The sequence below is a fragment of the Mytilus californianus genome, unplaced genomic scaffold, assembly GCF_021869535.1.
Source record: "Mytilus californianus isolate M0D057914Y unplaced genomic scaffold, xbMytCali1.0.p SCAF_11, whole genome shotgun sequence".
Lineage (NCBI taxonomy): Eukaryota > Metazoa > Mollusca > Bivalvia > Mytilida > Mytilidae > Mytilus > Mytilus californianus.
The window spans coordinates 23,103,751-23,175,839 of record NW_026262593.1 but is presented as its reverse complement, the minus strand read 5'-3'; the positions used below and the strand labels follow the sequence as shown (position 1 = coordinate 23,175,839).

General features: G+C 32.6%; 1 protein-coding gene across 1 annotated transcript; it reads right to left on the bottom strand.

The window, feature by feature from the left end:
• Window positions 1-32,505: 32,505 nt before the first annotated feature.
• On the bottom strand, window positions 32,506-65,851 carry LOC127719748 (uncharacterized). The gene is made up of 5 exons (XM_052225991.1): window positions 65,800-65,851; window positions 43,456-43,624; window positions 38,129-38,406; window positions 33,814-33,914; window positions 32,506-32,968 (listed from the first exon to the last, which is right to left on the bottom strand). The coding sequence occupies exons 2-5, from the start codon at window positions 43,612-43,614 to the stop codon at window positions 32,628-32,630; spliced, it is 879 nt and encodes a 292-aa protein (XP_052081951.1). The 5' UTR covers window positions 43,615-43,624; window positions 65,800-65,851; the 3' UTR covers window positions 32,506-32,627.
• Between the last annotated feature and the right edge of the window lie 6,238 nt (window positions 65,852-72,089).

Sequence of the window (72,089 nt, the reverse complement as noted above, 5' to 3'; positions counted from 1 at the left end):
TTTCTAACTCTTCGATGTATAACATTTAAACTGTTAGTACCTAGTACAAAGTATCCATTATCAAGGTATAGAGACCTACGTTGGAAAAAAAAATCAGATTGGTCGTTAGAATGATCACGGAATTATAATGAGCATTTGTATGACTGAGTATTTGAATGAGATGATATAAAGATACCATATAGCCACGCTTGCAGTAAACTGTATTTTATGTTTAAGAAAACATAGGGTACATAACTATCGATTGGTAAGAGTAAAAACCGAACTTGACAATGTCCTCTAGCACAAGACATTGGTTTCAAATTAGTCGAAAGGTATATAAATGTCATCCTTAAACCAAAGAAATACATTTTTAAAGATAGTTAAGGTCATAACTCTTGATCGGTATGTTATAGTCCAAGACATTGTCTAACTCTTTAAATTTGAAAAGGTTTGGTCAAGCATTACTGAACATAAAATCCAGAAACAAAAGAAAATACTATTTTAAAGATTATTTTGAGGCATTTCCTTAAATAGAACCGTCAAAATCGAATTTGACCTGTATTTTATAATCACAATTTTACATTCGAAAAGATTTGGGCGAGTGGTCCTTTATACTCATCTGGAAATCCTTCTACTATTCCTCTTCGAGCCGGGTATGATAAAGCCTTTGATTGAATTGAAACTTACAGGAATTTAAAGTACCGCGGTATCTATATACTTTTTAATTTTACTTTTTACTTTTTAGAGTAAAACTACAAAATGGTTAGACAAATATATTATTAGAAATACCTGTATTCATAAATAAAAATGAAATATAAAACAAAATGATAAAATAAAAAAATCTTGAGATCTTGATTATAGACTTAATGCACCCCCTTTTAACAAGATTCCAACGAAAGAATCAATTGCAGTAACCGCATAATCGACTTTTCACCAAAGTTATTCTTTAAATTCAATCTCCAATTAGGTTTTAGTGAAATTTTTACCTCAATGGATACATTTTATTGAATATAAACCTTCAGCAAATGTTAAGATTCAATAAATGATCACCTTACATAAATGGTTATAGAAATTACAAAAATATACATAGATGGTGACGTTCCCTTGTCACCATCTTATGGTGTTTATGTATCTCAACTTGCTTGATTCGCTCGTGTATGTAACAACGTATTTGATTTTAACGAAAGAAATCTCTGTATTACTGTAAAATTATTACACCAGGGTTTTCGATATCACAAACTAGTCAAAACATTTACTAAATTTTATCATCAGTACAAGGACATCATTCGTAAATATAAATCAACATGCAGACATCTCATACGTTCAGGTATTTCACATCCAATCTTTAATGGAAATACTCTATACAAAGCACAAATTGTCGTCATTCCCCTCAAAAACTAACCAAACCTTTAAACAGACTTATCAAAAGGGATATAGTTACGATACTGTTGTCAGGTCATTAAAGATGGCGTATTTTGGAATTAATATTGATTCACTCATAGGGTCTTTGCATCGGAAATAAACACATTTTATTCTAAAACCAGTTGTTGGCATGGTACGGGTTATGTTCTTTTGATATATTCTATGATGGTATGATACTAAACCCCGAACGGGAGGGATTGTACTTGATTTTCATATGATGAAGACATAATCTTTCAATCAGTTTAATTGAGGTCTGGAGCAAGCATGTCAGTACCTGATAGTAGTCCTTTGTTAATTTATGTATCATTGTCATTTTGCTGAGTTTCTTCTGTTACCTATTCTGACATCGGACTCGGACTTCTTTTAAACTGAGTTTTACTGTGCGTATTGCTGTGTTTTTGTTTATTCTACATTGGCTAGAGGTATCGTGGGAGGGTTGAGATCTCATAAAACATGTTTAACTCCGCCGAATGTTTGCGCCTGTCCCAAGTCAGGAGCCTCTGGCCTTTGTTAGTCTTGTGTGTTTTTTTTTAATTTTAGTTCATTTATATGTTTCGGAGTTTAGTGTGACGTCCATTTTCACTGAACTAGTACACATTTTTGTTTGCAGGCCAGCTGCGGCCCGCCTCCGGAAGCGGGAGTTTCTCGCTGTGTTGAAGACCCGTTTGTGGCCTTGGGCTGTTTTCTTCTCTTTAGTCGGGTTGTTATCTCTTTGACACATTCCCCATTTCCATTCTCAATTTTATATAAGAAATTTAAATAAAAATAAACATCATAAGATGACTAAATCAGTTCAAATCTTTCACATAAACTAATTGAATCGACTGAAGTAGACACTTAAGTGTTTAAAAAGTGTCCAAAATCTTTCATCAGATGAACCTGAATTTTGAGGCCAAAATCGGCCCTTACCGGACCTACTCTTTTAGTCTGAAATAAATATTTTTTTTATTTTATCAGTCTCTGTGGATATTGTCATCCTGGTTTGTCTACATTCAATTGCAGGTTTATAGCAAGTTTACAACATAAGGTGGGTTTTTTTTATGTTTATCCTGCTCGAAACCCCACTTCCACCTCCCCGTGTTGAGCAGGGGGCAGATGGCAGACGGAAGGGGTATTTTTTTACTATTATATCAATAAATATTGTTCAACTTTTATGTCACATTACTTGTGTTTAGCTGTAAATTGGCACAAATGAAACAAAATTATTGGCACAAATGAAGAAAAAAACGATTGGCGCAAATGAAAACAAAAATTGGCGCAAATGAAGTGCAGATTGGCGCAAATGCAAAACGTCGCTTTTGTTGTTTTAACAATTATAGTTTATTTCTGAATTAAAGATATATTTTTTACCTGTATTTTACCTGCTAAATTTTTATAAAGGATACTGAATTCAACTATTAAGTTAAGGGAAATGTGCCTAACATGCATAATAAAATATGTGCGATTTTGTCGAAATATCTTATAAATTAGCCCGGAAAATGCATTGATTTTGACAAAGATTTTTTTGGACAAAATATCAACCAATTTTTAAATCGGTGGTAAAATTCTGACAAAAATTTAAAAAGTAAAATAAAACTTAAGAATAAAATAAGGGAAATTTTAAATTTCTTTTTATTTATTTACCTTATATATTGTTTATTTTTTTGTAAATATTTATTTCGGAAATTTTGATATAGAATAAAACAATAAGTTTTAACAAATAACTGTAGTTCTTGTTTCAATCAAAAGTCACGAGAGCTAAAATTTAAAGCAAGTTTCATCAGTTTATCCAAGCTGTTAATAATTTCTCACTCGTGTCTGTGATGTCTGGCTGCATGAAAACTCTGGATGTCATCGACGAAGTTGACTACATACCCGCTATAACAACATTTACCGACAATGTGACAGAATTCGGGGTTGAAGGATACCGCTTTTTATGGAACCACTATTAGACCAAAGCACCCGGCACCACCGACCACCTTGAATTATGGCACAACAAGATTAAGATTAGTCTTCAACATGCCTTACCCAACATCTACGAGATCATCGATCTATTAAAGAAGATCCAAGCATTAATATAATGTACAATTATCCAGTATGCAGCAGGAGGACTGGAGCCTTTCCACCAAAAAATACGCCTATACAGCGTAATAGACACCAGACTTCAGCTACTGAAAGACAATTACCAACAAGGACTCATCAACGTGATAGACTACTCAGACGCAGCATGACTTTGTGAAATATTGTGATTTGTGACTTTGTTAATACATGGTTTTGCGACTTTGAAATACATATGAAAGAGATTAGTAAAATTTTATATTTTCAGTAATCTGGTTTAATTCAATCAAATAATTGCGTGGGTGTTTGGCTCTTAGCCATATATGGTATCGCCGATAGGTGGCGCTAGCACATGGTGTTATGCATTTCGAATTCCTGAATCGGAACTTGTTAAGCTGCCACCAAGGAACCAAGTACTGCAAGACAAATTCACGAGAACCAGAAAATGTGGAACAAAAAAAACATCGTTAGAGGATCGCAACCCAGAGCACCAGGGAAGAAGAGGAAGACGTCAAGGGAAGGACAGGAGACCAGGACACAAAAGGCTCAACATCCAGGACGTAGCCGTAGGACGATGATGGAGAGAGAAAGGCCGGCAGAGCAAGTGGAATCACAGGAGACAGATGGAAACACATCAGGTAACGAAGAGTCGGATAACGATGCATGTATATTCCCCCCTTTTGTGCATGATCCGTCACAAAAAAAACCTTTGAAATGGCACATAGCACGATAGATTTCACCCCACACAAGAGACAAGCATTCACGACACGGTGGGGGAAATAAAGGCAACAGTAGTATACCGCTGTTCAATAGTCATGATTCGATTAAGCAAAAACAAATCCGGGTAACACACTAAAACCGTGGGAAACACATCAACTACTGTGGTTTCATTAATATTCGTTGGATATCAATTTTCGTGGATTTCGTGGGTACAGGGCAACCACGAATTTAAATGTTCAACGAATTACACATTTTCTAAAGGAATGTATGCAGACTTTGCCAAAACAACGAAATTAGATATCCACGAAAATGCAAGTTTTCCTCAATCCACGAAAATTGGTATCCACGAAAATAAATGAATCCACAGTATAAGAGGAAAACAACGGAACAACAGAAACACTGAACTATAACAAAAGCAAACGCCAACAAACATAGAAACGGACTGTTTGATAACAACTGCCATATATGCCTCATAAAATTAGAAATAACATCTGGAAGGTCAAATTTATTGAACTGCATTTTCTCCTAAAATCTTAGAAGGAAATTGAGGAGGTTGACGAGGGCGATTTTAAAATAAAAAGGGGGAACATTTGCATTGAAAAAAGAATCTTCGGGAATCGAACCGTCCAAAAACGAACGGACTTCTGCATTCAGTCTTCATGAGTGTATATATGGAGAAATTCAGAAACCGGGCACAAGAACTGCTAAAGTACATGTGAGACATTAGATTGGCAGCAACAAGGTCAGAAAACTGAGCCACACATGATGAGCAATTCAGGGTTAAAAAATGAAAAAAAAACCAATATGTCTGACAAAACGTACCAACCTATATGCCAAGTATAAATTCAGGGCAATCCGAAGGTTATAGAGGAAATACACAAAATCATGGTCAATTTAATTCAAACTCAGCTGCATCATCAAACACTTTAGTAACAAGAACAAATCAACAAGCACAGGGTACTAGTTCAAATATGTCTTGTAAATACTACAATAATGGTACTGACTGTCCGCATTTCCTTCGTTGCAGGTTTAAACATGTATGCGAAATTTGCAGTGGCAAGCACAGAAGGGCACAATGTAACAACCAGGCCAAAGGAAGAAGTGCCTTAAAGTATTAATCTTTATTCCTTAGGTATTACTCCAGTTAAAGTGTCAGTCTTGGAAAATTTTATAGAACTTTACCCACATAAAAATGTAGCTCATAAAATTTTATCTGGTTTCAAATATGGTGTTTCTTTAAAATATTTTGGCTCAAGGGGACCAAGAGAATGTTCCAATTAAAAAAGTGCAATACAGCTACCCAACATTTTATGGGAACAATTTATAAAAGAAGTGAAACTTGGTCGCATTGCTGGTCCATTCAATTTTCCCCCTTTCCCACCCTTCAAGTATCACCAATGGGGCTAGTGCCTAAAAAGAATAGTGATTTTAGACTTATTCAATAGTTGTCTTATCCTGAGAATAAATCAATACATGATTTTAATGATAAGAACCATTGTTCAGTTCAGTACAGTTCGGTGGACGAGGCACAGTACATTTGATTAATAGACACAAAACATTGGATTCTTAACCAATGCGATGTAAAGGCCGCTTTTCGTATTTTGCCTATAGCACCGCAGGATTTTGACTTGTTGGGGATAAAATTTCAGGGTGAATACTATTTTAATAAAATGCTTCCAATGGGGGCGTCAATAAGTTTTGCCATTTCGGAAAATTTGCCAAAGTTTTACATTGGATAATACAGAAAAAATATGGAAATTTGATATTCTGCATTATTTATATGATTTTCTTTTCGTTGAGCCAAGCAAAACATCTTATGTTGGCAATACGTTGACGGTATTTCAAGATGTATGCGAAGCTTATGACAAAAATACTATGCCTACTACAATACTCACCTTCTTGGGTATATAATTTGATACACAAAATTTGATTATGCGGCTTCCTGAATTCTGCTTGCAAAGTTATTGCACCAGGCCGCACCTTTTGTCGCAGACTCATAAATTCAACTATTGTGGTAAAGAAACCACATTACAAAATTAGAGTCAACAAGCAGATTAAGGCTGATTTGGAAATTTGATTGGAGTTTTTAAAACAGTACACTGGCATCACTGTTAATACTGACAGTATATGGGTTTCGAATGAGAAGATAGAGTTATTCACTGATAATGCAGGGGGTTACCAGGAAACACAAAGAAATACTGTCCAATAAAACTCACAAAATATTACTTAAAAGTACGACCTAGCTGTAACAATGAATACCTTTTTATACATTATAATGGTATGCCCTTAACTAGGCACCAATTCAGTAGTATACTAGAAAGGCTTTAAATTTTCTACATATAAGTAAAGGCCATTTTAGGTCACATAGTTTTAGAATTGGGGGTGCCACCGAGCTGGCCCGGCTGGGAATGTCGGAGGAGGTGATAATGAAATTAGGAAGATGGAAATCGCATGCTTATTCTCGCTATATTAGGTTACAATTTTTCATGTTCAAAAATGTTAACAAGCTACAAGTTTTCACATGTTCAAAGATATTATGAATTGTTGGCAGTTCCCTGGTTCCTTCGGCCCAAGTGGAAGCAAAGAAATATGGTAGAACCACTCTTAGACTGGAGTCTAAAGGGTCGTCACTTGTTGGATTAGTCAACCGGGTTTACGATTTAAAGATTTGGACTCTTTCATCGATACTAAAAGAAAACTGTTACCTTCTCCGAATTTCATTTTTATTTACTGTGAAGTTAATGATTTAACTGAATTAGAACTGACAGGGAAGGGTTTAATTGAAAACATTAAGTGTTCAATCCTACGCTACAAGGCTCTACTCAAAAATGAGGTTATATTATGGTCTTCAATGCTACAGCGTAGATATTGGCTTCTTTAAATGCAGGTCCCATCATAGAGCAGAAGAGAAAACGAGTTAATTCAGTCATAAAAAACTTGGTAGTTGAAAATGGGGGGAAAGCTATTTTACATGAGGCTAGGGAAGTTTCTTTATACATTTATACAGAACAGATGGGACACATTTGTCACAAAATGGCAATCAAGTATTCTTGAACAATCTATCGGGAAATAGGGTGGGAAAGTGGGGGCACATAAAACTGGAGCATTGGTAATACGAGTGGTTTTCCTTGTCACTCCAAAATGCCCTATGGGGTGTGGGTTTAACTACCAGGGTTTTTTTATGACACTGTGTCAACAAAGGTTGGCTGATAGCCATTGTGTAGGTAATCAGTAGTCTCCCTGGCGCCTCAACAAAACATTATAGAATACTCTGTAGCCAAATTTATGCCACACAGCAAACTTTATAGATGCTTGTCATTAAAATGTAAATGCAAGCTGGTGTAATAAAATGTATGTTTAATAATGAATTATGGTTTATATTGTTATAGTTGTAGGTGATATTCATTTATTACTACGGGAAAGGAAATACATACAACATGTATAAAAAATGCACTTTAATTTTGGTATTTGTGAATGACGATAATAACATACAAAGAAAGACAACTTTTGGAAATTTAATCACATTCAGAAAACAGTCCAGGATTACACTAATCAGAGCAAACAAACAACTCTTATTTGTTGTTCTTCATATTGTTGTTACTCAATCAGTATAAGGGTATGGTCTTCTTCTATGAGTATTGCAATTAAATGAAATATTGTATTTTCAAACATTATACATATAGTTTTTCATATTTAAAATAGTCATTTGTACCTATTTATTTACATTTGTTGGATAATTACATTACACTACAATGTCTTGCAACTGCAGTCAAAATTCCGTAACACTTTCGTTAGGATGTCGACTAAACGGTACAAACATTGTGGCCATCTAGAGCTGTAAGTAGCTTTTTCCCAACGCGTATGCATAAATCGATTCCGGTGATCGACATGTGGAACCAGTACATGTGGCTACACAATCAAATTTACATTTGTACTTTGACACCTCTAAAAGTGCATCATAGTAGGACACGGAACAATTAGCAGTAACTCGTCAATTTACACTTCGTTAAATACTTGACGTACGAAGTTTTGAAAATACATACAATTGGTCTATTTGTTCAAAACGTAAATGTCTCAACTAGAACTGAAAGTGAAAATAGAGGGTATATTATCTATTACAATTCATCTATGGTTGTTGTTATGCGTAATCTCTTCGCATATTACGTAAAACGTTTTTTTTTCTCAAACATTTTTTTTCTGTTTTGTTCGCTTTTGGTTTATTTCGAGTTATGATTCCTGTAACATCTTCGCAAAACAATATTTTAAATTGACCCTATCATTTTCGAGTCACTTAAAATTAAAAGTTTCGGGGGTAAAAAAAAATAATTAAGTTAGTAGATGTATCTCCGGATATAGAAATCATGCCCTCTTACAATTCAATTTGGTAGGTTGATGTTAAATATACTCAAAAAAACAGATATAAGACATCAAAGCTTAACATATATAGTACTAGTAGTAACTTTCTCAATTTCTAATTTTTGCTAAGCATTTGTAAAACTCTAATACATTTTAAACATTATCTTGGAATTAATCCATGGTTTAGGGTTTTCATCTAAATAATTCAAAAAATTAAAGTTTGAGTTTAGTTAATTTCAAATTGATCATTTATTTAGTCATTAATGTAAATAAGAAAATGGAGATCAAAGTAATTGTCTTTGTTTCCAGGTGAAAATATACACGCAAGTTTACAGATTGGCAACTTTTCCATTTTTGGGTTTAAAATATGTTTTTTAGTCAAAATGAAAATGTATATGAAATTTTAAGTACAGATACAAGGTAGACTTATCGAAAAGCAGTCTATGTTCTGCTGTCAAAAAGCTCAAATTTTATTAGGAAAGGGTCTCAATCATTTACTCGTCTACAGATTTTATTTTGCTTTTGCAAGTCTTGTGTCTGCATTTTTACCTGAGCTAATGTCATTATTTTAAAAGTTTTTTTTTTTAATTTTCTGCCTTTATGATCACAATAGCAAAATACTATGAAAGTACTGTTTTTAAGAATTGTGTACAGAAGTTCAAGTAGACTCTGCAAATACTGACATCCTATAAATATCATGCAGTGCTGTAAATGCATCTCCTCTTAACCATAAATCAGGTGACGATTACATTTTGACATATCTTATTAACGTTCCGACATTCATTTTGGAATATATACTAGACTACGGACTGCCAATTTTATTGAACTCATCTATAAGTATAATAGTTGATAAGAACATGACATAACGGTGTTATTCAACAGAGATTAAGAGTATCGAAAATACCATCTTAATGTTCTGTAATGATTGGCAGTATGGACTATTCGACTGGGACAACATGCTTTCTAAATATAAAAACACATGCATTACTGTATGACTTTCTTTCTTTATATTACCCATTTTACGAATGAAATACATCATATTCATTAGGTAACTATAGATGAGGGTCTTGATGGGTTATTCATTCCTTGATTCTTTAATTGTTGATGAGTCACCACGTTTTTCTCCAAACATGTAATGAACGGTTTAACCGCCTATACAAGCGTCGAAATATGCGTTTCGCTCCTGCCTTCGAAATGGAAGCTGATATATTTGGCAAGGTGGCGCCATGGTGAGCACAGCACTATCCTATACAACAGCAGAACAAATCCAGTGCGTTTCGTAAGAAATTTAAATGTTCAACGATGTTTTGAAGCCACATAATATGCTCTTTAACGCCACCGGAAATTTACATTTTATTGTGTGTGAATGTTTTTTTCAACATTCGGGCGAGACATTTTAGCTCAATAAACCAAAACATTGCTGTAAAAATCTCGATTTCAAGTATACGGAATAAAATTTTGAAAACAGCTTTGCATTGCACAAATTATAATAAACAAGTGACATAAATTATCCGTTTGATTAAAAAGACATAACACACGCGCGTCTGTGTGCGTGAAAATATATGAGGGTTGTCCGTTTCAGTTTTATAAATCTTCGGAAATAATTTCAATAAAAAGGCCTTTGGCTGGAAGTGTCCATTTGCTTGGTTGTAAACTTATGAAACTGGTTTTTACAGTTTGTTCTAATGTTGTGCGCTTTAATACAACTGACCCATGTTATTGGAGGATTAGCCTGTTACCAAAATGTTTAATACCATCACATTAATACTTGTGTGCCTGTCCTAAGCTAGGAGCCTGGAATTCAGGGGTTGTCGTTCTGGCATTATTGTGATTCATCTAAAGTTTGATTCAGGTCAGTAATTTAATTGCTGAGATTGGGTTTTTTTTTCCTGGAATCAATAATTTTACATGTACAACTATTCTTATAAATATGTTTTTTGGGTTTTATTTGATTGATGTAACACTTGCCGGTGTCGTGCATGTGTAATGATGAGACCCATAACTATCCAAGTTTCGTTACGTGATTTTATTGTCTTAGAAATACTTCCTGAAATTAATCTAAAGTTAATGAAATTAATAATTCTTAGTGTCAGTCATTTTGAATGTATGATCTTTCTCGCTGTGTTGAAGACCAATTGGTGGCCTTGGGATGTTTTCTGCTCTTTGGTCGGGTTGTTGTCTCTTTGACGCATTCCCCGTTTCCATTTTCAATTTTATTATACAACTATATTCGGTTTATTCGGACACAGTTAATGTTAAGATAATAACTATTACTAAATCATGTGTACAGTTATACAGACACTTTATTCCGTTCAGTCATTGCATTATACAGCAGATTCTAACATATTTACATTTTCACTGAATAGTTGATATTTTTTTATAATGAACGTACGTGTGGTTTGCTTGATTTCAATTCTTCATAGATCAAATTTCAATTTGACGTTACATTACGTATTTTCCTTTGATTTCACTATCGTGATGTTTTAAAAAAAAATCAAACAACCATTTCTGCACGTGGAAGGCATAGAAAAAAAACAGCATTCTTTTCTGTTGATCGTTGAACAAGAATATTATATTTTGCCTAATGTCTAAAAAACACAAATGAAACAGATGCCATCAGCATATTGCGTACAATATGGTATTTTTCAACTCTCGACAGTTACAAGTTGAATATTTGAAACATCCGGCACACCTCGTAATTTGTATTTGAAAATTTAACTGTTTCGAGAAAATATACATCGTCCCAAACGATGCAGTTACTATGGTAGAATCTAGATGTTTGTTGTATACTCTGATTTTGCGTCTTAGTTGTGAAAAAGCATTCCAAAATCATTACTAAGATATTACTTGAAATCAAATAAAAGTAGATGTGAACCTCAAATTAACAGTGACTTAAATACTATTTGAAGGAACCAATTAAATTGTATCAATTCTTTTGATACGCGTGAAAACCACATTTCAATTTGCTCTTTTATTTTTTTTTTTATTTTAAACGCTAATTATATAAAAAAAAAAATGCAGTAGAGATCAGAATAATTCCTTGTTAAATCGTAGATCTCGAAAATTGTAAAATTAACGATAATTACTTCTGTAACCTGATAGCTTAACGTCTAATATTTGAACACTCCACTCATGTTATTTTCCAGATTTTGCCATTGTGCAATAGTCCGTTTTCATACATCATTTTAAAAGTAAAGACTTCTGCTCAATGCACTTTACACGCTTTACCGAAACTTGATATCAACCTCTTTCAATTAGCTCCGAACAATTAATGGACTGATTCTGTAAACAGTTAACCATAACTCATTAATGTTCTTCAAATCATGATATAAAGCAACATTGTTTTTCAAGCCCTAAATTGTGCTTCCTGTGACTGCCAAATAGTTAGTGTCTCTATAGAGACGGTAAACATTCCAGTAGGAACGTCTTAAATGTTATGGTTTGACAAAATTTAACCAATAATTGATTTTCGGAGATTCTCAAGAAATTGTATTTTTTGTTATATTGTCCCGACATTATTCTTCTACTTTCGACAGAACGAAAGTTTAAAGTCTGCTCTAAAGATATTTTTTGTTGTTGACAATATTACAATGAAATATAAAATAAATGTAACCTTATCACTATTAATACTGGTGTGAGGTACTTCTCAATCTCTTTTGACTATCGAACTGGCAACATTATTCCCAAGGCAAGTATTAAATTGTGTTGTACAACTTTTTAGTTTGCCCATTGTCAAAAGCCATACCATTAAAAGGTATTTCCTAGTCACTGCTGATTCACAACTTGAAACAGCATTCCAAAGACCTGGTAGTCCGACATTAGTAAAATAATGAGTGAAACTATCGTCAATGGATAAAAAGACAGGTAGATTATACGTCTATGAAACAGCTACCAAATATCATAGAAAACATTTTTTTTGTAATTTATTTTTGTATCATATATATTTTTTAATAAAATAACAACAACCTTATGTAATTTTTAGTCACTGCATACCTTTAACCTAAAACAACCATTACTCTGTTTTACAAGTAATATCAACAAAGAAAATAAAAACACGATAAAGTTCAAAGAAGGTCGACAGACGTTTTCTGTAAGGTCTTGGTCCAATTATTTATAAAATTATCTGAAAGAAAAGAAGAAAGAATATGCTAAAGGATTCGACGTGCTTTGAAGGATAAAGTTAGACAATATAATGACTAAAAGAAAGAGAGAAAACAATAAGACCACAGTCCACATATTGTCAAATCTACACGAAAAACTAACAATTGTCTCACCTACTTTGGTTGGATAATAAGTTCTTGTTCTATTATTGAAAACCAACGAGTTACGAATAGGCAGAATAGCAGAAATCTCTCGTCTAGTCTTACGACAAATCCAAATTCATAAACTAGTTACATGTAAATTTTGTAACCCGAAAACATGACTGATTGTAAAATGCTTCATAAAATTTGTATATATTTCAATTTACGATATAAACAGAAGAGATTTTGCAGAAGAAAAAAACACATTATAAACGCAACGTCGTGACGGCCGTCACACTACAAATTCGTTTCTTCCTATTTGTTTGATACACCTCCAAACGGTGTATGTTACAAAAACAAAGACGGCGATCCAATATGAATTGTTACAGTATATCATTGATAAAGAAAATGTTTATAGCCAGAATATGTCATTCTTAAAAAACAATTTGTGGACAGATTTTCTATCAATATTTTAAGTGAGAGAAAAAATACTCGCATATTAACGGGATTTTTTAAGCTGCATTCTATACATTTATAGATCTATTTCGCAACCACTTGGTCGATAGCACTGTTGGTGGAGGTTTCCTCTCCGACGCTTTCACCAGCCCAGTAGTCAGCACTTCTGTTTTGACATGAATTATCATAATTATGAATTAACTGTTTACAAAAATCTGAATTTTTGGAAATACTGAGGATTTTCAACCCCAGGAATAGATTACCTTAGCTGTATTTGGCAAAATCTTTCGAAATTTTGGGGCCTCAATGCTCTTCAACATCGTATTTTATTTGCCCTTTTAAACTTTTTTGATTCGAGTGTCACTAATGAGTCTTTTGTAGACGAAAGTCGCGTCTGGAGTACAAAATTTCAATCTTGGTATATATCTATGATGAGTTTAATTGATACTTAAATAAAATGATGATGCTTAATAAATGTAACACAAGTTATAATTTGCAGCTTGTTTTTTCTTTCGTAAAAGTCTATATGTTTGAGTAATTTGTAAAATTTCATTACTTCTAGAACAATTATTGCGTTATACGCTTGTGTAATTTGTCGGATACGTGTACAAAGATATATACCATGTGGCGTTTACTCGATTGTGACGTCATCGAATTTGTGCTTCCTACGACGGATGACAAATATGGAGCAGGACCTTCTTACCCTTCTGGTGCACATGATGGGATTCGTGTTTCTTAATCTTTAGTTTTATATGTTGTGTTTTTGTAGACTGCAGTTTGTCTTTCCGTCGTATTTCATTTTTTAGCAATGATATTGTCGGTTTCTTTTAGAAATATAGTATGATTGTCCTTTTGATATTGCCCACCCCTTTCTACTATATATATCAGAGGTTTCTCAACAACCGATAATAATTTACAGATTTGTGGTTAGCAGTGTTTTATCATTTCACACTGAAGTTGTCTTTCTTGTACTAGAAAAAAATCTAATATTTTGCATAATGTTCTGAATTCGAAGGACCCGATCTCAAAACCATAAATGTTAGGATTTTCGTTTCTTTCCCCTACATACAGATCTGCAGACTAACCGACATTTCAACTATAAATCGAATGAACAAACTGAGGCATTAAGTACATCGCACCGTTAGACTAGCACTTTTTTCCGGAAATTGTGGTTTCATGTATTCATTCCAAAATTTCCCTTTCTCAAATCTATCACCCAACGATTTTTGCTGGTAATTAATTATATTTTGACTTGTTTCATGTTTATAGGTATAGAACCACTAATTCGGGCCGGTAAGAAAGTAGTACATATTTTAAACAAAATAGTTCCTACGCATAACTGTATCTTTGTCAATAGGTGTAATATTTGGGTAGTTTTGGTATCAAATGAAAGCTTGGGGACTTGCGATCACTGTAGAATCCTTGTTGAGACTTTCTTTTGAATAATAAAATTATAATAGGAGGGTACATTTGCCCTGTTGTTCAGATTAAAAGTACCTGTTTTTGTAATATCAAACTTCCGGGAACCAGTACGCTCTAATATGCAATTAAAGGTATGTTGAATTTGTCAGCACAAGTCAGAATAAGGGATAGTTTTGACATGAAATGACTTCCACTTTATTTGAACTTAAGACAAAGTAGCCATTAATGCTTGAAATTGCAGAATTAAACATAGAAAGCAATGGGGCTATAAATTAGTGGTTTATTCCATATAAGGTAGTTTTTAGATCTTGAAAAGGTGCGTTTCACTTGGAAGGCACCGCTTCTGTTGTACTCTCGTACTACAGTCATTAATGTATTTGCCTAGTGGCTAGTACGTTTGTTTATATTGATAACTTGAATGGTACATTTTTCACTGTTAAATTCAGAATATTCTCTGTTACTGTACTAAGGATAAAATTACAATACACTCAGTCAAAGTAGACGTTTGGCTTTATTACGAAGTCTAATTAAGTGTTGGTACTCCCAAAATCTTCATATATTCGGCTTCCCAAATGTTTGGTCCAGAACGTAGGTGATGACAGTTTTTCCAGAAAAATATATGTTGTGCACACTCATATTTGTATATTTATACTTTTGCTGCATTTCTCAAATACATGTTATAATATAAAGAGGAAACAACTCTACAGAATAATGATAAATTACATTTTTAATTCTTTAAATTCAAAATAAAATAATTATTATATTTAAAACTATTGATATTACTTCAGCTTGGAAAGTAACATGTATATACAAAATCAATTAAGGTGATATGCTTTTTTGGACTATATGATACAGTGCACTAATTGATTGATAATAGTTATTGGTTTAACAACCCAGTGGCAAATATTTCATACATATTCTGGAGGAGACAAAATAACAATAAATTCAATATGTACTTCTGCCGAGTGACTGCATCTGGCTGAAGGGTGCATACAATCTAAGTTTCTTTCCGCTTGAAATGGTATAAAAACATCTGACTTATCTACCATTTACTCTGTAGTAGTTCTGGTTGTCGTTGGTTCTTGTCTGTCATATTTGTTTTTCGTAAACTGTTGTGTTATAAATTAGGCCGTTAGTTTTTTCTTAATTGAATTGTTTCATATTTTGCATGTCTTGGCCTTTTATAGCCGACTTTAAGGTATGGGGTTTTCGCATTGTTGAAGGCCGTTCGGTTGCCTATAATTGCTAACATCCACTTCATTTGAAGTTTGGTAGATAGTTGTCTTATTGGCAATCATACCATATCTCCAATTTTTTTTTTAAACAGGGGTCCATGTACTCGTTTTCAAGCTAATGATTATAATCGGTGGAACATACATATTTTCCCAATATGTCACATTGTGCAAAAACAACATATTTCGTTAGCAACGTTATTAGCTTACATGTAACTGTATCAACAATGAGGGTGCTCGGGCAAATTACATGTAGCAAAAAATAATTACGAGTAGCCATTTTAGGTCACATAGTTTTAGAATTGGGGGTGCCACCGAGCTGGCCCGGCTGGGAATGTCGGAGGAGGTGATAATGAAATTAGGAAGATGGAAATCGCATGCTTATTCTCGCTATATTAGGTTACAATTTTTCATGTTCAAAAATGTTAACAAGCTACAAGTTTTCACATGTTCAAAGATATTATGAATTGTTGGCAGTTCCCTGGTTCCTTCGGCCCAAGTGGAAGCAAAGAAATATGGTAGAACCACTCTTAGACTGGAGTCTAAAGGGTCGTCACTTGTTGGATTAGTCAACCGGGTTTACGATTTAAAGATTTGGACTCTTTCATCGATACTAAAAGAAAACTGTTACCTTCTCCGAATTTCATTTTTATTTACTGTGAAGTTAATGATTTAACTGAATTAGAACTGACAGGGAAGGGTTTAATTGAAAACATTAAGTGTTCAATCCTACGCTACAAGGCTCTACTCAAAAATGAGGTTATATTATGGTCTTCAATGCTACAGCGTAGATATTGGCTTCTTTAAATGCAGGTCCCATCATAGAGCAGAAGAGAAAACGAGTTAATTCAGTCATAAAAAACTTGGTAGTTGAAAATGGGGGGAAAGCTATTTTACATGAGGCTAGGGAAGTTTCTTTATACATTTATACAGAACAGATGGGACACATTTGTCACAAAATGGCAATCAAGTATTCTTGAACAATCTACCGGGAAATAGGGTGGGAAAGTGGGGGCACATAAAACTGGAGCATTGGTAATACGAGTGGTTTTCCTTGTCACTCCAAAATGCCCTATGGGGTGTGGGTTTAACTACCAGGGTTTTTTTATGACACTGTGTCAACAAAGGTTGGCTGATAGCCATTGTGTAGGTAATCAGTAGTCTCCCTGGCGCCTCAACAAAACATTATAGAATACTCTGTAGCCAAATTTATGCCACACAGCAAACTTTATAGATGCTTGTCATTAAAATGTAAATGCAAGCTGGTGTAATAAAATGTATGTTTAATAATGAATTATGGTTTATATTGTTATAGTTGTAGGTGATATTCATTTATTACTACGGGAAAGGAAATACATACAACATGTATAAAAAATGCACTTTAATTTTGGTATTTGTGAATGACGATAATAACATACAAAGAAAGACAACTTTTGGAAATTTAATCACATTCAGAAAACAGTCCAGGATTACACTAATCAGAGCAAACAAACAACTCTTATTTGTTGTTCTTCATATTGTTGTTACTCAATCAGTATAAGGGTATGGTCTTCTTCTATGAGTATTGCAATTAAATGAAATATTGTATTTTCAAACATTATACATATAGTTTTTCATATTTAAAATAGTCATTTGTACCTATTTATTTACATTTGTTGGATAATTACATTACACTACAATGTCTTGCAACTGCAGTCAAAATTCCGTAACACTTTCGTTAGGATGTCGACTAAACGGTACAAACATTGTGGCCATCTAGAGCTGTAAGTAGCTTTTTCCCAACGCGTATGCATAAATCGATTCCGGTGATCGACATGTGGAACCAGTACATGTGGCTACACAATCAAATTTACATTTGTACTTTGACACCTCTAAAAGTGCATCATAGTAGGACACGGAACAATTAGCAGTAACTCGTCAATTTACACTTCGTTAAATGCTTGACGTACGAAGTTTTGAAAATACATACAATTGGTCTATTTGTTCAAAACGTAAATGTCTCAACTAGAACTGAAAGTGAAAATAGAGGGTATATTATCTATTACAATTCATCTATGGTTGTTGTTATGCGTAATCTCTTCGCATATTACGTAAAACGTTTTTTTTTCTCAAACATTTTTTTTCTGTTTTGTTCGCTTTTGGTTTATTTCGAGTTATGATTCCTGTAACATCTTCGCAAAACAATATTTTAAATTGACCCTATCATTTTCGAGTCACTTAAAATTAAAAGTTTCGGGGGTAAAAAAAAATAATTAAGTTAGTAGATGTATCTCCGGATATAGAAATCATGCCCTCTTACAATTCAATTTGGTAGGTTGATGTTAAATATACTCAAAAAAACAGATATAAGACATCAAAGCTTAACATATATAGTACTAGTAGTAACTTTCTCAATTTCTAATTTTTGCTAAGCATTTGTAAAACTCTAATACATTTTAAACATTATCTTGGAATTAATCCATGGTTTAGGGTTTTCATCTAAATAATTCAAAAAATTAAAGTTTGAGTTTAGTTAATTTCAAATTGATCATTTATTTAGTCATTAATGTAAATAAGAAAATGGAGATCAAAGTAATTGTCTTTGTTTCCAGGTGAAAATATACACGCAAGTTTACAGATTGGCAACTTTTCCATTTTTGGGTTTAAAATATGTTTTTTAGTCAAAATGAAAACGTATATGAAATTTTAAGTACAGATACAAGGTAGACTTATCGAAAAGCAGTCTATGTTCTGCTGTCAAAAAGCTCAAATTTTATTAGGAAAGGGTCTCAATCATTTACTCGTCTACAGATTTTATTTTGCTTTTGCAAGTCTTGTGTCTGCATTTTTACCTGAGCTAATGTCATTATTTTAAAAGTTTTTTTTTTTAATTTTCTGCCTTTATGATCACAATAGCAAAATACTATGAAAGTACTGTTTTTAAGAATTGTGTACAGAAGTTCAAGTAGACTCTGCAAATACTGACATCCTATAAATATCATGCAGTGCTGTAAATGCATCTCCTCTTAACCATAAATCAGGTGACGATTACATTTTGACATATCTTATTAACGTTCCGACATTCATTTTGTAATATATACTAGACTACGGACTGCCAATTTTATTGAACTCATCTATAAGTATAATAGTTGATAAGAACATGACATAACGGTGTTATTCAACAGAGATTAAGAGTATCGAAAATACCATCTTAATGTTCTGTAATGATTGGCAGTATGGACTATTCGACTGGGACAACATGCTTTCTAAATATAAAAACACATGCATTACTGTATGACTTTCTTTCTTTATATTACCCATTTTACGAATGAAATACATCATATTCTTTAGGTAACTATAGATGAGGGTCTTGATGGGTTATTCATTCCTTGATTCTTTAATTGTTGATGAGTCACCACGTTTTTCTCCAAACATGTAATGAACGGTTTAACCGCCTATACAAGCGTCGAAATATGCGTTTCGCTCCTGCCTTCGAAATGGAAGCTGATATATTTGGCAAGGTGGCGCCATGGTGAGCACAGCACTATCCTATACAACAGCAGAACAAATCCAGTGCGTTTCGTAAGAAATTTAAATGTTCAACGATGTTTTGAAGCCACATAATATGCTCTTTAACGCCACCGGAAATTTACATTTTATTGTGTGTGAATGTTTTTTTCAACATTCGGGCGAGACATTTTAGCTCAATAAACCAAAACATTGCTGTAAAAATCTCGATTTCAAGTATACGGAATAAAATTTTGAAAACAGCTTTGCATTGCACAAATTATAATAAACAAGTGACATAAATTATCCGTTTGATTAAAAAGACATAACACACGCGCGTCTGTGTGCGTGAAAATATATGAGGGTTGTCCGTTTCAGTTTTATAAATCTTCGGAAATAATTTCAATAAAAAGGCCTTTGGCTGGAAGTGTCCATTTGCTTGGTTGTAAACTTATGAAACTGGTTTTTACAGTTTGTTCTAATGTTGTGCGCTTTAATACAACTGACCCATGTTATTGGAGGATTAGCCTGTTACCAAAATGTTTAATACCATCACATTAATACTTGTGTGCCTGTCCTAAGCTAGGAGCCTGGAATTCAGGGGTTGTCGTTCTGGCATTATTGTGATTCATCTAAAGTTTGATTCAGGTCAGTAATTTAATTGCTGAGATTGGGTTTTTTTTCCTGGAATCAATAATTTTACATGTACAACTATTCTTATAAATATGTTTTTTGGGTTTTATTTGATTGATGTAACACTTGCCGGTGTCGTGCATGTGTAATGATGAGACCCATACATTGAGTTTTATTTTTAACGCTCTGGTTAACAGGATAATAGTCTACAAGAGGATATGTCTCGGATACATAATTCTGACTCCCAGCCGACCAGTGCTTGCTCTTACTCGTTAATGTAACGGACGTAACGGAGAAGCTGCTAATAGAAAGAGTAAAGGGTTTATGTTTGTACCAGCCAGGAATCAAACCACACTAGACTATCAAAGCAGTTTTATTGCTATACATATTAACCTTACGGTGACCTATAATAGTTGTTAAGTTCTACATAGCGGAGCGTTGTCTCATTGCCAATCATACCATATCTTCTTATTTTTATATATAACGCTTGGCAAATGTCAATGTCAATTGTTTTGGCGTGAATTTATTGACGACCAAAGTGGATAACTATCCAAGTTTCGTTACGTGATTTTATTGTCTTAGAAATACTTCCTGAAATTAATCTAAAGTTAATGAAATTAATAATTCTTAGTGTCAGTCATTTTGAATGTATGATCTTTCTCGCTGTGTTGAAGACCAATTGGTGGCCTTGGGATGTTTTCTGCTCTTTGGTCGGGTTGTTGTCTCTTTGACGCATTCCCCGTTTCCATTTTCAATTTTATTATACAACTATATTCGGTTTATTCGGACACAGTTAATGTTAAGATAATAACTATTACTAAATCATGTGTACAGTTATACAGACACTTTATTCCGTTCAGTCATTGCATTATACAGCAGATTCTAACATATTTACATTTTCACTGAATAGTTGATATTTTTTTATAATGAACGTACGTGTGGTTTGCTTGATTTCAATTCTTCATAGATCAAATTTCAATTTGACGTTACATTACGTATTTTCCTTTGATTTCACTATCGTGATGTTTTAAAAAAAAATCAAACAACCATTTCTGCACGTGGAAGGCATAGAAAAAAAACAGCATTCTTTTCTGTTGATCGTTGAACAAGAATATTATATTTTGCCTAATGTCTAAAAAACACAAATGAAACAGATGCCATCAGCATATTGCGTACAATATGGTATTTTTCAAATCTCGACAGTTACAAGTTGAATATTTGAAACATCCGGCACACCTCGTAATTTGTATTTGAAAATTTAACTGTTTCGAGAAAATATACATCGTCCCAAACGATGCAGTTACTATGGTAGAATCTAGATGTTTGTTGTATACTCTGATTTTGCGTCTTAGTTGTGAAAAAGCATTCCAAAATCATTACTAAGATATTACTTGAAATCAAATAAAAGTAGATGTGAACCTCAAATTAACAGTGACTTAAATACTATTTGAAGGAACCAATTAAATTGTATCAATTCTTTTGATACGCGTGAAAACCACATTTCAATTTGCTCTTTTATTTTTTTTTTTATTTTAAACGCTAATTATATAAAAAAAAAAATGCAGTAGAGATCAGAATAATTCCTTGTTAAATCGTAGATCTCGAAAATTGTAAAATTAACGATAATTACTTCTGTAACCTGATAGCTTAACGTCTAATATTTGAACACTCCACTCATGTTATTTTCCAGATTTTGCCATTGTGCAATAGTCCGTTTTCATACATCATTTTAAAAGTAAAGACTTCTGCTCAATGCACTTTACACGCTTTACCGAAACTTGATATCAACCTCTTTCAATTAGCTCCGAACAATTAATGGACTGATTCTGTAAACAGTTAACCATAACTCATTAATGTTCTTCAAATCATGATATAAAGCAACATTGTTTTTCAAGCCCTAAATTGTGCTTCCTGTGACTGCCAAATAGTTAGTGTCTCTATAGAGACGGTAAACATTCCAGTAGGAACGTCTTAAATGTTATGGTTTGACAAAATTTAACCAATAATTGATTTTCGGAGATTCTCAAGAAATTGTATTTTTTGTTATATTGTCCCGACATTATTCTTCTACTTTCGACAGAACGAAAGTTTAAAGTCTGCTCTAAAGATATTTTTTGTTGTTGACAATATTACAATGAAATATAAAATAAATGTAACCTTATCACTATTAATACTGGTGTGAGGTACTTCTCAATCTCTTTTGACTATCGAACTGGCAACATTATTCCCAAGGCAAGTATTAAATTGTGTTGTACAACTTTTTAGTTTGCCCATTGTCAAAAGCCATACCATTAAAAGGTATTTCCTAGTCACTGCTGATTCACAACTTGAAACAGCATTCCAAAGACCTGGTAGTCCGACATTAGTAAAATAATGAGTGAAACTATCGTCAATGGATAAAAAGACAGGTAGATTATACGTCTATGAAACAGCTACCAAATATCATAGAAAACATTTTTTTTGTAATTTATTTTTGTATCATATATATTTTTTAATAAAATAACAACAACCTTATGTAATTTTTAGTCACTGCATACCTTTAACCTAAAACAACCATTACTCTGTTTTACAAGTAATATCAACAAAGAAAATAAAAACACGATAAAGTTCAAAGAAGGTCGACAGACGTTTTCTGTAAGGTCTTGGTCCAATTATTTATAAAATTATCTGAAAGAAAAGAAGAAAGAATATGCTAAAGGATTCGACGTGCTTTGAAGGATAAAGTTAGACAATATAATGACTAAAAGAAAGAGAGAAAACAATAAGACCACAGTCCACATATTGTCAAATCTACACGAAAAAATAACAATTGTCTCACCTACTTTGGTTGGATAATAAGTTCTTGTTCTATTATTGAAAACCAACGAGTTACGAATAGGCAGAATAGCAGAAATCTCTCGTCTAGTCTTACGACAAATCCAAATTCATAAACTAGTTACATGTAAATTTTGTAACCCGAAAACATGACTGATTGTAAAATGCTTCATAAAATTTGTATATATTTCAATTTACGATATAAACAGAAGAGATTTTGCAGAAGAAAAAAACACATTATAAACGCAACGTCGTGACGGCCTTCACACTACAAATTCGTTTCTTCCTATTTGTTTGATACACCTCCAAACGGTGTATGTTACAAAAACAAAGACGGCGATCCAATATGAATTGTTACAGTATATCATTGATAAAGAAAATGTTTATAGCCAGAATATGTCATTCTTAAAAAACAATTTGTGGACAGATTTTCTATCAATATTTTAAGTGAGAGAAAAAATACTCGCATATTAACGGGATTTTTTAAGCTGCATTCTATACATTTATAGATCTATTTCGCAACCACTTGGTCGATAGCACTGTTGGTGGAGGTTTCCTCTCCGACGCTTTCACCAGCCCAGTAGTCAGCACTTCTGTTTTGACATGAATTATCATAATTATGAATTAACTGTTTACAAAAATCTGAATTTTTGGAAATACTGAGGATTTTCAACCCCAGGAATAGATTACCTTAGCTGTATTTGGCAAAATCTTTCGAAATTTTGGGGCCTCAATGCTCTTCAACATCGTATTTTATTTGCCCTTTTAAACTTTTTTGATTCGAGTGTCACTAATGAGTCTTTTGTAGACGAAAGTCGCGTCTGGAGTACAAAATTTCAATCTTGGTATATATCTATGATGAGTTTAATTGATACTTAAATAAAATGATGATGCTTAATAAATGTAACACAAGTTATAATTTGCAGCTTGTTTTTTCTTTCGTAAAAGTCTATATGTTTGAGTAATTTGTAAAATTTCATTACTTCTAGAACAATTATTGCGTTATACGCTTGTGTAATTTGTCGGATACGTGTACAAAGATATATACCATGTGGCGTTTACTCGATTGTGACGTCATCGAATTTGTGCTTCCTACGACGGATGACAAATATGGAGCAGGACCTTCTTACCCTTCTGGTGCACATGATGGGATTCGTGTTTCTTAATCTTTAGTTTTATATGTTGTGTTTTTGTAGACTGCAGTTTGTCTTTCCGTCGTATTTCATTTTTTAGCAATGATATTGTCGGTTTCTTTTAGAAATATAGTATGATTGTCCTTTTGATATTGCCCACCCCTTTCTACTATATATATCAGAGGTTTCTCAACAACCGATAATAATTTACAGATTTGTGGTTAGCAGTGTTTTATCATTTCACACTGAAGTTGTCTTTCTTGTACTAGAAAAAAATCTAATATTTTGCATAATGTTCTGAATTCGAAGGACCCGATCTCAAAACCATAAATGTTAGGATTTTCGTTTCTTTCCCCTACATACAGATCTGCAGACTAACCGACATTTCAACTATAAATCGAATGAACAAACTGAGGCATTAAGTACATCGCACCGTTAGACTAGCACTTTTTTCCGGAAATTGTGGTTTCATGTATTCATTCCAAAATTTCCCTTTCTCAAATCTATCACCCAACGATTTTTGCTGGTAATTAATTATATTTTGACTTGTTTCATGTTTATAGGTATAGAACCACTAATTCGGGCCGGTAAGAAAGTAGTACATATTTTAAACAAAATAGTTCCTACGCATAACTGTATCTTTGTCAATAGGTGTAATATTTGGGTAGTTTTGGTATCAAATGAAAGCTTGGGGACTTGCGATCACTGTAGAATCCTTGTTGAGACTTTCTTTTGAATAATAAAATTATAATAGGAGGGTACATTTGCCCTGTTGTTCAGATTAAAAGTACCTGTTTTTGTAATATCAAACTTCCGGGAACCAGTACGCTCTAATATGCAATTAAAGGTATGTTGAATTTGTCAGCACAAGTCAGAATAAGGGATAGTTTTGACATGAAATGACTTCCACTTTATTTGAACTTAAGACAAAGTAGCCATTAATGCTTGAAATTGCAGAATTAAACATAGAAAGCAATGGGGCTATAAATTAGTGGTTTATTCCATATAAGGTAGTTTTTAGATCTTGAAAAGGTGCGTTTCACTTGGAAGGCACCGCTTCTGTTGTACTCTCGTACTACAGTCATTAATGTATTTGCCTAGTGGCTAGTACGTTTGTTTATATTGATAACTTGAATGGTACATTTTTCACTGTTAAATTCAGAATATTCTCTGTTACTGTACTAAGGATAAAATTACAATACACTCAGTCAAAGTAGACGTTTGGCTTTATTACGAAGTCTAATTAAGTGTTGGTACTCCCAAAATCTTCATATATTCGGCTTCCCAAATGTTTGGTCCAGAACGTAGGTGATGACAGTTTTTCCAGAAAAATATATGTTGTGCACACTCATATTTGTATATTTATACTTTTGCTGCATTTCTCAAATACATGTTATAATATAAAGAGGAAACAACTCTACAGAATAATGATAAATTACATTTTTAATTCTTTAAATTCAAAATAAAATAATTATTATATTTAAAACTATTGATATTACTTCAGCTTGGAAAGTAACATGTATATACAAAATCAATTAAGGTGATATGCTTTTTTGGACTATATGATACAGTGCACTAATTGATTGATAATAGTTATTGGTTTAACAACCCAGTGGCAAATATTTCATACATATTCTGGAGGAGACAAAATAACAATAAATTCAATATGTACTTCTGCCGAGTGACTGCATCTGGCTGAAGGGTGCATACAATCTAAGTTTCTTTCCGCTTGAAATGGTATAAAAACATCTGACTTATCTACCATTTACTCTGTAGTAGTTCTGGTTGTCGTTGGTTCTTGTCTGTCATATTTGTTTTTCGTAAACTGTTGTGTTATAAATTAGGCCGTTAGTTTTTTCTTAATTGAATTGTTTCATATTTTGCATGTCTTGGCCTTTTATAGCCGACTTTAAGGTATGGGGTTTTCGCATTGTTGAAGGCCGTTCGGTTGCCTATAATTGCTAACATCCACTTCATTTGAAGTTTGGTAGATAGTTGTCTTATTGGCAATCATACCATATCTCCAATTTTTTTTTTAAACAGGGGTCCATGTACTCGTTTTCAAGCTAATGATTATAATCGGTGGAACATACATATTTTTCCAATTATCACATTGTGCAAAAACAACATATTTCGTTAGCAACGTTATTAGCTTACATGTAACTGTATCAACAATGAGGGTGCTCGGGCAAATTACATGTAGCAAAAAATAATTACGAGTAGCGAGCTTCCTTGATGTCATAATTGAGAAAGTTGTTGTTTGCATCGGAATGCGGTAATTGCCCCCCAAAAAGAACAAATATTTAGATTTAATTTCTCTCCTCCCACCTTTCTGTTGAACTCAAGTACTTTTAAATAATAAAAAAATGGATGGCATTGCTAATTACAAGTAATTAATTAAACAAAGGCATGTAACCTACATTGCATCTAGACGCTGTCATCATTTTATTTTTTTTAATTCCTCATAGTATTGAAAATGCAATGATACAGGCGAATCGGCGTATTGTTGTCACAATTCAATGGTGCAGAATATATTGTTTATATAATTTCATTATCTTTCCAGGCACAAAAATGAAAACGTTGATAAGTTTAAACAAACAGAAACATATACTCAATTGATAACTTCTCATAATAGCTTTCAAAGTCTAAGAGTTTTGTTTTGTTTTTAAAGTACAAGCTTATGTAGTACTGAGTTGCTTTAATGTCTACGCACCTTAAAGTCACCTTTGTATGTTTCATAGGAACTGATCAAGAGCATTGTAGTTCAATTGCTGTCTGATATATTTTATTTTTGTTGTTGTTTTACCATGATAATTTGGTTTATTGGTTAGCTGTTATTCTGCGGTTTACATCTTGTAATGCAGCGTTATATTATTTATTTATGTATTTCTCTGTGCTGAGTGTTCTTGCGTTTGTTTGTACTGTATTCCTGTTACGTAGTATTGTCATTTTAGCGGTATTTTTCAACATTGCCATATAAGCGGGAGGTTTGGCTAGCCATAAAAGCAGGTTCAACCCACCATTTGTTCTTAAAATGTCCTGTACCAAGTCAGGACAATGCAGTTGTTATCAAATAGTCCGTTTCTATGTATGTTGGCGTTTGTTTTTGTTGTAGTTCAGTGTTTCTGTTGTTTCGTTGTTTTCCTGTTATAGTTGATGTGTTTCCCTCGGTTTTAGTTTGTAACCCGGATTTGTTTTCTCTTAATCAATTTATGACTTTTGGACAGCGGTATACTACTGTTGCCTTTATTTGGAATTGTTTTAAATTTTTTATGTCTGGACTTTTTATAGCGGACTACGGTGACCTATAATTGTTAGCTTCTATGTCATTTAATCTCTTGTGGAGAGTTGTCTCATTGGCAATCATACCACATCTTCTTATTTATGGTATTACGGTATGGGTTTTAATCTTTGTTGAAGGCTGTATAAGGAAACAGTAGTTGATTGCATCTAAGTCATGTTGGACTCATAAGTGTATAGTTGTGTCATTGGTTATTAAACCCGGTATCCCAGTCTATACCGGTAAACAGTAGAATAACCTGCAGAAGCGATTTTGTCTGATGCACTACTGTATAACATTTAATTCTATAATGTTAATCTTCTTTTTTATACGTTAAGTCAAACTCATCAAATTTTCTTTTTCAACAGGAAAGATCGAAGGAACCGTCAAAATGTTCAATTGGCTTTGTTTATATATCTAAAAGATAACACCAGAACCAAACAACAACAAACCTAAACAGATATGTAACACGTTTGGAGGTATTGAACCTGACTTTCCTTATTATAGCGGAATAATGTATTTCTAACTGATATGATTATCAGGTCTACTAGCGGCGACGGAAGAGGCATCTTACTTTTAGAAGCTTCGTGTAACCTTTTTTTACTTTAAAGTCTGTAATGCATTGTTTTTAGAACTGTAATCAATCTACTAGAACATAATGAATAAAACACGTCATGTTCATTCAGTCACTTTTTTTCAGAAACTAACCTATATAAGAGCAGAGCTCATGTTCTAGTAACAATTCTTTTTTACAAATGGGATTGCTTACTTTTACCAAGTTTACTTGCTACCGCTGGATTTTTTCACTTTTGGAAAAATGTAGGTAAATCAGCGTACAAATGTAAATATATCATCTAAAAAGTATTCATTTCCTTTTAATACACTGCAAAGTTTAGTTCTAAATTGAAAAAAAAATATTCTGGAATATTATTTTAACTGGAAGGAATATTATAGTACTAGAACACTCTCTCGACATTGCGGGTCCGTGACTGAATTAAAGTACCTACGCCTTATTTTAAGCTTGGATTCGTACTGTCATCTAATAAAGTCATGCTGATTATAAGGTGCACAGTTTTCTCTGCTTTCAGAATCTTTCTTTTTTTAACTGTCCTGGTTTTCTTACTACAACCTTATCCCTTATTTTGTATATAGTTGTTTTATTATATGTTGCATTTTTGGTATTTTGAGGATGAGCGAATCAGGTGAGTGTATATTCGTATGTTTTATTGCATTGCACTTATTGTTTTCAATGGGGAAGGTTAACTTTCTGGTAGTAAGACCCGTTACGGCCAGGCTGGGAAACTGTTTAGGCAAATGTTCACATTAATTCTGTACCGACACAGTGTGTCAAATGTCCTCCTTTACACCATACCCCATGGTGGTGCTCCTATCAAAGGAGAAAGATACAGAACATACATACAACCGGAAACTACATGTGACATATGCTATTGGTATCGGTATCGGATTCAACCTGGAACTTGTTAATTATTTGTAATATTAATTATGTCGAAAACAAAACGGCCTGGAATGGTGTAATTTGTAATCAACACCATTGTCGTAAATTAGTTACATATAAAGTTGAATTCTTTGATTTGTCGTTTTTACGTCATGCCGGCTAACAAATTGTATCTCGTTATTTTAATAGTATAGATTTGTTCCTGACGGAATAAAGGGTATAAAATATGTGTTCCAACAGGAACAGATATTACATCTTCGTTTATAACAAAGTTTCCAAAGTTACTTTTGTTCTGAGGAACAAACAAACGTTGACAAAACAAACTTAATCAAAACTTACAAGCATAATTATGTCGATAAATTTCCGTTTGAATTTTTTTTAGAAATTTAGCATAAGCTCAATCAGGAATGAGAAGCTGAAACGTTTAGAAGAGCCTAAACCAAAGGGTCTAAACAGGATAACCAAAATCCCTGAAGGTCTTTTTTGTTCGATGGAATCAACCTGTTAGGCAAAGTGACCGACATTTTCTCTATTAATTTATTCAAAGAGTCTTGTATCGTTTGACAAAGCATGAACACATTTCTTAAAACAAATGGTTGAGTACAAATGTCGTATGTATGCTATCTAGATGCACGGATTTTTATTTAAATATCAATTGCAAAAATATTTCTGTCATTTTATCGTAAATCAAAGTACTGACGTGCTGCTTTTTCGGATAAACGCAAGATCTGATGACTGGCAAATAAATAAAAAAAATGTTCTACCTCCATATACACTACTTACATTTACTTTTTCAAGTCAAATGTCAAAGCTTTCAGCTACATTTAAGACGTTAACATACTAGTATTTAACATGTAATCAATTGTCTAGGTTCTGTAGGCATAGAGGTTTGAAACGGATAACAAAAAAAGTTAAATGTGTTTTGCATTGTCTGAAGACTGGATAATACATTTAATGAATGCATTTCGATGAGATGTGTTTATGTTTTAAACAGACACCCTTCCCAATACAACAATGGGGAAGTATATGTGACTATATTTCTATACTCATGTGACTCCTGCTTGTGTAATCAGTATGCTTAGGTTGCCCTATTCCTTTAAACTTCTCACTTAGACATTTTGTTCTTTGATTATTTTTAAATATTTTTAATTTACTCACTGTTTCTTAATTATGACATGACCCCACCAATGCGTAACATATTAAATTCATGTAGTTTCTAACATGTATATAGATTCTATTGTGTTATTTGTCTTTATGAATTGTTCAACCGGAAGAAGCAAATCACAGAAGCATATTTTGATTCGCTTAGTTTTATCAGTAGTAGACCAAGGAACTATTAAAAGGGATGTGGTTACATGTCAGTTAGGGAAGGAGGAAGGAGCCAACCATTCTATTATACTTAATACCAATACTTAAAGATATTAATAATGAGATAATTAGCTAAAAGTTAGCAACCTAACATAAAAGATTGACATGCATAGACATCTCTTGACTACTTGCGATGTTGATAATTCAAAATGTATCGGAAATATCGTTTGTTTTGCTTGAATTCAGAAATTGAATTAAGTACTTGCTAAACTTCAACGGTGTTGGAGCAAGGGACAAAACTAAAATACTTCTAGACTATGATATATATATATATATATAAGCATGTCCGGTAAGGGCTAATTTTTGTCCAAAATTTGGAGTACATCTGATGAAAGATTTTTGACATTTTTTAAACACTTAAGGTTCTACCTCAGTCGATTAAATTACTTATGTGTTAAAGATTTGAACAGATTTGGTCTTAAAAGGCACTCAAATTAAAGCTTAAATATGAAAAATCTAACAAATATGCCACAATTAAAACATGCCACAATTAAAAAAGAGGGACGAAAGATACCAGAGGGACAGTCAAACTCATAGATCGAAAACAAACTGACAACGTCATGGCCAAAAATAAAAAGACAAACAGACAAATAATAGTACAGATGACACAACATAGAAAACTAAAGACTAAGCAACACGAACCCCACCAAAAACTGGGGGTGATCTCAGGTGCTCCGGAAGGGTAAGCAGATCCTGCTCCACATGTGGCACCCGTCGTGTTGCTTATGTTATTACAAATCCGGTAAATAGTCTAATTCGGTAAGTCACATTCGTGAAAAGGGAAGAGTATTGTAGTTACGACATAAGGAACATATCCGATATCATCTGTGAAACGGTTATTCCTGTCAGTAAGGGGAACATTTGTTGTTCGACCTGTTAGTCAAATTCGTTTTGTTAAAATATACTTTTTCTTTTTTTTTTGGTCTTTTGGAAAATATTGTTTGTGCTGTATTTAGACCCCTCTAACAAGAAATTTGTTTTGCATGCACACGTATAAAAATTGCGGTTTTTATCCAACGAAATCATAGGTTTGAACGTTGTTTTCAATTTAGACTTGTTTATATTTTTTCGTTTGGGCTTGTATTATATTTGCTTTCGGGTTTATATGATCCGTTCATCCTATTTTGCCTCCTCAAAATTCAAGAGTCTATCCTAAATTGAGGTAAATTATGCGGCCTTCCAATAACCGTTTCGATTCCTAACATCACTGAAGAGACATTAGTTGTCGAAATCCGGATATGGTGTACAAAAAATCTTTGCACCTTTGTTTGCGGTATACCATCTTCGCCGCAAGTTTATTGTTTTCTGTTTGGTATTAAATTTATAGTTAAGATCCATTTATTACACCTTGTGATCCGTTTATTTGGCAATCGCCAATGGCAGTCAGCAGGATTTAAGAACATTTGATGTTCGACCTGTTAGTCAAATGCGTTTTGTTAAAATTTACTTTTTCACTTTTTTGGTCTTTTGGAAAATGTTGTTTGTGCTTTATTTAGACCCCTCTAACAAGAAATTTGTTTTGCATGCACACGTATAAAAATTGCGGTTTTTATCCAACGCAACCATAGGTTTGAACGTTGTTTTCAATTTAGACTTGATTATATTTTTTCGTTTGGGTTTGTATTATATTTGCCTTCGGGTTTATATGATCCGTTCATTCTATTTTGACTCCTGAAAATTCAAGAGTCTATCCTAAATTGAGGTAAATTATGCGGCCTTCCAATAACTGTTTCGATTCCTAACATCACTGAAGAGACATTAATTGTCGAAATCCGGATATGGTGTACAAAAAATCTTTGCACCTTTGTTTGCGGTATACCATCTTCGCCGCAAGTTTATTGTTTTCTGTTTGGTATTAAATTTATAGTAGAGATCCATTTATTACACCTTGTGATCCGTTTATTTGGCAATCACCAACGGCAATCAGCAGGATTTAAGAACATTTGTTGTTCGACCTGTTAGTCAAATGCGTTTTGTTAAAATATACTTTTTCACTTGTTTGGTCTTTTGGAAAATGTTGTTTGTGCTGTATTGAGAACCCTCTGACAAGAAATTTGTTTTGCATGCACACGTATAAAAATTGCGGTTTTTATCCAACGCAATCACAGGTTTGAACGTTGTTTTCAATTTAGACTTTTGACTATAAAAAAATATTTGCTTTCCACTTCAACCCTTCCCCACTCCCCATTAACCACACACACACACATACACACACACATTTTCATTCTTACTTCCCGCACTCGAGGGGAGCACGCTACAAAAAAAAAAAAAACACGAGCTCGAGGCGGTCAAAGAAAAACAAAATTAGAATAAACTTTGTAAATCATGTGTTACCATTTGTTTTATTACTACCTATAATGACCTTAATATCAACTAAAAAATATGTTCAAGAAATTTCATTTATAATACTAATATATATGAAGGATAACATTACTTAGGATTCCCGCACGGAGATCCGAGTAAAAATAAAATGACAAATCGTAACAATTAAACAACAAATAATAGCACTTGAACATTATATAGTATGTTCTGTAGAACGGAACCGGGGTACCGGGGATTAATAAATGGTTCGAATTTAGTCCGAGCAGATCTCTATGTACACACGCAATGTGTCGCCGGACAATAACCACCTCGGCAATTTACCGTACACCACCAGGTCATCCCGGGTGAGTATTTATATACCAAAGTTGGTACGCATGTTTTACCCAAGTATGGATTTGAATTCATTGTTGTAGTTGCAGTAGGAGAAGTCGTTGTTGTAGTAAGCTTGGAAGTCGTTGTGGTTGACGTGGAGATTGTGCTACCCGGAAGTGTGGTTTGAATCCCTGCTCCATTCGGATCTTCTATTGCAATGTCCGAACAACCATAAAACTCTTCCTGTGCCCCACATCCGACACACCCTGTTCCGTCCGGAGATACACCCCAATTGTTACCTATTTATTGAAAATTTATTAAAATGTCAAAGAATGTGCAAATCATAATTCTATATTGTTCTAGTAAGTGTTAAGAGTCTGAACTTAAACATTTTACATTTTAGTGAAAGAAATTAAAAATAAGTAGATTTTGTTTTGTTTTTATTAAACAGGGGATAACTTTCCAATAAAGTATTGACTTTCTTGACAGCCTTAGTTTATTTCATACAAAACATAGTTTATTTCAAATCCCAAATTTCATTAAAGTTATAACAAATTACAACAGCGTCATATGTGCATAAGCCCAGTTGCGATCCGAATTTGTAGTAGAAGAAACAGATTTTTGTGTTGAGTGTAATGGAGGCTATACAGTCATCAAACATTTTTTGTAATTTTATTTGAAAAACAAAAAAATGTCCAGATTTCAGTCTTTACACAGCTTTCATCTTTACCATTGACATACAAATCAGAATTATGCGCACCAAGCGCAAACGTCTTGTGGCTAATTTTAATGAAAAATTTAGCGGTGTTTCTGTCATTTGCATTAGAATGGAGATAACAGGATTTTATTTTTGATTTATGGCCATAAAATTTTGGTTTGATTGTCGCAAATGTCTGTTTATTGACTCCTCTAATGCATCGCAAATAAACTCAGTTTGCGACCATCAAATCGCCAATTGATGCCCACAAATCAATCTTCAAATACAATACTGTTACATGTATCTCATAAGCAAATTCCTGCGTAAAGAGATAGTTCCATCAAATTTCACGAATTATGGGAAAGCTTTGTCTTATTTGCACACAATTATTAATTTTAAATATCAGACTATATTTCATTCTTTCTCATATTGGATAAAATTACTCACCAACATGATATTTCCATTGTAAAACACACTGAGTACATGTCAGACCGGAAGGAAGTATCCACTTTTTTGTACGCATGCCCACACTCGTATCAATGTGGTCCCTGCAATTAATAACAAATGTTTACAGAATAATTTTTCGCATTGATTTTGCATTTTGCTTGCAATTTATCGGTGTATTTCGTATTTATTTCTTGTCTTGTTTCAAATTAGCTGTATAACTTTTCTTTCTATTTTATAGGAAACGTCACAATGGTGTATTTTTATTAACTAGCATTGAGACGATATGACATAAACTAAAATCATTTATAACCTGAAACAGTAGTGTAACATTACAACATAAAAAAACACGCTAAAATATCAATTGAAATGGCTTAACTCGATCAAAAAGATCTATAAACAAAAACAATTAAACATACACTGAACGAATAATTTTGATTTATGACACAATATGAGTACAATATAAATAAAAAAGATGTAAAACAATGTCAGAAAGACAACTATAACCTGGGATAAAATGGTGTTAAATAAAATAACGTACATAGGTAAATTAAAATATAAGTACGGAAATATTTTTTTACAAAATAAAATAAATTTGTTGTTCACAGTACGAGTACAGAAGTGAAAATCTATCGAAAACTAAATACTTATCAAAGGTGGTACATATTAAAAATATTAAAAATAGTAAGACGAGATATAACACAGATCAAGTAAACATTGAATAACAAAAATGCATTACAAATTGTGTGGCAACAGGTCAAATTAACACGAAAGTACGATTTGGGAGTACTCGCAGCTTACTGAAAGCTAGTTAACAGCTAAAAACAATTAATAATAAAAAAATCATGCATCAGAGACTATGAAGACATGACTTGTGTAATGCCAAAATAAAAGAATCGACAGGCAGTAGGATAGTTAGGATTTAACCTTAAAATAAATAAGTATCATGTTATATATAGATAAAGTAATCTCTAAATAGAAAATAAACGTGGATGTGTATTTATACATCCCAAAAAACCATTCGAAAAGAATACTTTAGCTGTTTTAATTTGTTGATGACAAAATCGATGTTATTGCCATGTTAAACAATATTCAAAGATCTTATTACAACATTAATAAGATAACCTTTACTAATAAGTTTGTTTAAAGGTTCGATGAGTTAACACCGATCACATAGTGATTTCAGCGCTTTTAGTACAACATAACCGTAAAATTTAGGATGTGAAATACCGTTTTTAATAAGTTTTCTACAGGTACAGCCAAATTTACTAATTAAATCTTTGTATCTATGAAAGAATTAAGTAAATGCTTTAAGTAATTTATTGTAACGAAATCCCTGACTGAATAATTTACCAGTGATGCATTCATTACGTTCGTTAAATTTTATGGCATCACTACACACACGGGCAGATCGAACGATTTGGGATATATAAACACTGTATGATGGAGCCAAAGGAACATCGCCGTCTAAAAAAGGAAAATTAACAATAGGGAATGAAAAATCGTCTCTTTTGTCGTAACTTTTTGTATGGAGTTTCTCTTTAGAAATTGAAATGTCTAAATCTAAAAAAACACAAATACTGCTGTTTATGTTAGATATATTTAAAGCAAGTTTATTTGGGTAAATTTCGGTAGTTTATTCAGAGAACTCTTGATTATTTAATGAAAAAATATCATCCAAATAACGGTAGGTATTGTTGAATAGGTCAACCAAATGTAACAATGACGTGTCTTTACTGAGTTTGGCCATAAACTGTGATTCATAGCAATACAGGAATACATCTGCTATTAAAGGGGCGCATTTAGTGCCCATAGGAATACCTACTACCTGTCGATACACTTTATCGCCGAAACGTACATATATGTTGTCCAGGAGAAAATTTAAAGCTTCAATCATATCTTCACATTTCCAGTAAGTATATCTAGCATACTTTCCTTTTTCGTTACAGAAAAGGGCTTTAAACGAGTTACAGCAAATAAATTTGCAATGAGATTTTTAAAAGACCATTTGATTACATATGAATCTTTTTCTTGATAAGATTGTATGGAAGTGCAGTGTAGTGTAATGTCCACATACATGCATTCTAAACTACTTTTCCATACACATTGCTGAAAGTCAACACATGTGATATTACTTTTTTTTACCTCGAAAATAGTTTAAGAAATTTAAAGTCTTCAAATTTGAATAAGCTAAACACAAGAAAATGTGTCAACAGGACAGAATGCCCCGCGCGCACTATCTTTTTTCCATCAGTGAAACTGGAAATCTTGGTCAAAATTTGGCATATATATTAATTTATAGTTCATTTTTGTTATCTCGAAAATAGTTTAAATCTATTATCTTTAATGTGTAACCCATATAATATTTCCTGTCGTTATAGATACATGTATGATATTAAATCATGAAAAAAAGATATAACACTTTAGTGTGTGATAACATTTTGTGAGGGAATTCGATGTTTGCTATACCACGGTTCCTTTCAACGCACTTTTTGACCATACCACTAAACAAATCAGAAATATTTTTTTGCAGTGTTTTACGAAATGATTTTACTTTGTATCCATGTACTATTTGTGAAACATTAAATGTTTTAAAATGCCGAATTTTCTGTATAAAGTCAATAATTATGTAAACTTTTGAAGCCCAAACTTTCTATTGCCTTATAAACGAAAATGAAAGATCCGAACACTATACCAATACAGAACGACATGTTTTGAAATTATAGCTAAACTTTTGGTTTAAAAATTTTTATTCGTTATTGCAAACTATGAACTTAAAATATATGTCATTTTCTCCCTACCCAGTTTACCCCTATTACTTATTATGATGTGGTCCGGTCGTTGTTATTGAATCTTACGCAATTTGGTTTGATTAGGTTATTATTAGTTGACCTTCAAACTGTTTATTTTTTTCCTACACGTATATAAATCAGAACATGCATGGATGTGTACAGTGACTTAAATGACCTTCAAACTGGTATTCGTCTTCCATAATATTTTTTATCAATGAAACTAAAGGTATTAAAGGTAAGAATTGCCACTTCTGATATTTTCACAAAACTTTCCACATATAGAGTAGATAAATTAGTTTTTAATAGCCTATTACGGAGAAAAGAGAAAAAGTTTACAAATCAAACGTTTTATTCCATTAAACATGTCACTTTTCGATGAGAAATGCCGAAATACATTTTACGCACGGCTACGCCAAGTAAAATAATTGTTTATCTTAACATAAAAAATCTCAGTCTCAATATAATGTTATGATTACAATTAATCCTAAACAAAAGTAGCCAGTAAATAAAGTCAAAATATGTCCGATCTGCCTATTTTAGACATCAAAATTCAATACGATCGTTTCAAGGTCAATACGTCTATCTCACAAAATGTTGTCAGGCACTATAAAAGACGTTTAAAAATAATGTAACAAAATACAGACCAAAGTCTGGACTGTTTGTTCATAGGTGTTATGGTAATTATATGTAATCGCATGGGCTACTGATAATACGGCGGTGAGCCATCATAGTTAAGGATTCCTACTTTTACTTTGAGAAGTGTAATATACTTTTACTATTTTGAAAATTGTATCTGTGGAAAATGTTTTAGAGAAGAAGCGTTGTAGTGAGAACGCCATGGTGTTTTAACGAGCAAGCGTGATACGTGATGAATCTTATTCAAGACTGAAATAAATATGTCGTGAGCTTTGAAAATATCATGTTACGTATAAACCCAAGCAGTAATCCTGAAAAAATTTTTTACAGACTACTTTGTTGTGAATTGCAATTAGTTAAAATAGCTATGCTATTCACAAATTATAAGTATTTGAAATAGTTGTGTGCACAAATTACTATCTGTATGTTAGCCACAATACTCCACATACTTGCATTACTATAGTATATACTAGTATACTGCAATTGTGATGGCGTGATCTGATTTCTTAAGTCTTATCAGTCATACTTTAAAGTTGCAATTTGTATGTGTTAGCGTGTCAAACAAACACACGCAAATCGTAAGCTAAACACAAGAATATGTGTCCATAGGATGGTATGCCCTGCTCGCACTATCGTTTTTTTCCATATTCAGTGAAAAAGGAAATCTTTGTCATAATTTGGCATATTCTAGTATATTGAATTATAATTCAATTCATAATGAACATATCTACTTAGTTTGAAGTTGATCTTACCACAAACTACAACTAAATCCAAACGGTAACTTTATACGGGACGAACAGGCGGATCTGAAAAAATAATGCCCTCCCTCTATACTATCGTAGGCGGGGCAAATAAGAGACCGATATAGTATAATTGATAAACACTCATACCTTGTGCCACTTCCGTCTGCCAGCTTCAACAAATATTTGTCCAAACAAGCATGTGTCGCTGGCTTCTTTACATCATTATTCGGACAAAGTCTGAATTCAAACCATCCTTTATGATTTGCTGTAATTTCTACGCTTATATCGATGACCTGTCCTACTGTGTATTGTGCAGAGATAATTCCTGTAGCATATTTCCCTCCCGCCTCATTTTCTCGTGGTTGCGTTTGATCATACGGGTCTCCACATATTCCACATTTCCCGCCATTTGTACTCCACTGGTGCTGAAATAATATGAATATGCATTGTGATTTAGTTTTATTTTTCATAAAAAAACATAAATACAACTGAATGTTAAATGCACGATGTATGTACGTTTAATGCATTTTTAACATAATTGTTAATCATTGTAATATGTTCATACTTACTTATTTTTTTTTGTTTAAATCTGTACGGTAAAACTGACTTATCATATTATTAGTGTTGTCCGTGTATGTTTTACTCTCCTTGTTGTTGTTTAAAATTAATTAAGGTGTTCTTTTACTGTCTTAAAAATCTTGTTCTAAATATGGATGAAAAAATTGCTCCTGGACGTTTTGCAAGCAGCAAAAGATTAGACTTTTTTTTATTGACTTCCGAAGATATGCACATTACATAAATCTTTTTGACCATATGAACTGATTTGGATTATAGAAATATGTGGTTTTTCAGTTCTATCTCATTTATGCCGAAAAATACCATTAACTATTGTTCTTCTTTTTCAATCATGTACTGTGTAATTGCTGTAGAGTTAATTTCATATTATAGATACATGTAAGGAAACTAGACATGTCTGTAAATACTAATTTATCAACTGTATTCACCAATCAGTCATTTCAGCCACAAAAGGGAGATACAGTGTAAGTAAATGAGATCAAAGCTTCGAACGCGGTAGCTATATTGTACCTTGCCGTATATGTTTTAATTACATAACAGGGTATTGCAAATGTATTTGCTGTAACTCGTTTAAGGCCTTTTTCTATACCGAAAAAGAAAAGTATGCTAGATACACTTACTGGAAATGTGAAGATATGATTGAAGCTTTAAATTTTCTCCTGGACAACATATATGTACGTTTCGGCGATAAAGTGTATCGACAGGTAGTAGGTATTCCTATGGGCACTAATTGCGCCCCTTTGATATCAGGTTTATTCCTATATTGCTATGAATCACAGTTTATGGCCAAAATCAGTAAAGACACGTCATTGTTACATTTAGTTGACACATTCAACAATACCTACCGTTAGCTTGATGATATTTTTTCATTAAATAATCTAGAATTCTCTAAATATACTACCGAAATTTACTCAAAGGAACTTTCTTTAGATAAATCTAACATAAACATCAGTAGTTATCCTTGTCTAGATTTAGACATTTCAATTTCTAAAGGGAAACTCCATACAAAAGTTTACGACAAAAGAGACGATTTTTCATTCCCTATTGTTAATTTTCCTTTTTTAGCAAAAATTGTTTTATCTATACATAACCTGGGACTATTATACATACGGGACTGGAAACTGATCGATCTGTTGAAATTTCATTGCCCCGATAGCGGATTATTGATTTTTTGTTTTGATTGACAGCTTATCGTGTCACGTAGTAAATTAGCATTCGGTAAATGAATGTAAACAATAGATTTCGGCAAACAAATCAGCATATATATAATACTGTTAAAATTGGTGGATTTGAAATAAGAAAATAATTATTAAATTAATTTATTTAAATGCCAAAAATATAAATTGTTTACGAAAAATTATTAATAAGTAGTCAATATATTAGTGTTGAAAATAAACCAGATATAGTCGAAATGCCGGCGCTTTACTTGACTGCTAAGAAAACAACGTGTCAAAGGTTAACAGATCATAATTAATCCTGATAAAAACAATAAGTGTGCAATAAAAACAATGTTTACACCAAAATTTCAATATGGCTGTGAATGGGCCTACTTTTGTAGTATTTATTATGGAACCTAGTGTACATATTTTCACGAAGTCATATGCTAATGCCACCAGAAGACCATTACTAAGCAAAATTAACCCTGATTATAATAAAAATATTGTACACATAAAAAGGAGTAGGTAATTTTATAGGAACAGTATAATTTATTTGAGCCGTGCATGTGGGTTCCGGTTGTAATGAGAAAGAGATTTATATTCCATTTTTTATTTTAAAAAGTAACAATATAAAAAGGCAAATCCAAACTATAACCTATAAATATGATTTTACAACAAACCAAACTTGCGTATCTCTTTTGAATCAACAGTTATAAGAAATTGTATGAATCATATACTTTTTTCCACATCGTCCCCACGCTATTTTCATCCTGAAATTTTCAATCTTTTTGTTTCATTTTATACACTTAAGACGGGATTTGGTGATTAATAACAACTGTCAAAGATCGAGATATCTTTTATACATATTGTAATCATGTTTGTATTAAGAATTATCATTTCGAATAACTATAAAATAAGAAAACAAATTACCGAAATTATAAGATCAAGTCACGCTGTCACTGTCAAAAAATATGGCGTATCGATAAATAGCGCAGGTAAAGTCTCGTTCTAACGACCGTGATGTTGATATTATTACACTGATTGGTGTAACGATTTCCAGTCCCGTTAGTATAATAGTCCCAGACATAACATCATACATATTTATCATACGGTTAAATCCTAACTATCCTACTGCCTGTCGCTACTTTTATTTTGGCATTGCACAAGTCATGTCTTCTTTGACTGTCCATGGCGTTAAAACACTAAATCCCTGCCTAGGATGTGTTTTAATTGATTTTAGTCTCTGATGCATGATTTGTTATTTAATTGTTTTTTGCTTTTAACTAGCTTTCAGTAACTGCAAGTACTCTCAAATCGTACTTTCGTGTTAATTTGACCTGTTGACACAATTTGTAATTCATTTGTAAGTCATTTCTGTTATTCAATGTTATTTTGTGTTATATCTCGTCTTCCTATTTTTAATTTGTACCGCCTTTGATAAGTATTTAGTATGAGGAAAAAAAATTACTTCTTTACTCGTACTATGAATAAAAAATTTATTTTGTAAAAAATGTTTCGGTACTCCTAACAACAAAATTATTATATTTAAATTTACCTGTGTTCGTTACTTTATTTAACGCAATTTTGTCCTAGGTTAAAGTTGTCTTTTTGACATTGAAACATCTTTTTTCTTTATATTGTGTCATAGATCAAACTTATTCGTTCAGTTTTTATTTACTTGTTTTTGTGGATTATCTTTTTGATCGAATTAAGCCATTTTAATTGATATTTTATTGTGTGTCTTTTTATGTTGTAATGTTATACACCTGTTTCATGTTAGGGTGAAGGTTGGCGCCTGTTAAAGCGTTCAAACCCGCTGCATTTTTATGCACCTGTCCCAAGTTAGGAGCCTGTTTTTCAGTGGTTGTCGTTTGTTGGTGTGGTTCATAAGTGTTTCTCGTTTCGCGTTTTTTATATAGATTAGACGTTGGTTTTCCTATTTGAATTGTTTCACACTAGTCTTTTTTTGTGGCCCTTTATAGCTTGCTGTTCGGTGTGAGCCAAGGCTCCGTGTTGAAGGCCGTACTTTGACCTATACTTGTTTACTTTTTACACATTGTGACTTGGATGGATAGTTGTCTCATTGGCACTCATACCACATCTTCTTATTTATATTTAATAACACTAATTTGTTAACTGTGACAACGTTTTCATAATTTTCCTTACGTTAATCCGGAACTTCAAAATTTAACTTTACGTTTACTGATTTAAGACTTTTTCTAATGAAATTAACACCATTTCGTCGTAATCCTAAATGTTTGTCTTTGATTGTAAAAGGAAAAGTCAAGATCGGTGACACCATCTTTTACCCTTTTCTCACTTTTTCTCAAACCTATCGAGATGGAGATTTTATGAATACTCAATATTCGTATATTCTTATAATAAAATTAACGTAACCAATTTTTCAGCACTATGTGCGCATTTGGACAATAAATGTCTCTAAAGTGATGTTTGAGGCTAAAATATTTTAAAATCCACAAAAAAGGAAGAGCTTATAAACCAAAAATGACAAAAAATATAAAGAGCTTTACACAAAACTAAACAATATTTTTTAAACGTTCATTAGCATAAATGTTCTCACATCTGAAGATCTTTAAACTGATGAAGACTAGTTTTATTTTACTATGCCATCCTTGCTAGCAGTGACAAGAAGCATTACAAAGTATATAAACCTTTACGAATTTTGGATAATCCGTTTATTGTGGTGTTCTAATGGAGACTTCAACGTTCAGTTTAAAGTTTCACATTTTGTTTTTGTCGCAATCAACTGTTTTAATGTTCTTGTTTCTTCTTTATTCAGTTGGTTACAGAATTATTCTTCTCATTTGTGTATGCTAGCTGTTCGATATTTTGTTTGAATTGACATCTTTTCATTGTTCTATAATATACGTATTGTGCTAATATTTCCATGTATTTATTTAAGTGGTTTGGTATTTTTTAAGTTCCCTTGCTAAGTTAACTTTTAACCACGAAAAAAAAAAATACCTCAGCATTTGCAGAAACCAAATTTAGTAAATGGCGACATAAGAAGACTTTTTGCAGATGAATATGCAGTTATGTTCGTTTCTATTAAAAAAATAGAGTTGCTTTGGATAATGAATTCATATCTGTTTAAACTGATACATGTATACGTGAATATTCAATTTTTGTTTGAAACAATATTGAACACCATTTGAATATAATTATTCGTTTATATACCAAATATTTGAATAACGAGTTTCTTTGTGCCAGTAACGATTACATTTAATCAAATAAAATCATATTAAACGATCGAAATATATCTAGTTTCATACTTTTTCATTTTCATTTTCATTTTTTAAAACATATCGGTTTTCAACTTGTTAAATCATTATAAAAAGGCATAGTTATTAGTAGATTACTTTTTTTAAATTTGTAAAATTTCTTAATTTTGTTGTTACTTTCAAACTGAACAAACATGAGAAATCGAACTCTGTATTCAAAATTATTGAATTTACATGCAAGTTGACTAAATAAAATCTTGCAATCTTTGTTTTCACTTATAATAACGTAACAATATTTACATTTTCAAATATTTTGGCCTCGAGCATCACTGAAGGGACACTGATTGTCGAAATGCGCATCTGGGGCAGAACAATTTGTACCGTTTATGTTATTACATCAATTCTATTATAAAAATGTTTTTTTTAGTCATTTTTTTTTTAAATCGAAGTACAATTTAGAGTTACAATAATAAAAGAGAACCTTTCTAATTTCACTCACCGAAAACCCTCCACAATATAGCTGATTGTCCAAATTATTTTGGGGTGTCGGGAATCCTTTCCTAAACATAGACGATCTTGACGGAGGTTCCCACAACCTTCCGTGCCCATCAACATGTATGACAGCACACAACAGGTACAAAAACTTTACACTGATCATTATCGAAATTCTAAAGTAAAATGAAAAACATATGCATATGATTTAAGGGTATACGATACAATTACAGGGGAGGTAATGACGTTGCTAACGTAAAATGTTATTTTTCACGACGTCTAACTGTAACATATCGAGAAAAGATGCATTTTCGACTGATCTTTATCGTTCAGACGGATTTAGCTTGAAAACGAGTTCATTTAGTTGACTAAATTCATGAAAGTGTGATAAAAATGAATAGTTTCCCAGAATTGTTACACAAATTCTGACGATATTCCAGATGATTTTACAAAAATCTGCTTGCGTTTATCTTTTGAAACAAAAAGTTAAATATGTCTTTCCAAAGGATAGAAATGTCCAAGAAACCGAAATTTCCAGTAAAGGTCTAAAATTTCGACCCCATTTATCCCTAAAGGCAGCAAATGAAGGTATTTTTTTTATTACATATTTAAATTGACTAGGTGAAAAATAGCTTGTATGCCAACTTTCGTCCAAAATTCACCGTGGGATCAAAACTGTATCGTATGTCCTTAATTTAAATACACCTTCTCCACGTGGGACACACCCTATCTGACTTCCTACAAGAGCTTTCTTACAATTTGACGAAAGGTACGTACGCAAGACTCGTTTTAGGGATCCTTTATTTTGACATTTTTATGTAACCTGAATCGAAGCGTCATGGAACCTCGATGGCATTTTGCTTTAATGCTTGCCTATTAAGGACCAACACGTGTTAAACTTGATTGTTCGTGCGATATAGGAATATCGGGACGTACGAGAGGTAAAAATGTAATACCACTAGGGGGAAGGAGATAAATCTACAAAATTTCCTAAATATAAGCTCGTTAAAAGAAAAAAAAATACCTCTAAAACTAAAAGATTGTGCTCAACCCCCCTTCCAAAAGAAATTTATTTTACCTAAGAAATTACCAAGGCAAATAAATCGGCTTCCCCCTCACACAAATAAGATAAAATAAAAAACAAATACTTCCTAAATTCAAAAATTTGCAACCCAAAAAATATTTAAATGAAAAAAAACGACCTCCAACACATATAATGACGGGGCTCGTTTAATAACTTGCAGTGATTCCCCGCTTCTCCCTGGGTTATACCCATTGTCGCGTTGTGATGTGTCCATACACCCAAGTTAGGCTCAACTACGGAACCGTTCTTTCAGCGTATAATTGCGTTTTCGTCCTAAAAATGTATGAAATATTTGCCACTGGACGTTAAACGACCAATAATCATCTATCTTGGAAGCATGTTTACTGTTTAACCGTCATTATTAAATTCAGAATATATATAGTGCAAGAGTAGATTTATTTTCTTGATATACATTTAGGTGTTAAAATGCGATCGTGAGAGTCACATTATGTTTTTTACATTTACCTTCACATTAATAAAAAAAAAAAAAAAACTTCATCGCAAAATCTTTCTTTTTCACTGATTTATTTCACATATTAAAAACATGATTACTTTTTCAAAACATTGCAGCATCCTTGTCTTGCAAATCTCGATAATCCACGTTGACAATTTGATGATAGCATACTAATTAAAAAAATCATTATGAATCTTGTCGTTAAATTTAGAGTATCATACTTCAATATTTTCATTAAAATGTTAACGGTGAAACGCATGTTTGAACAATTCCCGCGCAAATGTCACGGTGTAATCGTATCGGACGTAAGTGTATTTGAAACTATTTTTCTTTATTTTCAGATATTAAAAGCGTGTTTTATTTGCGATATGCTTGATTTTTTAAAGATACGTTTGAATCAGAAAAGAATGCTGTTTTATCGGATAAAACGAAGACTCTGTGTTATCGTGGAAATGTAATACATGCTCCCTTTACGTTCGTTCGTACCTTTCGTCAAAATGTAAGAAAGCTTTAATAGCACTTTATGTTTTTGTTAACGTTACTCCTTGAAATTTTACATCGTGTTTGGCAGTTCTTTATTAATACTCATATCTATCCAATAAAGGGGTAGTTTGTTAATCTAAAATTCAACAATGAAATTAAATCAATGACATCACTTTGTATATGAGGATCCTTTTTCAAACCATTGTCAATGACTAGATAATATTGACCATACCTTCTATAGTTTAAATTATAGAAAGGAGAAACACAACATTTAAATGACAGTTATGCGGTTTACAGAATCTGAAGCTAAGCAATAAAAAAAGTCACACAAATAAAGTTAACTCAAAATGAAATGCTATATCTATACACTCAAATAAGTGAAAAGAGGAAAGTGACACATGCATGTACTGTATCCTACTTATTAAAATGTCAAACGTCTCAAATTTGATCGTATTGGATATATATAGAAACCTACATGCGTGTGTAAGAATTTAGACACAAAATGTACACGGTTTGACCCGTAATTAAAAACAATGATTGTATTTTGAATTGATATGATCAAGAATTACGTTACAATAGATCACACTAATTAAACCTCTGACACACAAGTGTACAATATGGAAACAAAAACACAGAAATACAATTGTATATAATCAACGCACAAAGCATAATAATGGTTAAATGGTAAACAATAGCAAAGTTTAACTGGACATATACTCTCAACATTTTAGTTAATTCATATTATAAGTCAGTATTATAATTCATATATTTAAAATTGTTAATTTTTTTTAAGATTCGAAACAATGTAGTTAATACTTGTTTTTACATAGTGCTTCATTTATTTCATCTTTGCAATGAATAAAAATTCGCTTAATGGAATTTAAGTTAATAGACTTAAATTCAGTTATCGATGGGGCCTCGTTTGGATAGTGTTTCATGTTTTAGCTTTACCCAACATGAGTGACGTTTAATTCTGTGACGTAATTTAGTCCTTTTTCAGAATTTCCAAGCAAGCAAGCTGTTTAAATTTCGTTAGCGGTAAAATTGAAAAGAAAAAATCAAGGTTTAAGAAAGATTTTCATGGAAGAGTAGTGTTGGTATTGATTTAACGTGTTTAATGCTTACAATGTTCATTACCAGTAGTCTTAGAAAGGAAATTCCTTTTATCGTAATTTTTGATCATATTGCATCGAAATTTATCGCCACGTGGTGAGGACATGCTTTCGAAAGAGCTGAATTCTAATTATTCATTTTTCATTATTATTTTATTTTAACAAATATAACTAATTAGATGCAATATTGTCACAAGTTTTGCAGATAAAAGTAATGATTTTGTTCTTGTATTTTTACATTAAATTAGAATTCTTGTAGTCTGCCTGACTGGTACACAAATGACGACGAGTTTGAATTTGTTTTTATATTTATACGTTTAGCTTTTTTAAAAAGAGCCGTTGTTTGATGGAATAATACGCTGTAACAGATAAGTAACCGTAATTACTCACGGAACTTCAATGTTTATATGATATGAGGCAGGCGTTATCTGCTGAGCTCCCAAATTATTATTAAATTTTCCTTAAAAGGGTATATATATCGGGAAATGTGTATACAGATCTTCAATAGCAAAGATTCAACAAAATATCGCAACAAAGGATATGAACGTACCAAGGTGCGAAGGTACGTACCCTTTAGGGCGAACGGATCCACATTCATTTATGAGTGCAAACAAGAAGTTAAACTTTCGATATAATATAAACAAAAATCTTGGAAATCTTATAATTGCACGAAGATAAGAAGCAGTAGCAGTAACATACAACAAATGTATATTCTAAACCAAATATACGGCATGAATACAGATATTGCAATAAATGTACTACAAAATATAAAGGACAAAATTTATAAAAGTGAATACATAGATATGGCTTTATTATTAGCACAAAACATGCCGTCAGATACAAACACGCAGAAATTAGTAGTACAAAATGGGCAGTTTGTCTTGCAGTCTGCTCTAAACCAATAAACAATCTTTAGTATCGAGGTGTGGACAACGGCTTTTATTTTATTTACTAGTATTTATTGTAGTTTTCATCCTGAAAGATTTCAGGAGTTGCTCAAATATACGAGTATTATACGCTTAGGTGCCAAGCGTTGTAATAATTTAGGCTGGAAGCATTATGACGAGCAGTTTTGTTTGCGTAAAGCCATTGACCCTACTGGATCCTGGTCCTCAGTTGATTCCGAATTATGGTTGATATATATTAATGATAGTACGGAGAACAAAAATTATAGTACTGGTAGTACTTCAGTTAACATGAACACTAGGTCTAATTTGAAATGTTATGCTTTTAATTATGAGGGTAGTTGTTTCAAACAAGCTTGTTTTTATAAGCATGTTTGCATTCGTTGTAATGCAGGTCATCCTATTATAATCGGTCCTAATGGGCAGATATTTGCATTGCATAACCAAAGACCTTCTTATGCTAATCCAAGATTCAGGTCAGCTAGACATCAAAACAGACATAATTTCTCATCTAGGCAACCTGGTTCAAACCCAAGACAGAGATCTGCTAATGCATTTATGGGACAAGGGGCATACCCCATAAGAATTAAATGTTTAGAAGCATGTTTGGTAAGTTACCCAAACAAAGTGGTTGCTGCTATAATTCTTAATGGTTTTTTACATGGACTCAGACTCCAGTATACAGGCCCCCGCATTCATTCTTTTGCAAACAATTTAATTTCAGCTGAGCAAAATAGTGATGCAGTTTTACACAAGTTGCAAGACAAGATAAATAGTGGCAGAATGTTAGGGCCTTTCAAAGTTATGCCTATTTCAACCCTCCATATAAATCCTATAGGTCTTGTGCCCAAATCAGATAGTAGTTGGAGACTGATAACTAATTTATCGTTCCCACCAGGTGAAAGTGTTAATTCATACATTGATCAGGTATATTACAAGGTCAATTACACTTCTTTAGACACTATTTTAGAAAAAAGGCTTTTCGTAATTTAGTAGTAAATCCTGCTGACTTTAATTTTCGTGGAATTGAATTTAATGGTCACTTTTACATAGACAAATCTCTTCCTTTTGGTTGTTCAATCTCGTGTAGTTTATTTGAAATGTTTGCGACTTTTCTTCAGTGGCTTGTCGAAGAGCGGAGTACGTTGCATTCAGTTGATCATTACTTAGATGACTTTATTTTTGTTAGTGCCAAATCAACTTGCCATTGTAGTTTTTAAATGGAAACTTTCAGCAATGTTTGTAATGAATTGGGGGTTCCTATTGCGGAAAATAAAACAATTGGACCTGCTACAATCATTCCCTTTTTGGTTTTTGTCATTGGCACAGTTCGTATGATGGTTATTATTCCTCAGGAGAAATTGGACAAACTACACTCAGAGCTGAGACCTTTATTACATAGGAAAAAGATAATGTTAAAAGAGCTGGAATCCGTTACAGGCTTAATGTCGTTTTGTTCAAGAGCAATTCCTTCTTCCCGGGCTTTTATACGTAGGTTTTATGATCTCATTGCAACAGTTAAGTGTAAAAAGCATCACTAGTAGGTTAGAATAGATAAAGAGTACAAAGCTGACGCTTTACTCTGGCTACAGTTTTTAGACATTTTCAATGGTCAGTGTTCTTCCCTGAAAGAGTTTGGTTATCGAATGATATTCTGCAGCTGTTCACCGATAATTCTGGTAATCGAAATTTAGGCTGTGGGGCTTTCTTTGATGGTAAGTGGGCCCAGTTAAAGTGGCCTGAAGTTTGGTGTACTTCACCCATATTGAAAAATTTGGCTTTGCTTGAGTTGATTCCAGTTATTCTTGCTTTGTATTTATGGGCAGATTTATTACGTAATAAGAAAATTTGCTTCAACATAGACAACCTTTCTCTAGTGAGTATGGTTAACAAGAGAACTTCTAAGGACAAGCAAATAATGAAACTTATTCGTCCCCTGGTGTTATTAACCATGCTTACTAACATTCAGTTTATTGCTGTGCATATTAATGGTCCTGAAAATAAAATAGCTGATGCTATTTCTCGTTTTCAGATGGATCGTTTCAGATGTTTAGCCCCAACAGCAGATATTTACCCTGCTCCGATTCCACTGGAATTTATGACTGTTATATCCGACCTTTAGTAACCAGTTTGATTGAAAGTTCCGTAGCACCCAGTACATTACAGATATACCAGAGAGTTCAGATCTTTTTATGGTTAAATGAATACATGGCCTATTCCTCTGTGTGAATTGTTTACTTGTTCATGAAAAATTTATCCCACTCAACCATAAATTGTTACGTTACCGGGCTGGGATTTTTTTTAGTAAGGTTAACAATTATGAGAATGTGTCACAAAATTTTGTGGTTCGGAAGCTTTTAGAAGGTATTATACGCTCCAGGCCTAAGAGAAATGATTTACGTTTACCAATAACCAGAGCCATGCTGAAGTCTATCATTTTTTACTTATCTTGTGTTTGTAAAACTCAGCATGAATTAAGTTTGTTTAAAGCTGCCTTTTCCCTTGGTTTTCATGGATTATTTAGGGTCGGAGAATTGGTTGTTACCAATGGTTTACAGAGCTATACATTGCAGATATCAGACATACAGATTTTAAGTGGTTTGCTTCAGGCGTCGTCCAAAACAGACCAGTTGGGCAAAGGTTCAAATATTTGGATGCATTCTCAGATAGATTTGATGGTTTGTACTGTTAAATTGGTCAGCAAGTATATTTAGTTGAGACCCCCAGCTTTGGGTCCTCTCTTTTGTCATTTTGACGGTAGTCCTTTATCTAGGTATCAGTTTGTGTCTTTATTAAAATAGGCTATCAATTTGTCTGGTATTGATCAAACCAGATATAGTTCACATTCTTTTCGTATTAGGGCAGCAACCACCTTGTCAATTGAAGGGGTACCTGATTGTGAAATAATGAGGTTAGGTCGTTGGCGTTCCAATGCTTACAATGGTTATATAAGAATTTAGTTTCAATTAATTATGCTTTAAATTGTTGATTGTATTATATATGTAACATAATACATTCATGTAGCTAATTGCTATATAAGTATTGTAGGAGATCCTATAAATGTTTGGGTAGTAGGATCCTCTATAGTAAGGCATGCTTTTGTAGCAGCTCGATATCGTCCAGGTGGGGTTAACTAAGGTCTAGGGCGATTGAATGCGTTTTGGTGGTGACAGGGCAAGGGTGGTATGATTGTGAAGCATGTTAAAAGTCAACTCAGAACAATGAAAAAATTTCAGAATCCATCACATTTCGTAATATTACACGTAGCGGGTAATGACATAGGTACTTCTAGAGTGGGTTTTTTGCGTAATGAGATAAAGAACGTGATCAGATGGATTATGCAAGAGTTCCCCATCTATAAGTAAGTATGGTCTCAAATTTTGACCCGGTTGAAATGGCGTCATTCAGATGACCGCAAAGCAATGGGACTGTGTCGCTATAGAATTACCAACTCTATTGCTTTTAGCTATGGGGGTTACTACATAAACACCCTGATATTCGATCAGATCAGAATTTTTTTCAACCGGATGGTGTTCACTTGTCACCTGAGGAAATGAATAATGGTTGAACATTTTGCAAGGTGCAATGGAACATTTCATTCTAAAGAAAGACGGTACTTCCACATTTCCGTGTTAATTATATATTTTATGATATAGACGGGTTTTTCCAATTATCTGCCTTAGTTTGTGACGCGACTCCTAGGCGTCGTTGTAGTACGATCGCCATTACAACCGTGAAAAAAATGTACACAAGATATACATCTATTTCCCCAGACCGCATATAATTAACGTAAACACAAGAATGTGAAGCGTACTTGACCTCGGCAAAATTACAAAATAAATAATAAAGTAATTAGATAAGGAATGGACATTAAAATTATAAGTGTATTGTAGGCCAGGTGTCGTGTCCCTAAAATATAACTCATTTTATTTGATACGTTAGAACCGCGACATAATATTTGCGTATACGAATCCCAGGTTACATATCGATTATAATCATTTGGTAATCATAATATTGATTATCATAACACATACATAAATAAAAATAAATTGTCTCGCGGGTCGAATGTGATATATAAAGAAAAAACAGGTGCAATTTTATCGAACTCATAGAAATTTCGGTAGTCATGCAAACCTATAATGAGGCAGTCCTAAAATTCAACAATCTTCTAACCCGACGGTCCTATATTCGACAGCCCGTTTTCTCCGGCGCGCGGTTACTTACATCTTCTGAAAAAAATATACCTATAGACATGTACCGTTTGATGATAAACTTTTTCACAGAAACGATTTTTTTTCTTGTGGTATACTGCTCAAAATTAAGTGACGTTTTCGTATCACTTTTGTCTCCGCATGAATTGCGCTGTATGCTATCAGTGCGTCGGGCCATATGTAGACTTAACTTTGCGATTTAATTGGGCCGAAGAAGTTTCGAACTTTTACGGCCCATGTAATCATATAGTTTTTAGCTAGGTGTTTGATTCCTATTTCTTTTGCAGAAAATTACTCGACATAAAAGTACTAGTATGCATAGTATAACATCATGTTCCGGTCCATGCTTAAAATAAATGAATGTCATTTAACCACAAAAGACTCCAACGTGTAAATTAAAAGCAATGATTAGAATTATATGTTTTAAAAGCGTCATTTAGTGTTTTGCCAATTTCCCCCTTCCCACCAATCCAAAACAGAGGTCTCGTATATTTTCATCCTGAATCTGTATTTGACTCCTTTATAAGTCCCCAATATATATAATACAGTGAAATACAGAATTACAGTATTACGTATACATAAGGGATATATATTGGACCATCCGACTAAAGTGAATATAAACTTTAAGCACACATTCCTTCATATATGGACCACTAAGACGAGGTTTATAGAGAAGTGCCGTTAATAGTAAGTTTTGCTGTGATTTGTCTATGGATGCAGCTGCTTGTAAAACCTTTAAGTTTTTCAGCAAGAACTGGTATCCAGGAATAAAATAGTTTACTAGCCTTACTTTTCGAAATATGAAAGCGCCGTCCCAAATTACCAAACATCAAACTAAGTGTTAACCTTTAAATCAGTACGATCGAGCAACAGCTGATCTGCAATATCGTAGTTGAAAAGTAAATTGTGTATTTATTCCACTAAAGTACAGAAAACTTAGTTACATAAGACAAGTATACAATAAGGCGTAACTGTCATTCATAATATGTCTATTTATACGCTGACGTGGTTTCCTGATTTTATTCAATTTTGAACTCCTTTCTCCTCTGTTAACAATATGTTTGTCTGAGTTAATGTTGTCGGAACGTCTGTCCATTTTGCAGCCTAAAGATAGTCGTCATGTATAAAAAAAAATCGTCTCTTCATACTTGTTTGATTCAGTGTATCCAATTATAACTACATGCATGTAGCCTCGGGGTAGGTTTCATTATTATTTTCTAAAGAAATGTGCAGGAACGGATTAAGAGGGTGCCCAGGCCCCCTTATGACGCTTCATTCATATGGTTAATTCAGACTTTTTACCGCTTCCACTACAAATTGTGTCTTGTTTGGGGACCCCCCCCCCCCCCTTTTTCAAAATCCTAGATCCATCTAATGTGCAGATCTTCTATACAAACAGAGGAAGATGAACTGTAGTCATCGGATTAATTTTCATAGATAATTTCGTTTGACGACGTGTCAACATTCGTCTGCCAGTGTAATTTTACTTTCATAAAAAGTTTTATTTAAAAAAAAGGATTGTGTGCAGTCGGCACAACTTGTCTAGTTCACATATTTTATTTATTGATTTTTTTTTTGCACATCTGAAATTTTCTACAATTATTTGGACCAATATTAACTGCACAAGAAATGCCTCCACCTTTTTTTTATAACTTTCGGCAGTATCCATAGTGAAATAAATAAGAAAATGAAGAAAATACAAATGTAAACAGAAAATCGATAATGTTTTGATCAATACACGTGCGTTATTTTTCACGGTTGTAATGGCGGATCGGTCACGTGAGAGGTTAATGGATGCGCCCATGTTTTCTAGGTCAATTATAGATAAACCCGTCTATACAAATACAATCATCTATATTGTGGTTTGTTGTAGATTTGGTTACTATTTCTATCTGTGTATGACAATATGTTTCAGTTTTTCGCATAAACACAAATAGATTATTTGACATAATTAGCTGGTTCACAGCTTTGCATCGAACCGCCCTTTTTATGGCGGTTGACAGAGTCTCTGTTTTCCTTCGTTAATGTTGCAGAATTTGCTGCATATAATCTTAATTTTAACAATTGGATATTTACACCTGTGTATCTCACGGTGCATTCTAAATTTAAAGCACCCGTGTATCCCACGGTGCATCTTTACATTTTCATATATCTAGAATCTATCTGCAAGGTTGCCATATTATATTCAGGTAACCAACCACTCATCTATCTACATTATATGAATCTATATTATGAATAAAAGCTGTGGCCAGATATCGCCAATCCATATATGTATTTTGTTTTAATGGCACCATCTGAGATAATAGATTTTATTAAATAATGTGTGCAATAAAAGACAATTTTATTTTGTATTTTGTTTTTGTATTGTTACATGTATCACTGAAACCTATAATAATGAATTATTAAGATACTTTTATAAAATAAATGCCATTATTTTGGTTATTAGTTGTATGTTTAATGAATCCATTTAAAAAGACATTAAAAATGTTTGATTATTTATTATTTATATATTTATACAAGTAAAAATTGAACTACACAATGAAAGATGCCTGAATATAAAGAAATCCCAGATAAAATTTACCTATAAAGTTGGAACAATTGTATGCTCATAAACCTTTTGTCTTTTTTGTTAACTTAACTTATAGACAAAGGGTATAATTAAATGTAGGCAAACCAGGAGTAAACCAATATAAATAGGTATAGCACAACTGTCAGCTTAAAATATAAAATTCTTCGAGAGTAGTATCCACAGTGTTTACTCGTGATTTGCCTACATTTAATCATATCTTCTTCATCTACATTGGTCTGGCTTTAGTCTGCAATTTTTTATGTCAATACTCTTAACCCGGCAATATTTTACAAAAGAAAAGTATGTTGCAGTGAAAAGTAGAAAAGGAGTAGCTGCGATGCTTTCGATTGTGTCTCCTTTTTTTTCAAAAACAAACATTGTTTCTTGACATCTGGGTAGGGAAACTGCTAGCATCATACGTTTAAACATTTAGACATAAAATAATGACACTTTGAACTGACAGTCGTGTGGACAGGATATTTTCTAAATACCTCCAAACTTTTTTGCAATGTGAAAATACAACACACTTAAAAAAACATTGTTGTTATTTTCAGATTATACCTTGATCTGAATTAGTCTTAAAAATTTAGCCTGTGGTTTTACTTTTTATGTCATTACTCTAATCCCTGAAATATGAAATAAAGAGAAAATAACTGTTGCATGGAAAGTTGCTGTCAGTTGTCTCTAATCCATGTCCAAATATGACACAATATTGTTTCTTATATTCTTTGCAACGGCTCACATCATATGTTTTTGAATACTCAAAAGTTCTAAACAGACAATCGTGTTGACAGGTTGATTCCTATATACCCTCAAATTTGTTTGTCAGGCGTATACAAATACGAATTAATACACAAAAATAACGATAAAACAATGCGATATCTTTTGGATAATGCTTTCATCCGAACATTCTGATATTTTTTCCTGTAAATTTTACTCTATATGTCATTACCCCGGAAATATTTAATGAAGGGAAAGTTTTAATTGCAGGGAAAGGGGTTAGTAGCTGCGATGATTTCAGTTGTCTGCTTTTTCTTTCCAAACTGACACAATACAAGAGAGGCGAAGGATGTCAAATGAACGATCAAACTCATAAGTCGATAATAAACTGACAAAGTCATGACTAAAAAGGAAAAAGACAAACAGACAATCAACAGTACACAAAATAACATAGAAAACTGAAGACTGGGCAACACGAACCCTACCAAAAACTAGGGGGGGATCTCAGGTACTCCGGGATGATTTCAACTTCACCACTTGGAACTCTTGGTTTAATAGCTTTACTATGACGTAGAGACTTAGAACAGAAATTTAAACACATTTAATTTCTGTTCTAAGTCTCTACATCGTACATGTAGTGAGTCATTCAGCATTAGCATGTTTATATGGTAAATTACAAAATTATCGGTAAACTTCATCACAATAGAACGGAATTGAGTTGTTTACTTACTTTAAAGTTATATTGTACCCCTATTGTTCTACTTTTTGTTTAATTTTTGACCCTTTGGAGCCTGATGTGGACCAATTTGATATATGGGCCCAAAATCAAAATTTTTAATTCATTATCAGATTCAACATATTGAAATCAATCAAAGTTTTTAATTTTGGACTCACTTGAAAACACAGCTAATATCTAAATTTTAAATACACGGTAAAAATAAGCGTATTAAAAAACCCCAATATTTCCAGATTATTTAAACCCCAATGAAATTGATAAGATATTGAAATACAGTTTTTAAACATTGCTTGTTTTTTTCCTTTTTGACCTCTAATTCCTAAGCGGTTACGGCCTTAACCCCCAAAATCAATCCCATCCTTTTTTTTGTTTGAGGTATGGAACCTTGTGGTACATTTTCATAGAGATCCATACACTAACCAAACAATTTTAGAAAAACAAATATGACAGACATGAACCAACGACAACCACTGAACTACAAGCCCCTGACTTGGGACAGGCAGGCACATACAGAATGTTGCGGGGTTAAAGATGTTTGTGAGCGCTCGACCCTCCCCTAACCTTGGACAGTGGTGAAGCAGCACAACATAAGAACAAACTATCAAAAATCAGTAGAAAAAGGCTTAACTTATCAGATCGATACAAAACAGAAAAAACATCAAACAAAAACACAGACCGGGCGTTGCAAGGTATTTATCCATCACTCTTCCCTAACAACAAAAAAGACAATAAGTACAGATCTGAGAGTACTCGCAGTTACTGAAAGCCAATGCTCCGTGTTGAAGGCCGTACTTTGACCTATAATTGTTTACTTTTAACACATTGTGACTTGGATGGAGAGTTGTCTCCATTAAGTTTAAAGGTTTAAGGTTTAAGGTACAGCCAAACTTGCAAACCAAATCTTTGTATCTATGGAAAAATTTAGTAAAAGTTTTAGGCAATTTGTTGTAACGATATCCCTGACTTAATAATTTACCAGTAATACAGAGATTACGCTCATTGACGTCACTATAGACACGGGCATAACGAACGAGTTAGGATATATAAACACCGTAAATAAAGGCAACAGTAGTATACCGCTGTTCGTATGTGCCAGAGGAACATCACTATCCCAAAAAAGGAAAATTAACAATAGGGAAAGAAATATCATCCCTTTTGTCGTAAATTTTTGTGAAGAGTTTCTGGTGTAAAACTGAAATGTCTAAATCTGGAAAAGGACACTTATTGCTGTTAATATTTGATTTATTTTAGGTAAGTTCATTTGTGTAAATTTCGGAAGTATATTTAGAGAAATCTTGATTATTCAACGAAAAAATATCATCAAGATAACGGTAAGTGTTGTTGAATTTATCAATTAAATGGAATGTAGACGGTTCTTTACTGAGTTTGACCATAATCTGTGATTCATAACAGTACAGGAACAAGTCTGCTATTAAAGGGGCATTATCAGACAGTCCTTTTCTGTGTACTAGTACATAGAAACGGACTGTCTGATAACAACTGTCATATTCCTGACTTTGTACCGGACATTTCAAGAAAAAAATTCGTGGTTTAAACCTGGTTTTATGGCTAGCCAAACCTCCCGCTTATATGGCAATATTAAAAAAACCGCTACAATGATAACACTACGTGACAGGAATACAGTACAAACAAACGCAAGAACACTCAGCACCGAGAAATGCATAAATAATCAATATAATAGTACATTACAACATGTTAATCGCAGAATAACAACGAACACTTCCCATGATTTTACGACAGCACACTAGGACACCACAAACAAAATATAAACTGCGCGGATGGATGGAATGGATCAACGTCACAAACAGTGACGTATTTTTTGTGACGTTCCAAAGAACTGTTTACACTCCAAAAATGGTTAATTCCGCTAATTTCATGTTTTATTATAAAACTTAACAGTTGGAAAGCAAGTCCTTGGAAACGTCCGTTGTCGTCAAGCTCTATCAGCAACAATAGCAGGGGGAATTAATTAGGCGGCGACATTGTTTTCTCTTTTCTCATTTTAACATACGTCATATAACATTTACAAAATATTTTCCATTGTGCATAGTGAAAATTTACACATTGGAAAAGTGAAACAAAGATCATCTTTATTGCGTTTGAAACTGTCCGTCTTAGAAATTTCTTTCATACTGGAAACAACTCTGACAAATTAATGATAGCCTATGGATGGACAAAAACACAAAAATAGCAAGAGAAAATGCCTTGCAATGAAAATTTCTGGAGGAAAAACATGTGAAAAGGAATTGAATGAAGGTCAGGTAATTATACTTATAAGTTAAAACCTTGCTTATTTGATTGTCTGTTTACTTAATAAGCTACAGTAATAAGTGCAAAAAAATAGCTTATCAAGTCATACAAGAAATTTAATTCATAGATATATTTTCTTACAAAATTGAATTTATTCAAATGGCAAATTTTTGTCAAATTTTACAATCATTAAGTAAAACTAAAAGGCACAATATTTGTCCCACCAACTGTCATTTGTGATATAAATATCCAATTATTAAGGTAAAATATACAATATTTTGTTTATAATTATGTATACCAGCTGGTACAGCAACCTGAAGAGTAGAAACCCCATTTTTTTTTTAAAAGTTTACTTTCATAATCTATAAAATACCCTGAGAAATTTGGCAAGGGCTACTAGCTGTGCTAGCTAATCTAATAATTGAATTTTACAATAATAATGATTTTAAAATTCAAAATTGTGTCATTATAATTTTAAGTATTATTTTTTACAGTATTTCTGTCAATATTTTTGGTAAACTTATCATTTTTCTGTAGGATATTTTCTAGGCAGTACAGTACTGTTCAACAAAGAATCATAGGATTGAGCTTAAAGGTTATTTACTTTTGAGAAACAATTGTGACTCTTGATCCCACTTTTCTATAGAATATAACATTTAAATGATGAGTATTATTTATTATTTTTATTTCAGAAAGATTATTTAAATTGTGTAAAGTATGTTTTATTGCATTAAACAGTTTTAGAAGTGTTTTAAAAAATGTCTACTAGGAGTGATCCCATATCCCATTATACAAATAAAAAGTCAATTTCATCAGCCAGAACTTATTTATATGAATTCAGCTAGGTTTCTAGGGGACATTTCTTAATTTATGCCAATTTTTTGTCTTTGAAATTTTACCTCTAATCCTTCTCTGAAAAGTAGGAATGTATGTCTTTTCAATATTATAATAACTTACATGTATATCGAATTTCATTTATTTTCTTCTTGATGTTTGTAAAGTAAACTACTTTTTATTCATTTTACTCGGTTTCTATTTTTGAGGTGAGATAATCACTTGCACAAATCGGCCAAAAAAAAACACCGCTTCGTGTTGAAAATAACTTGACGTTTGCGTATCCAAAACTCTATTTCCTAGATATTCATATCGAGTGTTTGTCTTTTTGAGATGCTTTATTAAATTTAAATTCAGCCCATCTTTTTTAGTTTTTTAGAATTTTCGATCAGGACACTTGACAATTTTCACACAAACTTCAAGTTTGAAGATAATATGAAGAAAAAAGGACTTTGAGTTGATGTGTAAGTTTTGACGAGTTAAACCTATGTATATTCAAGAATATTTTGATCAATAAGTTTTTATCATGACAGTGGTATTTTGGTGAGTAAAAATGAGGTTTGTCTCATCCGTTGTTTTACTGAATTTTCACGGTCACGTGACTCTATTGTTGCTGATAGACTTGGGGTCATATCGTGACCTGCTTTCCAACTGTTAATGTTCCATTTAAGATTTAAAATTACTGGCCGCAGATTAGTTTTGTTTTATCGAGTTAAATGTATTATAGGATCAGTTGTGTGAGATTTTTAAATGTATTCTTTTTTTTCAATATGTAAAAAGTTAAATCACAAAAATACTGAACTCCGAGGAAAATTCAAAACGGAAAGTTCCTAATCAAATGGCAAAATCAAAAGCACAAACACATCAAACGAATGGACAACAACTGTCATATTCCTGACTTGGTACAGGCATTTTCTTATGTTGAAAATGGTAGATTGAACCTGGTGTTATAGCGCTAAACCTCTCACTTGTATGATAGTCACATCCAATTCCATTATATTTACAACAATACGTGATAGATGTATACACGATGCGACGATAAATGTATGCACAACAAATTCTCTTGTCCACAAGTTAAGTCTATTGTCAATTTCTTATTTATTTTGATTTGATTTATTCGATATCTATTTTGAACAGTATTCAATAAAGTATTTATTTACAAAATCTTCAATGCCCCCTCCTCCCTTTTTTCAAATTGAAAACGGATTTCAGAAAATAGCGCGAACGTGAACTTGTTCCTATTTCATTTTTTTTTAATGGGGAATACACGGGAAACATTATATTAGATCTCGACAGCTACTATTCTTATTTCAATATTAGTTCAATGGAAAAATATATATTTTTTTAAAAATACATCAAAAATGACAATTCATCAATATGATTTACCATCTCAAAAAAAAGAACTGCTTATTGATACCATCTTACGGTGTTTATATCCTTACTCGTTCTTTATACCCGTGTCTGTAGTGATATTTTGGATTTCAATGAGCGTAATCTGTGTATTACTGGTAAATTATTAGATCAGGGATTTCGTTACCACAATTTGCTTAAAACCTTTACTAAATTCTTCCATAGATACAAAGATTTGGTTTGCAAGTTCGCCTGTGCCTGAAAAAAACTTATTTAATACGGAAAAGCACATCCTAAATTTTACGGTGATGTTGTTTACCGAGCCCGGAAATTTAGATGCAATCCGGGTAAACTTATCAATCTTTCTATGACTGTAAATGACGTCTTTACGCTAAATTTATTGAATGTTGGATGCGTACTGATTGACAGTTTAGTCTAAACTACATGATTTTTGTATTAGTTGTTATTGGCTTTGAACTAGCTGTCAGTAACTGTGAGTACTCTCAGATTTGCACTTAGTGTTTTTTTGTTGTTGTTAAGGATGAGTGATGGATAAATACCCTACAACGTCCGGTCTGTGTTTTTGTTTGATGTTTTTCTTTGTATCAATCTGATGATTTAAGCTTTTGTGTTACACCACTGTCCAAGGTTATGGAGAGGGTCGAGCGCTCACAAACATGTTTAACCCCACCACATTCTGTATGTACCTGTCTATCCCAATTCAGGAGCCTGTATTTTAGAGGTTGTCGTTGGTTCACGTCTGTCATATTTTTTAGTCGTAAATTGTTTTGATTGTTTTGTTAAAAATTAGTCCGTTAGTTTCGTCAATTGAATTGTTTGATATTTTGTATGTCGGGTCTTTTTATAGCCTACTATACTGTATGGATTTTCCTCATTGTTGAATGCCGTACGGTTGCCTATAATTGCTTACATCCACTTTATTTGAACTTTGGTGGATAGTTGTCTCATTTGCAATCATACCACATCTCCTTACTGTGGATTCATTTTTTTAGTGGGTACTAATTTTCGTGGATTAAGGAAAACTTGCATTTTCGTACATATTTAATTTCGTTGTTTTGGCAAAGTCTGCATACATTCCTTCAGAAAATGTTTAATTCGTTGAACATTTAAAATTCGTGGTTCCCCTGTACCCACGAAATCCACGAACATTGGTATCCAACGAATATTAATGAATCCACAGTATTTTTATAAGGAAAACAACGTGTTTATATAAATTTGATTTAGTGTCACTTCATAACCACTATCTATAAGTTAATATAACAGTAATATTAATTTGAGACTTATTTCAAGATACGATTATTTGGTTTCACTGAGTTTATTAGTTGAAGTACATTACTAAACCTACAAATGACATATCAAGTCGCGTGCAACTTAGCTTGTACATGATAGAAAACTATGGCGTGAATTGTTATTATTTCGCTTTCGTATGAATGTGTAGTTCTAAAAATCATTAAGAGTAATTATTTAATATTTTGTCATTTTCTGTAATCCTCTATCTTCTATACTTTTAAAGATTGTCTTTACAATGTCACAACGATTACATGACTATTATGAATAAAACCATATTCCCTTTACTGACTGGCAATAACTTGACAAGATAAATTTGCCGCAAATAAATAAAGGGGCAAATCAAAATGTGATAATGAATATTCCACCCGAAAACGAATCCTCCTGTCCCATACACCTCCCCCTACCCGGTCCGTCTTTTTCTGTAATCCTCTCTCTTCTACACTTTTAAAGATTGTCTTTACAATGTCACAACGATTACATGACTATTAGGAATTAAACCATATTTCCTTTACTGAATGATATGGACTGGCAATAACTTGACAAGATAAATCTGCCCAAAATAAATAAAGCGGCGAATCAAAATGTGATAATGAATATTCCACCCGAAAACAAATCCTCCTGTCCCCTACACTTTCCTTACCCGGCCCGAAAATTAATTGATCGATAACTATATATATAATGCTACAATTATCACTGCTGACACTACCAGCCCGAAATCATATGCATCCTGGCAACAATCATCCTTTAATAATGAGATTCTTAAAGTAAGAAGGAGTCCAATGAACCTGCCTGTCGCCAAATTAGACCACAATGATTAACATAGAAAACAAAGTATTTAAATACAATTTAAACTTAATTGTATATTTATACCATTAAAATCAAAGGATATATGACAGGGCAAAAATGTTAAGAATGTGAAGAACTTTTAACTGTCACAGTGTCATTAGTACTAAAATTATCGGACGACTCCTTATCGAAGTTATTGTCCATTAATGAGACTATTTATATTTTTGTTAATCTTGAAAACGTAAATGGTCAGAGAGAAACTTGGAAAATGTTTTAAAAGTTTACCAGCGAGACGACAACAACACACGACGGAAATGGTAAGGACACTACTGGGATGGAAATAAGGATTTTGTTTGATTGAAATTTGCAATTAAAAAATTTTGATTGAAGGAATACATCTTTCCCTTGTTCGGTTTGGCTATAGTTTTTTCTATAGCCAAGCTCTTCAACATTTGTATTAGATTTTTTAATTTAAAACACTTTGGAATCGAGCATCACTGAAGAGACATTAACTGTGGAAATGCAAATCTGGTGCAATAACATTGGTACCGTTAATGTTATTAGAGGCGAACTTTCGATTATCGGGGAGGGAGTGGTTCGATGGATAATTTTTGTTCATCCTTTTTCACAACTAAATCCTGCGTTGTTCTGTAGTTTGGAGGAAAAATTATTTATTTTCATGCTGACATAATATGGGTTCAGTTATTCATTTTCAGTTACTGTCAGGCAAAACCATTTATTTTCAAAATCCTCCGCCCCTTATTGACTTTATCTAGAGGGGGATTGTGTTAAAGGTTTTTTTTCTTTTATGTAACGAAGACCTATATGACATACAATGTTAAAGCAACTGTCGAAAGAAATATATCACTAACTGATGAATGAAATGAGCTGTCTCCCTCTATCATATGATTATTTTTATGTTTCAAACTGAATCCATACTGCAGGTTTTATTTTTGTTTTTATTTACCAGTATAAAGTAAAATAACAAAAATATCGAACTCCAAGGAAAATTCAAATTAGTATTGTATGTTTTGTCTTGGGGCGGTTATTCAATTGTCATTATTTCGTTCTTGTGTGGGCAATTTGATTAGTTAATAAAATTATTGTAGAAACAAAAATAGGAAGGTTCATCAAAAGTTTTCGGGCTAAAAGTTGTGTAAGTAACTGTGGGTACAACGTAGATTGGTACGCCCTGTCCTCCTACATCTGTTTGTTATTTACTGACGAGTAGAGAAGTGACATTAACCAGAAAATTAAATTTTTTAATGCACCCACCTAACATACGGCTGACTCATATACTATTCGAAAGCATATCATCTGCAGTATCGTTTATGCCCGGTCGTCAAATATTCATACTGTACAATTTCCGTCCATTCACGATGAAAGGTCAAGGACGAACAATTTCTAATTTTACAATTTGTCAGCATTTATGCATAGTATGTCTTCTAAATAATAAAATAAGTTATGGACAAATGAAAAACTAAGAGTAACGGTTAATCGTCGCTTACCAAACCCATTTTATAATATTTATTATTTTCCAAGAAATATCAATGAAAATGATAAAAATGATTAAAACCAAAATATTTGTTTTTGATCCAATTGTTTATCACCATAAAACCAAATATCATAATTTATGTAGTGCTAAGGAAGTTTTTGACGTCATCAAACTACGGCAATCACGTTTCTCGCAAAAAAAACAGCTAATCAGAACAACTCACACAGTTGCCAAAAATACCACCATCTACAAAAAGAATGTCTTTTAGTTGTTCTACGTTGAAACAGTTTGTTTGTAGTTTGAACTTGGTTAAAGAAACATAAATCTCAAAAATGCAAAAATGTTTAAAAGAAATAATACACGCGAAATTTATGATTTTAGCGGGAATTGAGGGAGCGAAAATTCTCTGATAAACATAGCACTATTGTAATAACTGTTTACTACAGCTACACTTAACCAAATAAATTTGAATAATTGAAACTGAGAGATAAATATGTATTTGGACAACTTTTTTTTGAATTTTCATGGCCATGATTTGCATTAAAATGTTATGGTAGATGTGTCACATAATATTCTCGTTTAAGACATTCATCTTCAAGTAGATAATCTGTCACGCATTGATTGAAAATTGACATATCAAATGTTAATACATTTACAAAAGAGATATATATGAGTACAATGAAATTATGCTTAAGCTAAAGTATTTTAATAGTTGTGAGAAATGGAAATTGTGGTTGAATTTATTATGCTTTTAATTGGTCGCATGTCATCTAAACCAACTTATTTTCTTGGATATTTTTTTTCTGTGTGTTGGTTTGAAGAATTGTCTTTTCCAAAAATTACATTAAAAACGAAACCATAAAAGTTTATTAAGAAAATAAGTAAAATAGTTTTTTTTCAACTTTCATGGCTTTGCATGCTACAGTTTGTTCGTTTGGTTTTCTGATGGTGCGAAGATCTCATAAATGAATAAGTTCCTAATATAAGTTAACATGGAAAAACCCATAAAGAATGGTATGTATAGACGTGATAAACAAGCGTTAAAATGAGATGAATTGAAATCAGGTCTGTAAAAGTGAATTTAAATTGCTATCTTTTTAACTTTATTTGATTTTTTTAATTATGAATAAAATTCTGTTATGTACATTCTACATATGTGCATTTTAAAACTTTGACCTTCACTGAAATCTACCAGGCGATGTAGGAGGAGTATTGCTAATTACTAAGTTTCTATAGACTTACGGATGAATATATGAATGGAAAGAATAAAGACAAAAGGGCGTGCTTACAAGAAAATTTCTACATTCAGGCTAAACACACACACATACATACAAACATACACATCGATATCTGAGTCTTAAATTCTGTTGTGATTTCATTAATTCACTTTTCATTGAACAAGCTGGTTATATTTTCCTTAGTTGACAGGAGAAAGAAGATAACAAAGAGGCAGTGCCATACAATAGCAGAAGTAACACAGATAACATGACCAAAGCGAAAATGTCAGACAGACAAACAACAGTCCTCAAAACACTACATCGAAATGTACGAACATTTATTTGTCTCCTAAAACCGGTGGTGATCGCAGTTGCTCAGAAAGGGTATTCAATCTTCCACAATATTCATTTTTCGTCATATTTGGTAAAAGAAATGATAAAGTATGCAGGTCTTCCACTTTCGATCTCGAAAAAAAAATTTAACTGTATATACCTTGTATATACCTTGAAGTATTTGTATTACCCCCTTTCAAAAATCATTTAGTTCTGATATTGACATCAATCGATGTGGTATCTAAACAAAGTAAAGCAAACTAATTCCTATTTGCAGATGGTGTTATTGGGGCAAATTCAAAAGCTTCATTAGAAGATTGATTCTTGACAAATATTAAATAATATGCAGTTTAAGATGAAAAAAATTCCTTTAACCTTTAAACGATAAATTTATTTGTTTTTCACATATACTTATTGATACCTCATGAATATTCGTTTCTTTGAATATAACAATAAACGTAACAAAACATGTTAACATACCTCTATCTAACAAAGTAATAGTACAATCGTGTGACTATACCTTCAATACAAGATTTTAACTGATTAGTGTTAACAATATGAACACGACTCACGATTAAAATGCTTCTTCATGGATAATTTCTTTTCAATCATTAAACAAATGTAGTTTACTTTACATGCATTCGCAAATGTTACTTTCAAGCTGTGTCATATTGAGTATTTTTTGCTTGATAACGCAATAAAAAGTCCACAATTAATCAATTAAACGTCTTAAAATGTGTGTTTTAAATTACAAGAATTCGAGAGGAAATATTTTTCTGAAAAATTCTTTTATTTTTAATTTATACTTTTTGCAAGCACTGAAAATTTACAATATTAATATAAAATTAAAAATGTTTCTCTTATACAAATGTAGAATTTTTTTGTTGTTGCTTTTACTGGCATCATGTATTGGCGATGGAACTAAACACTTTTATATACTAAACACTGAAAATGTTCTTTGTGCTGTCCAAAGTAGGAAACTCTATCAAACTACTCAATTTTCTTGTAATAAATCGACATGTTGCAATTACACTGATTTACAGTCTATTTTAGTTTGTTTTGAAAATTCTAGTAAATCGAAATATTTCTAGTTATAATTCGACTTTCTGAATAGTTGGAAAATTAGTATTATAAAGAAAGAAATAACTGTGTAGGTGTCACACTTACGATTGAACCAATCAGCATCAGGAACGTTTTGAAAAAGTAGGCAACCTCTGACAAAACATCATGAGCACTTTTGATATTGCTGTTTACTACAGCTACACGTAACCAAATACATTTGCATAATTGACACTGAGAGATAAATATGTATTGGACCATTTTGTTTCCTAATTTACTTGGCCATGATTTTGCATTAAAACATTTTGGTAGATGTGCCATATAATATTCTCGTTTAAGGCATCCAGAGTGCTATTTAAGTAGATAATCTGTCGCGCATTGATTGAAAAAGAGGAACAAAATATACCAGAGGGACAGTCAAACTCATAGATCGAAAACAAACTGACAACGCCATGGCCAAAAATAAAAAGACAAACAGACAAATTATAGTACAGATGACAAAACATAGAAAACTAAAGACTAAGCAACACGAACCCCACCAAAAACTGGGGGTGATCTCAGGAACTCCGGAAGGGTAAGCAGATCCTGCTCCACATGTGGCACCCGTCGTGTTGCTTATGTTATTACAAATCCGGTAAATAGTCTAATTCGGTAGGTCACATTCGTGAAAAGGGATTGGTATTGTAGTTACGACATAAGGAACATATCCGATATCATCTGTGAAACGGTTATTCCATAACGATCAACCAACTCGTAATGGCGTCCGTAAAATTTACGAAGAGATGATTTCAACTTCACCATTTGGAACTCTTGGTTTGATAGCTTCCTTGTGAGTAGCAATTCTCTATCAAGGAAATCATGATAGGAAATACAAGCCCGGGAATATCGTATCAATTGGGAGATATATACTCCGTATGCAGGCGCTGCTGCAATGTTGCTTCATCGAAATGGAAAGTTCACAATTGGGAAGCTGAGATCATCTCTTTTATCGTAAAGTTTTGTTTTCAACCGACCCTCATTGTCAATTTCTAGATGTACGTCAAGATATGAGACAGACTTAAATGTATCTGTAGTATCCTTTATCTCTAGTTCGATGGGATAGATTCGTTCAACATAGTCACCAAGTTTTGTATAATTTTGTATTAAAATTAGCATATTAAAAGATAATTCATCAACAATTAGGATATACATGAATACGATGAATTTATTATGTTTTTTAATTGGTTTCATATCATCCAAACCAGCTTATTTTCGTTGATATTTTTTTGTGCTTTGGTTTGAGGTATTGCCTTTTACAAAACTTATACTAAAAAGAAAAACCCCTACAGAAAAGAACAAAGACAAAAGGGAGTAGGGACAAGATAATTCCTACATTCAGACTAAAAACACACACACACACATACAAACATACACATCGATATCTGAGTTTTAAGTTCTGTTGTGATTTCATTAATTCAATTTACTTTGAACAAGCTGGTTATCTTTTCCTTGGTTGACAGGAGGAAAAAGACAACAAGGAGGCAGTTTCATAATACCATATCCGACCATGACCAAAGCAAAAAAGTCGGACAGACAAGCAACTGTCCTCAAAACACTACATCGAAATGTACGAACACTTATTTGTCTTCTTTAAACCGTAGGTGATCGCAGTTGCTCAGGAAGGGTAGTCAATCTTCCACAATATTAATTTTTTGACATATTTCATCAAACAATTGATATAGTAGGTAATAATGTGCTAACATAAAGAAAAACAAATAGCCGGATTTGTGATTGAAAAGCGCGTGGTGCAAACAGAAATCAATATTGAACGAGAATAAACCTCTTTACATGTTTTCTACTTTCGGCATCGAAAACACATATTTTTATTGTATATATCTTGTATATTCCTTAAAGCATTTGAATAACCCCTTTTCAAAAACGGTAAATTATGTATTTCCTGATATTGACAACAATCGATGTTTTATCTAATCAAAGAAAAGCAAAACAATTCCTATTTGCAGATGGTGTTATTAGGTCAACTGCAAAAGCTTCATTAGAAGAGTTTTTCTTAACAAATATAATTATATTATTTACAGTTTAAATGATGAGAAAAATGCCTTAACCTATCTACGATAAAATATTTATTTTTTGAGAAATAAATATTGGGACCCCAAGAAAAATAAATTTACTTTAAGCACAATATTATCATTTTTTAAGAATTGCCAATTTTTTGGCAAATATTTTGCAATTAAAATTTTAATATGCATTTGAATTGGAATTATGGTATTCTGTTCTAGAAGGTTTGTATGATTTTTTGAACAAAACACAAGAACAAGAAAAGGGGCATATTGTTTAATTCTTCCAAAATTTAGGAATGTTCATTCTTTACCTTTGACCTTGATTTAGCGAAAAATGCATCGTACAAATTATTGACGACCGAGGAAAACAAAAGGTACCGATAATAATCATTCGACTGATATATAATATAGTTGTATGTTAGTTGGGTGCATTAACTAATCGTCATTTTGAAAAAAATGTCACTCGCCTAGAGGTAAAAAAAACCTGTTAAACTGTTTTCAAAGTTCGTGCAGTGGTTGCTTTGTTTCCACACAGTCCCTTTTGTGAGAAAAGATTGAACTGATTGAAATGAAAGGTTGTTTCATCTTTAAAATTTGGCTGATATCGGTGACGAATTTCACTATATTATGACATGTAGTGCTCTCATTCCAGATTTGAAAAAGCTATTGCCAAATCATTGTACGTTTAGTCCCATGTTACAAATTTAAGCAATAAATGAGCTCAAATAAACGTATTATTCTTGAAAAACATTGTAGATTTATAAAAATTATAACAGTGAGGGCCAGTCCTCCTGGTTAGTCGACACACCTACTTTTGCATGTGTACATGTAGTTTTCAGCATTTGAAGTATTGAAATTGTGCCATAATAATGTTGATGTGCTCGACTTCAGTTCTTATTTACTAGGGATGTCAGTTTTGCCGCAGAAAGTCGGTGGTTTTCTCACTTTAAAACATATACACATTTTTAAATGGGACATAAGGAAAACATCGGACAAAAAGCAAACGAACCAAAAAGCAACGGACAAAAGGGAAAAGTGTCGGACGAAAATCAAACTTATCGAACAAAACGTAAAAGTGTCGGTGAGATCAAAATGATCGGACAAAATGCAAAAGTGTCGGACGAAAAGCAAAACTATCGGACAAGAAGCAAAATGATCGAAAGCAACGGAAAAAATAAAAAAAGTCGGACAAAAAAGGAAAATTATCGGACAAAAAGCACCGTATCAACCGTGTCAACGAATCTGTCTTCGGACTAGGACGAGTCTTAGGATGGTCTTAGGGTACGTCTTAGTTCTAAATCAGGTTAACGAAAGTCTAATAGTATCTCCTAAGAAAAGATATGTCCTAAATTTGGTCTTAAAGTTGAATGAATGAATGAATTAATGAATGAATATTTTATTTGCAAGAGCATAAGGATATGCTATGTCAATAAATAATATATACACAATGTGACAAAGGACTAATACCAGAGAACAATACAATAATAATATAACTTATCAATAATATCCGATCTATCTTTCCATGCATTCTTCAAATATTTACACAGCTTAATTGTAAGTGATCTTGAAGTAGCTTTCAACAAACAAGATAGTTAAAAAGTATTCAACCATATACAATAATAACGTGGCAAAAAAAGTATTTCTGACTGCTGTATATGCTGGACATACCAATACAAAATGAACTTCGTTCTCAACACATTGCATGTTGCAACATACAAATAGACACAGCTCTCTTGGTAAAATGTATATCAGAGAAACGACAAACTTCAACATTTAGTTTCAATTTACCACTTCGTAGTTTTGAAAGAATGTGAACATTATTAATGTAGCTGAAATAATTCTCAAGACAAAAATCAATCTTTACACTTCTATATACTTAATTTCTCACAATCATATATGTCTGCTTAGTATATATAAATAGGTGTCATATGATGTTCTTATGATAGTCTTAATAGTTACGATGTCCTAAGCCGAAATGAAAACAACAAATATGGCGTTCAATCAGTATTTGAAGAATTTATCTTTGTGTAGATAGTACTCTAATGTCTTCTCCTTAATATTATTCGTCGCCACCTTTGACACATCTTACTGAATAAAATTTCCCCATGCTTATTTACTTTGGCAAGCAGAATTTTATAATAATAATTATAATTTCCTTTATTTCTACAGGATAACATTTTAGTCCAAAGACTAGATTACAATTAGGTCATGCATTATATACATACATATGTACAAATGTATATTAAAACATAAAGTATAAAATTTAATAACAAAAATTCTTATACGAGTCCAATATTAAACTATTACACTGTAATTAGAAATAAACAAATATTCTTCAATATATGTCTTTTTAAAAGATTCAATTGTGTTACATTGTTTTAAATATAATAGACAAATTGTTCCATAAAATACTTCCAGGTTAAATTGTGGCTCCTTATTTTGCCTAAACAAGGTTTAAAGTTACCACTTCAGACTAAAAGGTCAATTTATAAATATGAATGACATCATAGTAACAATCACAACTATATATTTGCCAGTAAAATTAACAGATATTTTAAAGGGTAGAAGAATCGTTCAATTTTGGCCTTTCAGTAGCCAGATAATGGCTCTTATCACACTTTCTCCTTTATATAATGGATGTGCACAGATTATGTTATAATGCAAGTGCTTGCACGGATTATGTTATAATGCAAGTGCTAGAGCGAGAAAAAATAAATCTCCTTTAGATCAACTCAATTTTATAGATAAAAGTCCCCCTGAAAAAATTCACAATAAGTTTTGTAAATGAACATTTGGAATAAAAAAAGCTGTGCCAGTAACATTGCCTCTAGATCCGAACTAGGAAGATTCCCCCTTTTTGTTGTATTGCCACACAGTCATCTTTGCATGAAGACCGACTTTTGAGTAAAAACTTATCTGGATTTTCTTAAAGATTGTTGTTCTCTTCAAAGTCACTTCATGATCAAGGTATAAACTCATGGTACTCATTTGTAAATCATATCAGAAAACCCAAGTATAAATCTATAAAACAAATACAGAGCCTGTAAAAATCTTAGTAAATATGTAAAAATGAACTTGCATGAACACCGACTTTTGAGTGAATCTGATTTGCTTAAAGATTATTATTCTCTTTCAAAGTCACCTTATGATCAAGCTGGTTTATTCCCGATTGTCCCACTTCATTAAAATTTAGAGTTCTGATTGTCCAACATGAAAAGTTCTGATTGTTCCACATTATTTTATGAAGTAAAATGTTATTAAATAAACAAGGTAACTGTTGTTTGTTTTGCTAAATAAACAAGAATTAGTTATTGCATGTTCAAATTATTTTTGATATCAATTTTATAAATTTTATAAATGTGTAAATTATGATTTGTTTTTAGAAAATCATCAGACTTAAGCACTTTTGATTAGATAATATAACATTTCTGGGTTATGAAATTACTTTTAATTAAAAAAAAACAAATATCAATATCGTAATTTCAATTATTAACTTTTTCCAAAAAAATTGAAATATATTTAGAAATAATGCATGCAATTTAAAAAAAAAGTATAAACTCTTTACATCTAACACTCTATAAAACGCAATTGTTGATGGAGAGACGTTTCCACTACTCTTTGCACTTTTACCTGGGAAGTCAGAGGACATTTACA

Bases quoted from the DNA above. Each gene is read 5' to 3' on its own strand.
- LOC127719748 (XM_052225991.1), bottom strand. From the start codon at position 43,614: ATGATCAGTGTAAAGTTTTTGTACCTGTTGTGTGCTGTCATACATGTT. The intron at 33,915-38,128 runs GTATGAGTGTTT...TATTAATTGCAG, and splicing joins GCAGACGGAAGTGGCACAAG to GGACCACATTGATACGAGTG. The intron at 32,969-33,813 runs GTGAGTAATTTT...TTCAATAAATAG, and splicing joins ACAATGGAAATATCATGTTG to GTAACAATTGGGGTGTATCT.